We start from the raw sequence: 70,161 nt of genomic DNA, 5'->3' as shown, positions 1-70,161 counted from the left end.
CCACATGCCGCAGAGCGGCTGGACCCGTGAGCCATGGCCGCTGAGCCTGCGCGTCCGGAGCCTGTGCTCCGCAACGGGAGAGGCCACAACAGTGAGAGGCCCGCGTACCGCAAAAAAAAAATTTTTTTAATTAAAAAAAAAGAAGGCAAGCACAGAAGAACACAGAGTGTATGTGCCCATTTGCATGAAGCTGAAAAGCAAGCAAAACTATAAAGATAGGAGCTGAGCAGTAGTTGGTGGGAGGTGATAGTGGGGAAAGGGCGAGATGCTTGTAAGGAGCTGCGAACGTTCTGTATTCTGAATTGGGTGGTGATCATGCAGGTAGATTCACTCAGTAAAATTCATCAAACTGTTGGCTCAAGATGTGTGCACGTCACTGTATGTTGTTCTTCAGTAATATCATTACAAGCAAAATCAGGAAGTCATTAGATTCTCAGAATTCAAGGGATTGTGCATTTCCCCACACGTTCCCAGTTTCCAGTGGATGTTGTTAGTCTCGAGCACTGCTAGAGGAAGTATAAAGCAGTACAGCCTCCTCGTACAGCAATTTGCCAGAGTCTCTAAAAATGTTTATTGCATCATCCCACTTCTAGGAATTCATCTCAGAAATCATAGCAGGGGTGTACAAAGACACACGTGTAAAGGTGAAAATGGCAGCATTATTTTTAAACCAAAAAACAACAAAAAAAAGTAGGCAACAACCTAGGTTTTTATAAAAGCCAAGTGAATTAAGGGGAGACAGACCGAGGGCATGTCATCTAATATCCATCCCACCCCAAATCCATGAAGTTGGAGAACAAATATTTTAAAGTAATGAATAAGCCCATAATAGCACAGGAAAACAAGAAAGCGTGCCATCGGTGTGTTCTGATCACCTCCTCAGCACCCGATTGGTGAAGGAGGGATCCCCTGCCCTAAACAGTATGAGATGGCTAAACAAGTGACAGCTGACACTGGGCAGATGAGGACAACAGCAGTTTATTAATCACCTACATCACAGCCCGGGGTGGAGGACACCCCACACCAGGAAGGGCCACGCCAGGGCTGCACTTGGGAGCAGAGTGAACAAGCAGTGACTGTCAGAGGCAGGCTTTGTAGCGACAAGAAGGTGGGGTGACCTTTGTTTCCCACGGGAGAATGTGATTGGCTTATTTGAGCACATTTTCGGACTGGCAGGAAGGTGAAACTCCTTAGGGTGAGGCTGTGGACAAAGAATATCGCCTGCCTTTTAGGTAAACAAGGAAGTTGTAGTCTTCAAGTCCTCAGCCACTGCAGCCACCCCTGATAGTGCACCCTGAGGGGATTCAAGATGGAGAAAAACAGGATACCGGCCCTAGAGAGTTAAGGCGCCTATCAAAGGCATAATTTCATTAAGCCCAGACTCTTGCATCTTCCCAAACATAGAAAAGTACTAAATTCATTAAGTTGAGATGCCTGGTTTTTCTTTAATTAACAGTAATCTTTTTATTTATTTGTTTGTTTGTTTGTTTTTGGCTGCATGGGTCTTCACTGCTGCGCGCGGGCTTTCTCTAGTTGCGGTGAGCGGGGGCTACTCTTTGCTGTGGTGCGTGGGCTTCTCATTGCGGTGACTTCTCTTGTTGCAGAGAACGGGCTGTAGATACGCAGGCTCAGTAGTTGTGACTCACAGGCTCAGTAGTTGTGGCACACAGGCTTAGTTGCTCGGCGGCATGTGGGATCTTCCCGGACCAGGGATCGAACCCGTGTCCCCTGCATTGGCAGGCAGATTCTAATCACTGCGCCACCAGGGAAGTCCAAGCAGTAATCTTTTGATGTTCAACTACCTGTTTTTTGGGGTTTTGTTTTGTTTTGTTTTCAAAAACCCCTATATATCCTGGCTCCTCCCTAGTGTCTTTCGAACAGGCCCTCAGAGCTATCTGAGGGAGGCTGGCTGCCTCCTGGGCTTAAGTCCTCAGTAATGCAGCAAATAAAACATAATTCTCAACTTGTAGATTGTGCATTTTTTCCAATCAACGAGGTTCAGGTGGGTTGGGTACTGCTGGTCCAACTGATAGAGGAACTAGCTAGTGGGGAGCCTTTTCTGTCTAGGGGGGGACACACTGGTGAGAGCCGGGGAACTCAGGGTTGGGCCCTGTGAGGCCCAAAGATGGCAAAGCAGCATGTGGCATCCCAGGCCTTACAATACACAGTGGACCAATACCTCAGGAAATCCCGAATGGTAGAGAGCAGGTAGGGTAGGATGTGTGGGGAGACCCGCAGATGACACCACAGGAGAAGTTGCCGCAGGGGCAGGACTGGGTGTTGGAGGATGGAGGGAATGACAAATGTCCACCAAGCTGAGAAGGCATCTTGAGACTAAAAAAATGAGGCAGGCAGCTCCATATTATAGGGACACTTACTCACAGGGTGGGATCAGGACCGGGTGGACAGCAATCAGGAAGCATTTGCAGCTGCACTCTGCACCTGGGACAATTTTTTTTTTTTTTTTTTTTTGCGGGACGCGGGCCTCTCACTGCTGTGGCCTCTCCCGTTGTGGAGCACAGGCTCTGGACGCGCAGGCTCAGCGCCCATGGCTCACGGGCCTAGCCACTCTGCAGCATGTGGGATCTTCCCGGACTGGGGCACGAACCTGTGTCCCCTGCATCGGCAGGCGGATTCTCAACCACTGCGCCACCAGGGAAGCCCTCTTTTTTCCTTTTTATAATTTTATTTTTTTATTGAAGTATAGTTGATTTACAATGCTGTGCCAATCTCTGTTGTACAGCAAAGTGACTCAATTCTACACATATAGACATTCTTTTTTTAAAATATTCTTTTCCATTATGGTTTATCACAGGATATTGAATATAGTTCCCTGTGCTATACAGTAGGACCTTGTTACATTATTTCTTGAAATATTTCCTTCTCTCCATTTCCATTCTCTCTTTCTGGGATTCCTATTATTCAGATATTAGCATTTCTATTTCTGTCTTTAATTTGGTAGGTGGCAATGCCAATATCCTAAACAATGCATTCTGGAGAAGGATCAGGGTTGTGGAAAAACAGGAAGAGTTCACTGTCTTTATTTTAAAAGTCATGTATTACTTGTTTAATTTAAAGCAACTCTATTTGCAATTAAAGTATTTATGGAAAATAAGAGAACAAACTTTTTCAAAAACAAACAAAAGCACAATATACATACAAAATCTGAAAAATATAGCAAAAACATAACTCAGGATAAAGTATATAGCCTTAAATACACATTGGAAAAAAGATAAAAATAAGTGACAACTCGGGGAGGGAAGGAGAAGTAGAAGTAGAACTTTCATCTTTTGTTCTGTACATGTTTGTATTCTCTAAATCAACTCTGCCCAAAAGAAATAGAATGCAAGACACGTATGTAATTTTTAATTTTCTACTAGCTACATTTTATTGTTTTATTAAAATATAGTTGATTTAAAATGTTGTGTTAATTTCTGCTGTACAGCAAAGTGATTCACCTCTACATATACTGTATACATTCTTTTTAAATTTCTTTTCCATTAGGGTTTATCACAGAACATTGACTGTGGTTCCCTGTGACTACTAGCCACACTTTAGAAAAAGAAACACAAAATTAATTTTAATAACATATTTTATTTAACCCAATATTCCAAAATAGTATCATTTCAACATGCAATCAATATAAACAATTACTAATGAGATATTTTACTTTATTTTTTTCATACTAAGTCTCCAAAATCCAATGTGCATTTACACGTACAACACATCTCAATTCCAACACACTGCACTTCAGGTGCTCGGTAGTCACATGTCGCTAGTGGCTGCTGTATTGAACACAGGTCTAAATATTTTACAAAAAAAATGTGTTTGTGTATCATGTGTGAAATATGAAAACTCAGTATAGATAAAATAAATATAAATAACATTGTCATCTCTCCAAACAAACCAACAAAATTATGGTTCATCTATATTATAAATTTGCCTGCAGCCATTGAAAGAAATGATATCTCTGGGATATTAAAAAAATGTAGAGTACAATATGTACATAATACGATCTCATGCGTGCGTGTGTGTGTGTGTGTGGTGTGTGTGTATGTATAGAGAAGGAATATGGCAGGATATAGGAGGAACTGTAAACAGTGATGAGTGATGACCTCCGAAGTGTGGGAACAGGAACAGGGAGGGATTGATTAAAGGCTTTCACTCTTTATTCTATTTATGCCTGTATTAGTTAATTTGTTTTTGTTGTTTAGTTTTATCAAAGGAAAACCACAATAAATCCCTTAAGCCCAGTCTCTCACACACACACCCTTCCCCCACAGGACAACAATATGTGGCCTCAGGGGCTCCTCAGGCATCTCTGGAGGTCCTGAGAGGTGGTGAGCAGGTGGGGACACATTTCCTTGCTCCTACTCAGTTGCCCATCCCCACACACACCAGGAACTGGGGTTCCTTTGGAGCTGGCTAGACAACTAAGAGAAAATTGAGGGTGCTTGAAAAACAGGGATCTGATTAAATAAACGTCTTCTGAGGGCTACTAAATGCCAGGCATCAAGCTGGCATAGAGAAAAAGTTGGGCAAAACAGAGTCTCTGCTAAGGAAGAGCTGAAACCTAGCGAGGGGCCAGCTCTGGCCACAGCTGGCTGAAGTACGAGGAAGGGCCTAAGACAACAGAGCTTTCAGCACCGAGACAAGGATGGAGGAGACCGCAGCTTAACCTGTAAACTGAGAGGGAAAAGGCAGAGGTTCCGTTCTCTTCCTGGCTTGAATACCAGGTGACCTTAAGCACATCCATTCATCTCTCTGTGACCTCGTTTTCTTACCTGAAAATGAAAGCTTGTAACTTAAAAAGTGAACCCAGAGCACTGAGCACAGGATTGAGTCTGCCCGGAGAGGGGAGGGCAGCTGCCATGCTGCGAGGGAGCCCAGGCCATGTGGAGGTGTTTCAGCTGAGAGCCCCAGCTGACATCTCAGCCAGGAGCCAGCTGCAGCCACCAAAGGAAGCCTCTGAGAAGACTTCAGCCTCGTCCGCCTCTGGCTGCGACCACCTGAGACCCTGGGTGAGACCCACCTGGCTGAACCCAGCAAACCCCCAGAAACATGACAGGTAATGATCATAAATGACTTTTATTGTTTTTCACCTCTTAGTTTTGAGTGGTTGATTATGCAGCAATAGATAACTACAACAGGGAAGTAGCAAGAGGTCAAAGGACAGCCACAATTGAATACCCCATTTAAATGAGCAACCTCCATTCAGCTCCAGCCAATTGTTGCCACGTGAGAATGTAAGGGCCCAGTGATCTCACATTTCAACATTTTCAAGGAATATGTTGAAATCCAGGCTTTTAGGAGAAATATCCAGGTTTTGAAATGTTGACAAATAGTTCAAAACAATTTTAAGCCTATTCAAGACAATGTCGTAGGCCAAATGTGGCCTTCAGGCCACCAGCTGTCTGGATCTGGTTCAGCAAAGTGGAGTGACTATTGTCTGCCTAGCCCCTTCTTTCTCTGGGGACATCCCTCACCCCATCCACATGGCTGTAGGGAAGCCCCCATGTTCTTACATGACTGTACCTCTGGGTCCCTGTTGATTGGTCCAGGGGTGGGCATCTGACCCACAATGGTTTCATCAGAATTCTCAACCGGAATGTCTTATGCAAAACAGAGGAAAAAAGACCCTCCTCCTGGTGGTAGGAGCCATAAAAAGGGGAGGTCAAGAGACATCGGTGGCCTTGATTTCTGCCGTATGTGGCAGAAGCCGGTCTCCTATAAGAAAGATGCTCTGGGCTTCCCTGGTGGTGCAGTGGTTGGTAGTCCGCCTACCGATGCAGGGGACATGGGTTCGAGCCCCGGTCCGGGAAGATCCCACATGCCACTGAGCGGCTAGGCCCGTGAGCCATGGCCGCTGAGCCTATGTGTCCGGAGCCTGTGCTTCACAGTGGGAGAGGCCGCAACAGTGAGAGGCCCGTGTACTGCAAAAAAAAAAAAAAAAGAAAAAAGAAAAGAAAAGAAAGATGCTCTGGAGAAGCAGAGACAAGAAGCAGACAGAGTCCCAGAGGCATCTCAGTCCCTAGATCCCACCATCTCTGCTGTCCATCTGCATTTAGTCCTTCCCATGATCTGGTTAATTCTTCCTTCTGTTCTGTAGATACCCCAGTACCCCCTCCTGAAACCCCCCTTTGGGCCTTTTTTCAAGCCGGGTTTCTGTCACGTATAATCAGAAAGTTTTAATACAGGGATTCAACAGAGGGGTTTGAGCAGGATAGAAGTCATGACCAAACTTGTTTTTAAAAAAGATAACTTTGGCAATGGACATGTTGAAAGAGGGTGAGAAGAATAATGCTGCGGGGCGAGGTGGTGAAGACAACGGCAGAGGGAGGGAGAGGAAAGAGCAGGAGAGGCAGCGGACAAGGCTTACATGACCGAGGGATGAGCAAGTCTCCAGACCTGTCGGGTTCCTGTTCTTACATGAAAACTGGTATTAAAAATACCTAGAGGGCTTCCCTGGTGGCGCAGTGGTTGAGAATCTGCCTGCCAATGCAGGGGACACGGGTTCGAGCCCTGGTCTGGGAAGATCCCACATGCCGCGGAGCAAGTAGGCCCGTGAGCCACAACTACTGAGCCTGCGCGTCTGGAGCCTGTGCTCCGCAACAAGAGAGGCCGCGATGGTGAGAGGCCCGCGCACCGTGATGAAGAGTGGCCCCCGCTTGCCACAACTAGAGAAAGCCCTCACACAGAAACGAAGACCCAACACAGCCCTAAATAAATAAATAAATAAATAAATTAAAAAAAAAAAAAAAAAAAAAATACCTAGAGACACTGCCGAGGCAAGTGAGAGCAAGGGGCACCGAGCAACTCTGTGCCTCCCTGAGGAAAAATAACTAAACATGGGCAGAGGAGGTCCTAAAAAGCCTGAGGCCAAATGGCATCATAGGCACTCTGGGCAAACTTGCTGGAAGGAGCTCAGGAAAAAACCATCCAGATGCTTCGGTCAACTTCTCAAGATGTTCTTTAAAATGCTCAGAAAGGTGGAAAGCTTTGTCTGCCAAAGAGAAAGGAAATTGGAGGAATGTCAAGAGAGGACAAGGCCCCTTATAAAACAGAAATGAAAACTTTTATTCCTCCCAAAATGGAAACGAAAAGAAGTTCAGGGATTTCAACCACCCAAAAAGCCTTCTATGGCCTCTTTCTCGTCTTCTGAGTACCACCCCCAAACCACAGGAGATCCTGGTCTGTCTATTGGCAATGATGCAAAGAAACTGGGAGAGATGTGAGTGACAGTGCTGCGGATGGCAGGCAGCCTGAAAAGAAGTCTGTTCAGAGGAAGGAAAAGTACCAAAAGGATCTTGCTGCGTCCTGAGCCAAAGGGAAGCTGATGTGGCAAAAAAAAAAAAAAAAAAGGAGGCTGTCAAGGCTGATCCAAGAAAAAAAGATAAGAAAAAAAAAGGTAGAGGAGAAAGAGAAAGAAGGAGAGAACGATGAGGAAGAGGAAGATAAAGACAACAAAGTTGAAGATGATGATGATGAATGAAGTGGTTCTAGGGCAGCATTTTTTTTTCTTGTCTATTAAGCATTTAACCTCCCTGGACACAATTCTTTTTTTTTTTTTTCATTCCTTTTAAATTAAAAAAAAATTGAAATGTAAAGCTGGGTAAGATTTTCTTTTAAACTGCCCCTTTTTGGTGTGGGGGGTTATTGTTAACAAGAATTCCCAAATAATTTTTTATACAACCCTGTCCTGGTGATATTTTCCAAGGCCACTAACCTTACCTGGTATTGTATACAGGTTGTGACCCAGCATGGGAATTCAAAGCAGGTTCTTGTAGGTGCACAGGACAAATTAATTATATAGGGCACTGTCGTTTTTTCAGTTGTCTCTCATGCAGCTTATACGAAATAATTGTTCTGTTACTGAATTTTACTCTGTAATTACGGGTTGGGGGAGTTGTAACCGTTTTGTGACAGCCTGAATGCTTCTAAGTAAATATAATAGTTTATTAGTTTTTTGAAAAAAGAAAACTATTTTATGGCATTATAATGAGAAGCAAACAAAATAATATTCGGGAAGGCCCATTGTAAAACACAAAAATCTATATAAGTGTGAAGGAACCTTATTATTAAACAGGTGGGCTGTGCAGAGGAAGTGCCAAATGTGGATTCATTCAATCATTCAACAAAATATTTTTAGTGGGGCTTCCCTGGTGGTGCAGTGGTTGGGAGTCCACCTGCTGATGCAGGGGATGCGGGTTCGTGCCCCGGTCCGGGAGGATCCCACATGCCGCGGAGCGGCTGGGCCCATGAGCCATGTCCGCTGAGCCTGCGCGTCCAGAGCCTGTGCTCCGCAACAGGAGAGGCCACAGCAGTGAGAGGCCCACGTACCGCAAAAAGTATCTATATATATATATATATTTTGAGTGCTTGGCACTGTTCCAGGCACTGAGAATATTACTACATGCAAAATGATTAAAACCCCTGCCCTGGTGGAGCTTACATTTTGGTGAAAGAGACAGACAATAAACATATACATGTGTATGAAATATGCTTAGGAGTAATAAGTGCAAAGAAGCACACAAGCAGGGCAAGAAGTTGAAGATGGCGTGCAGACGAAGCACCTTAGCTGGGGTCATCACAGTGATGTGTGAGCAGAAGCTGAACGAAGAGAGGGAGTGAGCCCTGCACTCACTGGTAAAGACTGTTCCGGGAAACGTAAACGCAAATCTCCAAATCTCCAAGGTGGGAGTGAATTTGTGGCATTTGAGGAACAGGCAGGAAGCCAGTGTGGCTGGGGCAGCTGGAGCCCCCAGGAGACGGAGGCCGTGAAGTCAGGGTAGCAGACAGGGCTCAGATTCAGCCACAGGAAGAATTCTGGCTTTTATTCCAAGTGTGATGAGAAGCCTTTGGAAGGTTTTGAATGTCGAAGTAACACAGGTTGAGATCTAAAGTGACCTCACATGCTTCCATGGGGAGAAAAGACTGCAGGAAGGCCAGCAGGGAAGGGGACTGTCTCGGAACCACAAAAGATGATGGCGGTCCAGACAGTGGTGCTGTGTTGATGGGAAGGTGGTGAGAAACTACTGAGGTCATGGAAGTCAGGATTCAGTGACGGATTGGATGTGGAACAAAAGAGAAAAGGAGTCAAGTTGACTCCAAGGCATTTGGCTTAAGCAACGTGGAGAACCACGGACCATTTCCTGTGGTGGAAAGTACTAGGGGAGGTTTTGGACATCACTGGGTATATATATATATAAGACATCCAAACAGAAATATCAAGTAGGCAGTAGAATATACCTGGCTCTCCTTAGTGTTCTATGGCAGAAATTCTTTTCTTTCTTAATTGAAGTATAGTTGATTTACAATGTTGCATTATTTCTGCTGTACAGCAAAGTGATTCAGTTATACATATTACATATATATATATATATATATATATATATATTCTTCTTCATATTCTTTTCCATTACGGTCTATTACAGGAAATTGAATATAGTTCCCTGTGGCATATAATAGGACCTTGTTGTTTATCCATTCTATATATAATAGTTTGCATCTGCTCATCCCAAACTCCCAATCCAACCCTCCTCTTTGGCAACCACAGTCTGTTCTCTATGTCTGTGAGTCTGTTTCTGTTTCATAGACAAGGTCATTTGTGTCATAATTTAGATTCCACATATAAGTGATATCATATAGTATTTGTCTTTCTCTTACTGACTTACTTCACTTAGTATGATAATCTCTAGGTCCATCCATGTGGCTGCAAATGGCATTGTTTCATTCATTTTTATGGCTGAGTAATATTCCATTGTATATATATATATATGTATATATATATATATATATATAAAACACATTTTCTTTATCCATTCATCTGTTGATGGGCATTTAGGTTGTTTCCATATCTTGACTATTGTAAATAGTGCCGCTACGAACATAGGGATGTATGTATCTTTTTGAATTATAGTTTTGTCTGGATATACGTAGGGCAGGAATCCTTAACCTTTGTGTGTGCACCCAGGACCCATTTGTCAATCCAATGAAGTCTGTGGACCTCAAATGCAATGGTAGCTTCTAGATACACTATCAGGCAAGTTATCTAAGTCACAAAACAGAAAGCCCCACAGACCAAATTAAGATGCTTGAATTGTGGGGCTTATTAAATCCATCTGAAACACCTGATTGAAACTTCCTGTAGCAGGGAACAACATGGGGTGCATAACATACCCAGGACAGGCTAGAGGTGAGGTGGAGCACACCATCTAAACCTGGGGTCATGCAATGTTCATTTTCTGTCTCTTTTTCTCTCTGTCTCTCTGCTTCATCATCCAGCCCCACCGACAGTGGGGTTATGAAGACCAGAGCTGAGGATGCTCAAGGCTACTCAACAGAGAGTATCTGGAGCCAACTCACAGTCACCTATCAGAAAGACACAGGGCCAACTACGCCTGGCCACAAACATAGATTGCCAATCAGCCTGCTGAACAGACGTGGGTTTTATCTGCAACTCTTGGGCAGAGCATAGGGGAGCCAGAATGGGACCATAGCGTTATCACCAGTGGGTGGTCATTAGGGAGGACATAGTTGTCAACCCAGACGTCGAATGATGATGCCCTTTGGTTTCTCTCCAAGTAAAATGCTTTTATTTGTTCCATCATATATTCCACTTAACTCTATTTATCTTCAACATATCTAACAGGTCACTACTTAAGCTTCTTGCCTATGTCCCACAACCTTCTTGCTTACTCAGCATCCATGTCTCAAAAGCTACTAGCTTTCTTCTTCTCCTCTCTGTTTAACAAGTTTTGTTTCATTCATCCCGTTTATTTTTCTTGTCCTCTATAGAACTGAATAGTCTCAAAGACAGCACACTCTGTTACAATGTTTTAAATTTATTTATGATTTATTTTTGGCTGTGTTGGGTCTTCGTTTCTGTGCAAGGGCTTTCTCTAGCTGCGGCAAGGGGGCCACTCTTCATCGCGATGCACGGGCCTCTCACTATCGCGGCCTCTCTTGTTGCGGAGCACAGGCTCCAGATGCGCAGGCTCAGTAGTTGTGGCTCACGGGCCTAGTTGCTCCGCGGCATGTGGGATCTTCCCAGACCAGGGCCCGAACCCGTGTCCCCTGCATTGGCAGGCAGATTCTCAACCACCGCGCCACCAGGGAAACCCTGTTACAATGTTTTAAATGGATAAAATTAAATGCATAGAATTTTAAAAGAAACCAGTTATATAAAAACAGAGTTCTACATTAAAAAACAAGATCTAGTAGCAGCAGGTCTCTTAACTACTGCAATTTAAGTAGCGATGAGCTTAATATCGCAAAGTGATAGGGAAGCATCTGTGCTAACTATTGCTGACAAAGTCACAGGTATTGCTAAGACTCCCAGAATCTGTATCCATGCATTAAAATTCATAATGAAGGCGATGCTAGATTTCAGTTAGTATTGGGTCCCAACGGTCTGCGGACTGCAGTTATAACGCCCGCCGAGGGCCAGCCCAGGTTGACCTCTCTTTGGCAGATCAACCACATTCCCGAGCCAGCCCAGCGCCTTCCAGACCTATCCGCCCTCAGGGGAGAGAGGATACACGTATTAAAAAGGGACGAGGCTGGAATTAGTTGTGAGAGCACGTAAGCCTTCCTGGGGACAAATGGTTAAAGGGGTGGCGCTTCGTCCTTCAAAGAGCTACAGGCCTGGGTTAAGCCCGGCCTCGGTCCGCAGCTGCCGGGGTCTAGCTCCCGCAGCCTCAGGCGCCGGGGAAACGCCGCCCCACTGCCGGCAGGGGGCGCGCGCGCCGGCGGCCCCGCCCCGTGAGCGCGGACGCCGGGGCGTGCCCGCCGCCAGGCATCAGCAATCTATCCGGAGCGACGAGTGGCCTACGCGGCGTGCTCGGAGGCGGCGGTGGTTGCGTCTCTAGACGCTCGGGCGCCAGCGGGGAGTGAAGCGGCTGGCGAGGCGGCAGTAGCAGCAGCGGGTCTCCAGGTAGCGGCGTCGGGCTCCCGGAGCTGCAGCAGCTCGAGGAGGAGGATGGCGGAGTCATCGGACAAGCTCTACCGGGTCGAGTACGCCAAGAGCGGGCGCGCCTCTTGCAAGAAATGCAGCGAGAGCATCCCCAAGGACTCGCTCCGGATGGCCATCATGGTGCAGGTGCGGGCGGAGAGGCCGCTTTGTGCGAGGCTGGGGCTTCCGCGCGTCCGGGGAGGGTGGGGGGAGGGCTGGTCGGGAGCTGCAGGCCGGGCCGGCCCCTCCGAGCCCGCGCGGGGCCTGCGGGCGCAGCTGCTTCCTTTCGTCCCGTGTATGGCCCGCCGGGTGGACCCTTCTGAAAGGTTTTGCTGATCTTGCAGCAAAAGCCCGGGAAATACGGTCAGGAGCTAGTGGTGCCTTTTACTTTGTAAAAATAAGCAGCCGCTTCTGTCCTTATTTCTGGGTTTGTTTTATTGCCATTCGCCTTGGGAAGAAAACGTACGCGCGGTCTTTTGAAGCTAGTCTGGTTTTGACCTACCTTATTCTGGAAGATTTTTGTCCTACATTGATGGTGGCGACTGGCAAGTGAGGGTTTTTTTTTTTTTTAATCTATTTTTGGCTATCATTTCAACACCCACTCACTCTCATTTTTTTTAATTATGCAAAACTATGCAAGTTGGTGTCATTTCAGTACAGTGCATTCACTTTTGGCTTAATTTATGGTTTAACATTTTCCTCAAACTTTCCAAGTTCAGAGACACGTCCTCCTGATGCTTTTGCAGCTATCTGGTTTGAGTAAGAGTGGCTCCTGGGGTTCCTCAACTGGGCTTCTTGACAGATTCGGGATTTCCCTCCGGTGGTCCCTGAGGCTTGCCCAATGGCGGGAGGGGTGTTGGAGTGAGGTAGTGTGGCTGGAGGTTCCTGCCTCCTTCAGCTCCCGTCTGCCTGCCTAATCAGGGTTCCCACCTGCCCTGTCTTCCCCACTCCCAACAGAAAGCTTTTATCCAAGCTTAGTGCTCATGGTCAAGGTAACTTGATTTTCCTTACGGGCGGTGAGGCAGTATGTGTTTTATGAAGGACCGGATGGTACTGCTGGATTTGCCGCAGTTACTGGCTGGAGGGGAGTGGGTACCATAGTGTACTTAGGCTGTCTCATTTCATACTATGGCAGGGACTGAGGTTGTCATCTTGGAATCAGCCTCAGGGCCACCTAGCTCAGTACCTGGCACACAATACTTATTCGTTCAGTAAACACTCGCTGAGCAGCTGCTAGGTTCTGGGCACTGTGTTAGGGGCACAAGGAGAGACTCCACCGCTGGGAGCTTCCAGTTTGGTTAAAAGGGTGATGACTGGTAAACATTGCTGTGCAGGGGTGGGTGCCACCTGATGGAGCTATTGCCTAGGCATGATGTGCCCAAGATGGGAGCTCACCACAGAAGTGGCAGGAAGTTGAGGATGGAAAAGTGGGCAAGGCCTACCATTTGAGGCGCTATATCTCCTGCAGAGCATCTTTTCACCCTAATGTTTGGGCCGCCGATCGTGTGAAGTTGCCATTAGTGCAGGGGCTCTTAACCTGGGGTCTGTGGGACAGCAGATAGAACTCAAGAGGTCCATGAGTTTCAGTGAGAAAAAATATGCATCCCTATCTTCACTAGACTTAAGTTACAATTCATTACTTCCTACAATTATGAATGTAACCTGCAAAGCAAAGGCGCATTAGCAGTACCTGTGATTTTTGTCATCAGTAGTAGTTACTGTTATTTTCACATCACTTTACAGTTGTTGGGGATTTCTTAGAACAACCACTTAACACTCATCGCTACAAGATCACAGTAGTTATTAAAGTGGGTACTATGTCTCGTTATTTAATGCTTTAAAGCTTGTAGATTACTGTATCCCAGTAAACGTTTTAAATGTTTTGATAATTATTTCAATATAATTGATTTCCTTTTTGAGCCTGTGTATTTTATCATGCGTTTTAAAATGTTAGTCTGAGAAAGGGACAACCATAGCCTTCACCGGACAGCCAAAGATGACCGTGTTCTATTGGGAAAGACAGAAAACCTCAGTCCAGCCAGTGTGTGGAGACAGGGACACTGGTGAGGAATGAAGAGGTGGGTTGGCTCTCTCTATCGGAGTCCAGGCAGTAAGAAAGTCTAACATTCTGGATCCTTCTTGATAGTGAAGGAAATTATTATTAAAATTAAGTGTGGTTTTCTCTAACGGTAATTGGGGGTGGGGTTTTAACTCAGAATGTAACGTTGGTCTTGGAGGCTGAGCTGGTGAAGGCCAGAAAGAAAGAAGCCATTCTTGCCCGCCCGCCCCCGCCCCACTTCCCTTGGATTTAAATACCTTCTCTTACATTTTGTATGGGAGGATTGTTCTCTGTGTATCAAATACCTGATACTTTAGCTGGCATGCCCTAGGGCAGCCTCGAGGGGATGAACTGGGCCTTCCAGCCTTTTGACTTGTTGGTGTTCTTGGGAGGGCCTGCAGCAAACTGCATGGTGACTTTCTTCGTGGTAGTGGTCATTCCGCTCTCTGCGGGGTAGGGTGGCTGTGGTGTGGCCTCCTTTCATGGCCCGTTTCTCTGGAAACAGACTGAGAGTGGCTGGGTGAGGACCCTGGTGTGTAGTAGGCGCTCATGTTTGCTGAGTCAAGGATTCTGCTGCTTGCTCGAGCCTGGTAGCTGCCGAGTGGAGCCAGTAGTCTTGAGCCCTTGGTCCAGTTCCCTTACGGCTGTATCATTCTCAGTCCTAAGTTCTAAAGTAAAGCCTTGCCTTGGTTAAGGGGTCTTTGCTCTTTTGCGGGAGGACGGGAGCCCTAACAGTCCCCCAAGCCTGTGCTGTGAGTACACCCTTGTGCAGGCCTCCTCTCTGGTGCCTGGCAGTGAGCCAGTGGTTGGGGGCATGGCACCCAGACCGAAGTTAAAGGGGCAAGTGTCGGGCCCCAGCAGAGCCAGGAAGAAGTGCCACGGCCATGAGTTCCAGTGGGGGCAAAGCCACTGAGCCACATGCCCCCCTTTGCTCTTAGAGCAGACTTAGACAGGGGTCCCAGGGCAGGAAGACCCAGGTCGAGGCCACCACAGATGTGGTAACAAGACGTCCAGACGCTTAACGAGGTGTCAGCTGCCTTGGTGAAAGTTTGAGAGCCAGGGCACAGGTCTACTCTCTGAAATACCGTTTGTCATCTGGTTGGGGGTGGGGAGGGCTGTCTCAGGTTTGGAGGGAGCGTCTTTTCCACGGCAGGAGTTCCTCCATCCCACCTTTCTTCCCTCTTCCCTCCAGACTTGGGGCGCTCCGCAGACACTGTTGTGAGTGCCCGCCGTGAGCGGGCGGTGCCGGTTGCTAGCAAGACAGGCATCATGCCTCTCTGGGAGCTTCTAACCCGACGCAGGACACAGACATTGATCAAATAATAACCCAAATGGATCTTGACTCTGGGGGGCCATGGGAAGGGGTGTTATGGGACCTGAGGAAGTGTCGTTCGCCCCAGGTAGGGCTGGGGCACATTCTGGGCCCAGGGAACAGCTGATGCTGCTGTAAACCCAAGCTGCTTGATGCTGAAGAGTCCTTGTGCCCCAGCCTTATTGACCCTACACTTTATTTAACACCGTATATTAAATCCAGAGAGAGGCCGCTCACCTAGTAGGAGAGGGCCAGTTGGGAGATCTTGTCACTGCTTTTTCAGAGTACTTCCCCTGTCCGCACGACTCCATCCTGAAAGTTCTGCATGGTATTTATTTTTAATGCTGTTTTATGCCATCTGCTTGACATTTGGATTTATGTTCTATCAGAGCAGATGTCTGGGGCCTCTCTTGCTCCGGTCAGACCGTTTGTGTATTTTTAAGTACCTCTTCCTGCCGAGCAGTGTAGTGGAAAGAACTGTGGTCGCTGTTTCAAGTTGAGGCTGAGTCAGCTACTGCCTGTCTGACCCCCACCCCCATGCAACTGTGAAATTAGGGTGCTGGTTCCCCAGAGGGAGGCAACTGCAGGGTGTCCCCTGGTGGCTGGTGAGGGGCAGGAGGGACCTCCCAGCTGCTGGGGGTGAGGTGACACCCCCCCCCCCCGGTTCCTCTCTCCCTCGTAGAAATCCTTCATCCCACGCACATCTGTGTGGCTCGCTGCCGGTGTGACACTTCTCTGACACATTTGCTGGGCCCGGCGCCTGAGCTGGGACTTGTTCCGCATTGTTCTAAGTGCACAGAGCCCTTTGGGCCCAGCGGCCGGGCCTGGCGGTGGCGCCTCTCCGCGTGTGGGCGTGCGGGACGCAGGACTTGCGTCTCCCGTGCCCTCACCGAGCTCTGGGCTGAGCCTATGACTGAAGCACGGCAGCGACTTTGGTAACAGTACGCTGAACTCTTAGCCGAAATGCCGGTCAGTCCCGAGGGATGTCCTGGTCCCTGTCCCCAGGGCGGGCTCGGCAGCAGGCGCGCAGCTTTCATAGCTGAGGGGTGGGTGCTGATTGTCCATCCGTTTGCAGCTTTTCCCCTGCGATGTCGGGGAGTGGAGAGGAGGCTGCCCTTGGTTTACAGGTAAGCAAAAGGGGGCTAGGATGCCAGCTGCTGAGGGCCGGGCCTGAGGCTCACTCTCTTTCTCCTCCTCTGGTTCCGCCCTTCTAGTCGCCCATGTTCGACGGAAAAGTCCCACACTGGTACCACTTCTCCTGCTTCTGGAAGGTCGGCCATTCCATACGGCACCCTGACGTCGAGGTGGATGGGTTCTCTGAGCTCCGCTGGGACGACCAGCAGAAGGTCAAGAAGACGGCTGAGGCTGGAGGAGTGACGGGTGCGTGCACACCGGGGAGGGTGCGGGGGTCGCCCCAACCCCCAAAGCTTCCTGGGTTGTCGGGGGGGAGGGGAAGCTTTTCTGTGGCAGCAAAGAAAAGGTCCTTCAGCTTACCCCTCTGTTATTTCAGTAGCGCCTCAGTGACCCAGTGTTCTGTTTGGTGCAGGATATTATTTCTCCAGATGCTTGAAATGTAGCCTTTACATTTGTTGCGGTTGTTGTCTTTAATAGACCTTTTAGAGTAGTAGTTTTTAGAGTAGTTTTAGGTCCACAGCAAAATTAAGCAGAAAGTACGGAGAGTTCCCATGTACCCACAGAGGCGTGACCTCCGCCACCATCAGCATGCCCCAGCAGATGGTCCATTTGTTACAGTCACTGAACCCACACTGATACATCATCACCCAAAGTCCATAGTTTATATTAGTCATCACTCGTGGTGCTGTACATCTTATATGGGTTTGGGCAAATGTATAATGACATATATCAATCATTATAACGGCGTACAGGGTATTCCCACTCCCTTATAAAATCCCTCTGTGTTCCACCTATTAATCCGTCCCTCTCCCAGCCACTGACATTTTTCCTATCTCCATAGTTTCATCTTTTCTAGAATGTCACATAGTTAGAATCAAACAGTATGCAACCATTTCAGATTGGCTTATTTCATTTAGTAATAATGCATTTAAGGTTCCTGCATATCTTTTCACAGCTCAATAACTTACTTCTTTTGAGCACTGAATAATATTCCATTGTCGGGAGGTAACCACAGTTCATCCATTCACCTATTTAAGGACACCGTGGGTGCTTCCAAGTTTTGGCACTTACGAATAAAACTACTATAAACATCCATGTGCAGGGTTTTGGGTGGACCTAAGTTTTCAACTCACTTGGGTAAATACCAGGGCACACAGTTGCTGGATTGTATGGTAAGAGTATGTTTAGACTGCGAGCTGTCTTCTAAAGTGGCCAAACCATTTACATTACCACCAGCAATGAACGAGAGTTCCTGTTACTCCACGTTCTTACCAGGATTTTTTACCAATGTTTTGGATTTTGGCAATCTAAAATGTTTGTAGTGGTATCTCATTTTAATTTGCAGTTCCTTAGTACCATATGATGTTGAGCATCTTTTCACATGTCTATTTTCCATCTGTATATGTTCTTTGGTAAAGGGTCTGTTCAGATATTCTCCCAATTTTAATCAGGTTCGTTTTATTGAGTTCCTCATGTAGTTTGGACAACAGTCCTTGATCAGATGTGTCTTTTGCAAGTATTTTCTCCCGGTCTGTGGCTTGTCTTTTTTATTCTCTTGGCACTGTCTTTCACAGAGTAGACATTTTTGATTTTAATAAAGTCTAGCTTCTCAATTATTTCTTTCATGTACTAGGTCTGGTATTGTATCTAAAAAGTCATCACTATACCCAAGGTCATCTAGATTTTCTCCTGTGTTATCTTCTAGGAGTTTTATAGTTTTGTGTTTTATCAATACATTTAAGTCTGTGATCCATTTTTTTTTCCCCCAAAGACTGGGTGTGGGAGTACTATTGAGACAAATCAGTGATACACAGTATTATTCTGAAAACAATGTTTGTTTGTTTATTTTTAAATGAAAGCTTCTTTCTTTCTTTATTTATTTTTGGCTGTGTTGGGTCTTCATTTCTGTGTGAGGGCTTTCTCTGGTTGTGGGGAGCGGGGGCCACTTTTCATCGCGGTGCGCAGGCCTCTCACTGTCATGGTCTCTCTTGTTGCAGAGCACAAGCTCCAGACGCACAGGCTCAGTAGTTGTGGCTCACGGGCCTGGTTGCTCCGTGGCATGTGGGATCTTCCCAGACCAGGGCTCGAACCCGTGTCCCGTGTATTGGCAGGCAGATTCTCAACCACTGCGCCACCTGGGAAGCCCCTATGATCCATTTTGAGTTAATATTTGTGACAGGTTTAATCTGTTGTCTAGATTAAATTTTTTTGCATGCGGATGCCCAGATGTCCCTGCAACACTCGTTGAAAAGGCTGTTCTCCATTGTGTTGCCTTTGCTCCTCAAATATCAGTTGATTGTATCTGTGTGGGTGTACTCCTGTGTGGGCATATTTATCAATTTGTGTATTTCACCAGTACCACACTGTCTTGATTATATAGCTTTCTAGCAAGTCTTGAAGTCAGGCAGTGTCAGTCCCCTGACTTTGTTCCTCTTCAATATTGTATTGGCTATTCTGGGTCCTCTGCCTCTCATATAAGCCTTGGTCAGTTTGTCAACATCCGCAAACTTGCTGAGATGCCTTTAAATTTTAAACAGTTTTTTTTTTTTTGGTCCCCTTTTGAAGGAGATCTCCTGAGACTGAATTCTCATTTCTCTACCTTGCTGTGAACTGACCCAGTTTAACCTGTTGTTGTGACTCCAGGCTGTTGATGAGAACAAAAAGTTAAATCGTCCCAGATCCTATAATTCAGAGAGAACTATCATTAATGTTGCGGGTATCTTATTCGAAAATTATTTTCTATTCAAATATTGATGCGTGTGTGTTTGTGTGTTTTCATTCCTGCAGAAGTGGGATTCTACCTTAGGTATTAACTTTTTTTAATGTTCAGTCACCTCTTCTTGTGATAAAGTATACATGACACAATATTTACCATCTTAACCATTTTTAAGTGTACGTTTCAGTGGTGTTAAGTGCACTCACATTGTTATGCAGTCATCACCACCATTCATCTCCATAACTTTGCCATCTTCCCAGACTAACACTCCATACCCATTAAACACTCATTCCTCATCTACCTCCCCCCAGTCTCTGACAACCACTCTTATTTCTGTCTCTATGAATTTGACTACTTCTAAGTACCTCATATGGGTGGAATCATACAGTATTTGTCCTTTTGTGTTTGGCTTGTACTATATTTGTCCATTTGTGTCTGACTTATTTCACTCCGCATAATGTCTTCAGGGTTCCTTCATGTGGTGTGTGTCAGAATTTCCTTCCTTTTTTTTTTTTTTTTTTTTTTTAGTGAAATCTTTTTTTTTTTTTTAAGAAGATGTTGGGGGTAGGAGTTTATTAATTAATTTATTTATTTTTGCTGTGTTGGGTCTTCGTTTCTGTGCGAGGGCTTCCCCTAGTTGTGGCAAGCGGGGACCACTCTTCATCGCGGTGCGCGGGCCTCTCACTCTTGCGGCCTCTCTTGTTGCGGAGCACAAGCTCCAGATGCGCAGGCTCAGTAGTTGTGGCTCACAGGCCTAGTTGCTCTGCGGCATGTGGGATATTCCCAGACCAGGGCTCGAACCCGTGTCCCCTGCATTGGCAGGCAGATTCTCAACCACTGCGCCACCAGGGAAGCCCAGAATTTCCTTCCTTTTTAAGGCTGAATAATATTCTGTTACATGGCTATACCAGATTTTGTTTATCCATTCATTCATTGATGGACACGTGCGTTGTTTCTGCCTTTTGGTGGTTGGTGAACATTGGTATACAAATATCTGTTCCAGACCCTGCTTTCCATCCTCTTATGTATATACCCAGAAGTGGAATTGCTGGATCGTATGGTTTTTCTATATTCAATTTTTTGTGTAAACTGCAGTACTGTTTGCCACAGCAGCTGCGGGATTATACATCCCCACCAGCAATACATGGGGTTCTGATTTCTCCACATCCGTATCAACACTTTTGTTTTCTGGATTTTGGCGGGAGGGGAGGAGAGGTTGGTTTTTCAGGATTTTTTTTTTTTTTAGTAACTCTTCCTAATGATTTGAAGTGGTATTTCATGGTGATCTTGATTTGTATTTCCCTGTACTTACCTATTGCATTTTACAGCTTAATATTTACTCTTCATGTTAAAAGTTACAGATTTCCATCATTATTGTTAAAGGTACGTAGTATTCATTTCTTGAGGTCTTGCTAACTTTTGTGCATCATTCAAGTATTTGACATATATTAATTTCATTGAATCCTTGCCCCAGCCCTTTACCAGTTTTTCCAGTTGAGGAGCTGAGACACCTAGAGGTTAGGTAAGTGGCCCAAGGTTACGCTGGTGGTAAATGCTCGAGCTGAGATTCAAGTCCAGACTCTCTTGCTTTTGAAACTAGACTTTAAACCATTTGGCTCTATTACACATAGAGCTGCCGCAGATTTCTGGTATATCCTGGGCACCTGTCCAGTTTTTTCTTTAATTCCAAGAGGGGGAAATGCTGCTGAAAGAGATGAAGTATTTGAAGGCCTTCTGTGTGTGTGCCAACTTGCCTTTCAGAAAGGTTCTATCAGGTCCACTTGTACCAACAGTATGAGATGTACCCATTTCTCCACTTCCACACCATCGCTAAGTATTTTCATTCCTTTTCATTTTGCTCCTAGTGACATGGAACATTTTGTCCTGTGTTGATCAGTCATTTGTGTTACTTTAATAGTTGTGTGTGTCTTTTCCTCATTTTTCTCTTAGGGTATTGTTCTTTTCCTTAGTGAAGTACAAAAGATACTAATTCTTGGTCTCATGTTTTGCAAATATTTTTCCTGGTTAGACATTTTTCTTTTAGATAGGTTATTTTCTGTTTCATCATATTGAAGCTTCATCTTTGACTAAATGTTCTTGTCACATCTGTTTTCTCACTTGAAGTACCTGTTTTTGGTATTTTGAATAAAGTATCTGGTTTTGGTATTTTGAAATCTTTCATCCGGAATTTTAAAAATAATGTACATACAGTTATATGCACAAACTTTACGTGTACAGTTCAGTGAGTTTTGACAAATGCATACACACATCTAATATTCACCCCATCAAATTTCTGTACCCGCCACCCCCAGAAAGGTCCCTTATGCCCTTTCCGAGTTATCCTCCCCCTCAGCAAGGTAACCAGTGTTCTGATTTCTATCCCTTTGGATTAATTTTGTGTGATTTAGAGTTTCAGGGAAAAAGGAATAGTATCTTTTTCTCTGGTAAGCTGCTTTCGCTCAGCATAATGTCTGTGAGACTTATCCAGGTTGTTTCATGTGTCATCAGTTCTTTTTTTATTACTGAGGGGTAGTCTTTTGAGTATATCACACTTGGTTTATCCATTCCCCTGTGGGTAACTTTTAAGTTGTTGACAGATTGGGGCCATTACAAATACAGCTGCTATGAACACTTGTGTACAAGCTCTGTACATACATGTGCTCTCATTTCTCTTGGGTATATACCTGGGAATGGAGTGGTAGATCATACATTAGATGTACATTCAGCTTTTTTTGTTTTGTTTTGTTTTTTTGGTGGTACGTGGGCCTCTCACTGTTGTGGCCTCTCCCGTTGTGGAGCGCAGGCTCAGCGGCCATGGCTCACGGGCCCAGCCGCTCCGCGGCATGTGGGATCTTCCCGGACCGGGGCACGAACCCGTGACCCCTGCATCGGCAGGCAGACTCTCAACCATTGCACCACCAGGGAAGCCCGTACATTCAGCTTTTTAAAGAAAGTGCCCAATTGTTTTCCAAAGCGGTTGTACCATTTTACATTGCCACCAGCACTGTTTGAGAGTTCCTCCACACCCTCGTCAGCACTTGGTATGGTCACTCTTTTTGATATTAGCCATTCCAATAAGTGTGTAGTGATATCATGGTTTTAATTTGCACGTCTTTATTATTGAGCTGTAAGAGTTCTTAGAATATTCTAGGTGCGTGTCCTCTATTAGATATAAATAATGCAAATACCTTCTCCCAGTCAGAGGTTTGTCTTTTCATTTATTTACTGACTTTTTTGGGGGGGGGTGCTGCATTGGGTCTTTGTTGCTGCGCGAGGGCTTTCTCTAGTTGCGGCCAGCGGGGGCTACTCTTCATTGCGGTGCATGGGCTTCTCATTGCGGTGGCTTCTCTTGTTGCGGAGCATGGGCTCTAGGCGCGCGGGCTTCAGTAGTTGAGGCTCTCAGGCTCTAGAGCGCAGGCTCAGTAGTTGTGGCGCATGGGCTTAGTTGCTCTGCGGCATGTGGGATCTTCGCAGACCAGGGCTCGAACCCGTGTCCTCTGCATTGGCAGGTAGATTCTTAACCACTGCGCCACCAGGGAAGCCCTACTGACATTTTCTGAAGAACAATAGTTTTTCCTTTTGATGAAGTCCAATTTGTTGTTTTTGTGTGTGGTTTTTTTTCCTCCTTTTTGGGGTAGTAATTTCTGTCTCCTAAGAAATCTTTGCCTGCTCTTTAAGGTCATTGAAGGATATGCTCCAGAACTTCTGGGAGTTTTGTAGTTTTAGCTTATCTTAAATTAATTAATTTTATTTATCTTAAATTAACTTTTGTGTTAGGTGTGAGGCACACGTTTTTTGTTTTTTTTTCCATGTGGCTATTATTTTGTTCCAGCACCATTTGTTGAAAAGACTTTGGCTTCTGTATCAAAATCAGTTGATGGCGGCTTCCCTGGTGGTGCAGTGGTTGAGAGTCCGCCTGCCGATGCAGGGGACACGGGTTCGTGCCCCAGTCTGGGAAGATCCCACATGCCGCGGAGCGGCTGGGCCCGTGAGCCATGGCCGCTGAGCCTGCGCGTCCGGAGCCTGTGCTCCGCAGGGGGAGAGGCCACAACAGTGAGAGGCCCACCTACCGCACAAAAAAAAAAAAATCAGTTGATGATAGGTCTGTATCTGGTCTCTATTTGGTTCCATTGATTTATGCTACTCCACTGTCTTAATGATTGTAACCTTAGAGTAAGTCATGAAGTCTTGTAGTGTAATTCCTCTAAATTTGTTCTTTTTCAATAGTATTTTGACCTTTCTAGGTCCTTTGTCATCTCCTTACAAATTTTGTGGTAAACTTGTCAATTTCTCCCTCAGAAAAGCTTGCTAGGATTTTGATTGGCATTGCATCAAATCTGTAGATCAAATTGGGGATTATTGACATCTTAGTAAATTTAGTCTTTCGGTCCATAAACATGATATTCAGTTCTTTAATTTCAGCAAAATCTTGTAGATTCAGTGTAGAGAGAGATCTTGTATGTCTTATTGTCTTATTAAATTTATCTCTTAAGTATTCTGTGTATTTTAATGTTGTTTAAATAGTAGTGTGCTTTAGTTTCTTTTTCCAGTATGTTTATTGCTAATATATAGAAATGTTTTATATTGACCTTGTGCTCTGCAAATTTGCTGAATTCGCTTAACAGTACTAGTAGCTTTTTTGTAGATTCTTAAGACTAATCCCAGTTACAATCATGTCATCTACAAATAGAGATGGCTTTACTTGTTCTTTTCTACACTTACACATTTTGTTTCGTTTTCTTGCCTACTGCATGTATTAGAGCCACCAGTGCAGTGTTGTCTGTGGTAAGAGAAGACAGCCTTGCTTTATTCCTGATCTTAGGAGAGAAACATTCGGTCTTGGAGTTTATTTTTATATAAGAAAAGAATCTAGTTTTTGTCCCAAATGGTTGGCCATTTTTCCCCAAATTCTTTATTGAATGATTCAATCTTTCCCCGCTAATTAGGAATGCCACCTTACCACATATTTAATTTTTTTTCTCTCTTGATTATGGAGGTTTTTTGTTTTTTTGTTGTTGTTTGTCAGCTCTCTTGTTTTCGTTTAAGTATAGTTGATGTACAATAGTATATAAATTACAGGTGTACAATAGAGTGACTCGTGTAATATATTACATTTATATTTATAAAATATTGGTTATATTCCCCGTGTTGTACAATATATCCTTGTAGCGCCACATGTTTAATTCTTACATATACTTTTATCTGTTCCTATATCAAGATACTCCCTTTAACTCATCACTCAACTTTGATAAATGAAAGTGTAATGGAAATTAGAAGGCAGTGTTGGAATTTAGTATGGTACAAGGTTTTCATAGTAAGCACTTAGGTTCTTTCCAGAGTGAAGAAGGGGGCTACAGAGGAAATGGAGAGGGGGGACAGTGAGACCACCACCAGCTAACATTGTGCTGTTTCCAGAAGGCTGTCTGAGAAATTTTTTTTATTTTATTGCCAGAAAAGAACCTCTGTTAACCATCCACAATGGTTAGAAACAAGTGTAGATGAGATGGACCAGCTGTGGTCACCCAGAACACAAGGTGTCCTGGTAGAGGAATCCCAAGAGGTAGAGGAGGAGGACAGGGGCTCCTTGGAGCTGCATGGAGGCTGCTGAAATGAGCGTGGCTGTGTTTCATGCTTCAGGCAAAGGCCAAGATGGAGTTGGCAGCAAGACGGAGAAGACACTGGGCGACTTTGCAGCAGAGTACGCCAAGTCCAACAGAAGCACGTGCAAGGGCTGCATGGAGAAGATAGAAAAGGTGAGAGCTTTGGACTTCACCTGTCTGACTTTTTGGATTTCTTGCGTTGGATGTCATCGGATATCTCAAAGGAAAAGAAAAAATAGGGGCTTTAGGTGCTGGCTCAACACTAGTGGTTAAAAATAAAGTGAAGATCTTAGTAGAGACAGGAGATGACAGTGAATTTTCTTCCAGGCAGGTCTGGCCCTGATTATTCATGGTCCAGCCCATGTACGTCGCTGCACCTGCTTTTAGGAGACCTGGGAGAGTTTGAAAAACATTTACACAAGGGCTCTCTCCTGGGCGCTGCAGTGGCTGGGGGAAAGCTGTGTTTTATGGTAGCATTAAGTTTAAGGAGTGTGTTTCTTTCCTGGTGTGAGCCTCCAGGTTTCTTCCTCTTAACAGGAACTTCATTAACCACCCTTCCCTACCAACTCTGGTCCCTGAAGAATGACAGCTGGTCTAGCGGAATGACGGCTATCTGAGTAGCAGGGACACAGGTGGAGGGGTTGGCCTGTGCCCTTTAGCCTCATTACCCAAGATGCTCTGATCTTAGGTAAACATGCTGGTTGATTAATTCAAGGCATCGATTAAAGGTTTCTGCATCCTTGGTTTTATACAGGAAATTGAGGTGAGTCAGTGGGTGTTTAGAAAGGAAAAACATGAAATTGCTAGATCTTTTCCAGCTACCTTCAACCACAAGAATTTGAGGCAAAAGTTAAGGTTCCAAAGGGAATGCCCGAGACTGTGTGCTGCTGCGTGTTGCTTGGCCTGAAGTGGAGTAGTGTCGGTGCTCCTGTTCCGAGGTTTCCAATCTGGGCTCACAGGCATGAAACTCACTCGGAATGTCAGGCCTGGGAATTGTAAACCTGGGGAGGATGGCAGGACTAGATTCTAGCTTATAGATAGTTTATTACTGCATTTTAGGGGGTCTTCATATGTGTCAAGAGACTGAAGAGTCTGGGTGGGGGGATTGCAGAAAGTCCCTGCTAGAACTGGGGTCTGCACTGGCTCCTTCTGAGCCTGCGATAGAGCAACCCAGGCATTGTTCTTATGTCTGCACCAGGTCAGCAGAACATCCTCAGGGTAAGGCTGTTACCTCCTCACTTGCCCAGGCAGCTAGGTAGTCGGGTAGCTGGTTGGACTTAACCCCTTCTTAAATGGGGTGCTGAGGCTTGAGGGAAACACAATCCTTGGTGGCATAAAAGAGCCAAAACCTCCCAGCAGCCCTCCCATTGCCTTCGGTGTGGACCTGGTCGCCCCTGGCCCCCCGATGTTTGACCATCCTTCCTTGTCTGTCTTTGGTAACACATGTGGATTCTCCTGCAGGGCCAGGTGCGCCTGTCCAAGAAGATGCTGGACCCCGAGAAGCCCCAGCTAGGCATGATCGACCGCTGGTACCACCCGAACTGCTTTGTTGAGAACAGAGAGGAGCTGGGCTTCCGGCCTGAGTACAGCGCGAGCCAGCTCAAGGGCTTCGGCCTCCTCGCCGCGGAGGACAAGGAAGCCCTGAAGAGGCAGCTCCCGGGCATCAAGAGTGAAGGGTGGGTGCCGGGGCCGGCAGGGTGGGGGCTTCACACAGGCCCAGAGTCCATATCACTCCTGCGTTCCCCTGGCTGCCCGTCAGAAAGCTGGGGGTGCAGGCGCTGGGAAGCAGCAGAGCTCCGCCCCTTCCCCAGCTGAGGCGGTGGGGGACACGGCAGGGAAGTCCTGGGGAAGCTGCAGTGCGCGTTCCTGCCGCTGCTGGTGGTCTGTTCCCTGTCCCGCATCCGACCTCCGTGGACAGGCAGAGAGCAAATCCCACTTCCCCCTGCTCCGTCTGAGCGTTCCCCTGGCTGGAGTCCACCACCGCCACCCTTCCTCTGACCCCTGCGTGACCCACGTTCACTTCCCCCTGATGTCCTCGTGTGGATGCGTCCCTGTGTTTCTGGGTCTCTCTTGAGAGCGGCGCTGGGAGAATCTTGACCATTTTGAAATGGGGGAGGGGGCGGTCGATAAGTTATCTGGTTGAGAGTTCAGAATGGTATGGCTTTCATACGGTGCTAACATTTAGGTCTATGTTGATCCTGTGGGCACTTCTTTCCTGTGTTCCCTCTGCCGGTCCCTCGGCTCCAGTCTAGTTGCTTGGTGACAAGCCCACCAAGGGGGGCGTGGCAGGGCTGTGGTGTACACTGTGCTCCTTGGACAGTGTAGGGTTGGGGTGACCCCACATCCCCATCATCAGGCGGCCTTCGCGCAGTATTTCAGTTCAAAACGCACAAGTTTATTGCACCGCACACGTGGCTCTGGAATGTGAAAGAAAACTGGAAAGTCAGACCCACACATTTAAAAAGCCTCAGGGTGCTTTGATATGGGGTGTAGGTGTAGGAGTGAACAGGCTCACATTTATGCTGTAACAACCAGCATTGGTTGAGCACTTTTGGCATGCCGCGCACTATGCTAAGCCTTTTACAGAGGATATTTCATTTAACCATCACCGTGATGCTACAGAGTAGATGGTATTCTTTTCCCTGTTTTTACGGATGAGGAAAAAATGTAAGGGTTTGATCTCAGGCCTGTGTGATGGCTGAAAGTGAGTATTAACCACCGTGGCTGACCCGCCCTGTTTCTAGGGCCTACTGATGACCCTCAGTGCCCTCTGTTAGGTCAGGAGTGATGCTGCTGATCTTAGTTGGCAGCGTTGGCTGACCCAGCTGAGGCAGACTGGTTGGCAGTGCCTAGACCACCGCTTCTTGTTGGGCTTCAAGTGGCAGCACAGCCTCCCCGGTCTGAGAACAGCCTCTTGGCCTCAGGAGCAGCCCTGTGTCTTAGATTGAAAGTCTCAGCGCCTGGCACTGATGCTTTGTCTTTCTGCAGTCCCCGCCCTCAGTTATGGTCTTACCTCTGGCATAGTCCCTGCCAGAACCTTCCAGGCCACCTCATCTGTGCTGCGCCAGGTTGTTCCAAGGCCCTGGAGGGACCGCTGGCCCCTCCTGGCAGCTGTGCTTCCTGAAATGGATGACGTCAGCCACAGACACTGCCTGAGCAGAGGGCGAGCTCCTCAGTGGGCAGGGCCTGGCTGAGCCTCATGAGAATGGCCTTAGGATGCTGTGTCCCAAAGCTGTTGGCTTTCCGGGCTTTAATGGCTCTGGTTCTTTCCCTTACATCCTTTGTCTCTTTCAGAAAGAGAAAAGGCGATGAGGTGGATGGAGTGGAGGAAGTGGCCAAGAAGAAATCTAGAAAAGACAAAGACAAGGAGAGTAAGCTTGAAAAGGCCCTCAAGGTGAGTCCCGAGCTGGGCGTCTCCTCTCGCCATTCAGTCTCACCTCTTTTCCTCATTCTGGGAAGAAAGTTCAAGGAGGTGCGTGTGTCCTGCTTAATGAGAGCTTTAAAAATTCCCAACTTCATAGCTGTTGTTAAATAGCCTGGCTTCTCCCCCGGGTTTTCTTCCCTCCTCACAAAGCAACAGTTCTTACGTGAAAGCACCCACAGTGGGCTCTAGGCGCCCGGGCGGCGGCGGCCGGGCTCGGCAGGAGCCGAGCTGTCGTCGCTTCCCGCTCAGCAGCCTCGCGCTGGGATGGGCACGTCATGCTTCAGCCACGCTGCGCATCACTGTGCCTCCCGGACCTGTAGCACGTTGGAAACGGCGTATTGAATTCAAGGATGCCACACGTTCTTGGCACAGACAATGGCTGGAAGAGATGAAGCTCCGTGTTCTCTAATGAAAAGCTCTCGTTAAAAAAAAAAATCATAAAAGGCACGTATTAAGAGGAGCAAACTGCCCGTTAGGTCAGCGGTCACTGACCAGAGAAATTCGTCCCTGTGTTGGTTACGTGTGTATCAAAACGAAGCAAAACTTGTTAACCAGAAAAAGGTGAGTGTTCGGGAAACTAGGGGAGAGCAGTCAGTCGCTTCTTGGGAGCGTGATTTCCACGAGCCCTCTGCTGCGCTCTTACGTGAGTATTCCGTTTTTGCCAGTGGTGTAAAAAATTAGGAGCAAGTCCTGGTGTGGTTCCAGCTGCTTGATAAGAATCACAGATTCGGTGTGGTTGTCCTTCAGTTAACAATGTGTCAGTTTGGTGCCAACCCCAGCTGCAGTGGAGCTGGGGTGCTCTTTTGCATTTGCCCGTCGTGCCCACCTTCCCCGTCTCCAGTGTTGTCAGAGGCAAAAAGAAAGGCAAGCTGGGAACGCTGCCCATGGTCCCCACCCTGGCACACCCATTTGTGCTGGCCTCCCGTCCTTGGTCGCGCAGATGAGATAGTTCTGCTTCTGTGATCTAACCTTGTACCCTTAGACTTTTGCCTCATGCTCCCTCATCTCCGTCACCGGTGGCCCAGCACGTGGCGCTGCAGGCAAGGATGTTATCGAGAGGCCCTTACAGAGGCTGGGAAAGGGCGCGTGTGTGATGACCGTTGTTGTCAAGCGAATTTAACTCCTCGCTCGGTGCAGAGAGGGCCGGCATTTGCCTGTTTTGCAGAGGTGGTGGGGTCTGAGGCTGAGACGTGAGTAACTCGCCCACCACCCTCAAACGGGAGGACGCTCTTCCCTGCCCCGCCTCTGACGTCAGGAGACAACTGCCTTGCTGGCCAAGGTGGTCGTGAGAGTGCGTGCGACGGCGTGAAAAGTGTCCCACGCAGAGTAGGCGCTGCATGAATGTTACCACCGAGGTTTAAAGCTCCATCTTCAGAGGAGCCTAAGTCTGTTCCTCCGCGCTACTGAGGAGGTGGGAGGTGTTTGGGGATCGCCCCTGCTGCTGGCTTTCAGGTTGTTGAGGAGCCACCCCTTCCTCCCTTAGGGGCCGGGTCTTGGGGCACATGAACCTGGTGCTTCGGGCGCATTCCTGGGTGTCCTGGGACTTGTCTCTGAGGGGCTGGTTCCGGGGACCCCGGCGCCTGGGCCGCGGCCTCCCCACCTGCCTCGGCCCTCCCTGAGCGCCCACGCCCCAGGCGGACACCGCGGCCGCGAGCTGGGAGCGCGGTCCTGGGGATGCGGCAGCCCCGGGGCAGCTCAGCTGAGCGCAGGGCTGTGACTAGAGGCAGAAGCGAGCCAGGGTGGAGTCTTCCTCCAGTTGGGTGTTTCTTTCTTTGAGAGGAGCTGGTCTCTCAGCTGCTGGCTCTCGTGCACAGGCCCAGAACACCCTGATCTGGAACATCAAGGACGAGCTAAAGAAAGCATGTTCGACGAATGACCTGAAAGAGCTGCTCATCTTCAACAAGCAGCAAGTGCCCTCCGGGGAGTCTGCGGTGAGCTGCCTCTGTGTTACGGGCGCCGCGAGCCGAGCGGCCAGGCCGTGCGCGGTCACTGTCCCGGTGGAGTGCCGGAGGCCCTCCGGGTGAACACCTGCGGGTATTAATCGGGAGTGAAATTCCATAGTCGCGTTGCATGGTCATCGCCATCAAGGTCGCCGCTTGCGGGGGGCAGGAAGGGGCAGGCGCTCAAGGACCGAGGTGGGCTGCACATCTGCCTCGTGTGTTCATGCCACAAACTTCGGCCCGAGGAGCCCTCTCTGCTGCCTTCTTCTCACAGACTTCCCGAGGGCTGCGAGGGCTGTCTCCCCTGCAGGCCCTGCCCTGCCGTCCCTCTGGTGCAGAAACAGTGGATGTTCTGGGTTCTCCCTTTATTTCTAAGTCACCGAGGGAAAGGGGAGCTGCAGGAACCCCTCATGCGTGGAAGTAAGGTCTCATAAAGCACAAAAATGCAAGCTCCAACTGTAAACCGCCTTCTCCGGGGAATGTTAGGAACCTCAGGGCAGTCCCTCCCTTCTTTTTTAGCGAGTGGAGTCCGTGCAGGTTCTTCATCCCACGTTGGTCAATGTCCTCTCCTGTAGCTGCCCCTCTCCTCCTTGACTTGCTTCTCTTCTTCACTGGCTTCAGATCTTGGACCGAGTGGCCGACGGCATGGTGTTCGGTGCCCTCCTTCCCTGCGAGGAATGCTCAGGCCAGCTGGTCTTCAAGAGCGATGCCTATTACTGTACCGGGGATGTCACTGCCTGGACCAAGTGTATGGTCAAGACACAGACGCCCAACCGGAAGGAGTGGGTGACCCCAAAGGTAAGTGGGGGTGTGGATCCTGGGATATATTTGCAGAAAAACCTGGTCCCATCTTCTGGGCTTGTCCACACTCCAGGTCACCACGACTGCAGAGCAGTTTCTCAGACCTCTTTACATCGGGGCCATCCTCATAATCAGATTATAGAATTATGTCCTTGGTTCTGTACATTTGCAAACTACACAGATGTAGTACCAAAGCACTTCCAGCTGGAGCACAGGTTTGTCCACCTGGTGTAAAATCTTCTTGCTTGCAAAGACCGTGAGTTACTTTTATTTCTGTTTATCAAGTGCCTACCCTCTGCCAGGCACTGTTCTGGGCACAAGGTGGTGAACAAATGGTAATTCCTGCCTTTATGATGGGAGAGTGTTTCTCAGAGCAAGACATTTCCTTGCCTTGGTGCTAGACGGGGTGTTGGGTCCAGAGTTCACGTCTCCTGTTGATCTCTCTCTCTCTCTCGAATTCTCAGAATGTAAAAAACCTCAGTTGGGGGACCTTGTTTGGAGCCGCACTGTTGGGGGAGCCAGCAGTGTCTTGGGGGGCTGGCTGCTGGATGGACTCCCCTGTGCCCTCAGACTCGGTGCGAGCTGGCGCCCCACCACCTGGGGCTGTCGTGGGCTCCTGGGCTTGGGATTTGATACCCGTCAAGTTCCCTCACCGCCCGTGCCTTCTCCCCGGGTGGCTGAGCCTTTGGACCAGTGACACATAGTAAGCGCTCCATAACTGCTGCCTGTGGGCCCTGGGGGCAGTATCACCTCAGCACCCAGAGCTGAACTCCACTTTGCCGCTTGCCCCTTCCACTCACTCTTTCCTTGCCCTCTCTGTTCGCTACCATAATTACTGTATACGTATCTCTGTACTTTTGCTTGCTCGGTTGCTCTACAACAAGTCTGACCTTGTCCTTTCCCCACCCTTAAAACCTTACAGTGATTCCCCATTTCTTCTAGAAATATTTTCCCAGTTTTTCTGAGAATGCCATTGTTACAGGCCCGTTTGTGGTATTTGTATCCCTTTTAATATCTTAGGTTAGGAAAAAAGTAAGATCGTGATGTGAACTGTTTAGTATTTTGTATGTCAATTGCACTGCATCTATGTATATTTTTAAAGGGTTATTTTAAAACGGTACCTACAGATGCAAGACATTTTGTCAGGTGGACAGTACTTGCTGCCCATGCAAATTCATGGATTTACAGACCATGGGTAGGGACTGTGCTGCCCCCAGGGGCTTGGATCACAGAATCATGGTCATCTCCTTAGCTTGAACTCCCCTCCCCCAAAGCCCTCCATGATCTGGCTGCAGCTACCTTCTGCAGCCCCTCTTTCTGCCACCTTTTTTCTCCTCGCATACCACTCACCACGCCTACACACACACACACACACTCTCTCTCTCTCTCTCTCTCTCTCTCTCTCTCTCTCTCTCTCTCTCTCTCTCCCTCCCTCCCTCCCTCCCCCTCCCTCCCTCCCTCCCCCTCCCTCCCTCCTTCCCTCTCCCTGCCCCTGACTTGGCAGGTCACTGCCTCCAAGGAGCCCTCCCAGCATTCCCAGTATTGCATCGCTTCAGCACGCCTCTGGTTTAGAAGCTAGCTCCTGTGTAGAAGTTGCCTTCGTATATCTGACTGTCGGTCAGGGCTGAGCTTCTTTCTCAAAGGCAGAAACTCTTTCTAAACTCACTGTGATATGTGGCACTGTGTTAGATGCCCAGCATACATTTTATCTACCAGGCAGTCATTGACCATGGATCTAGCAGGGAAGGGCTGTTTCTTGATGGGAAGAAGACTTAGGAGGGTAGGGACCTGGTCCCTGAACCTGGTGTATGTGATGTTTATTGAGTGAATCACCCGGAATGCCGGGGGACCGTGCTGGTGGCAGAGTTAATACTAAACACTGACTGTTGATGGGCCCCCTGCATTCACGGTCCCTTCTTCTAGGAAGGGAAGGGAATTGCCCTGATTTCCTTTCGGGTAATCATCTCTCTCCCGTGCTCTGGGGAGTCTGGGGGGGCTTTTGGTCATGGAATGGACATACGACCCCAGGAAGAGGCCTCTTCATTCTTGAGGGGAACAACTCCAGAATGAGGCCTGGGGGTTGTAATCAGGTTCCAGCAGTGGTTCCCTGACCAGATTATCAACTGGGTTTTTTTGTTTGTTTTGTTTTTGTTTTTTTAAGGAAAATATTTTTTCTCTTCAAGCGTCACAGTACCGGCTGTATTATAAATGTAGAAGTATTGCAAATAAGCACCATATCAGCAGTAATACTGTATTTCATACTAAAAGCCTCACATTTTCCTATTTTGTGTTATTCTTGGTCGTAAGAAGACAAAGATTCTTAAGTTCTTTTCTCTATCAGGTGGTTATTTCAAGGGAGAACTGGTTTCTTAACTAAAACTTACACTCTTTAGGAATTCCGAGAAATCTCTTACCTCAAGAAATTGAAGATCCGAAAGCAGGACCGTATATTCCCCCCAGAGACCAGCGCCCCGCTGGCGGCAGCACCCCTGCCCTCTGCAGCCCCGGCACCCGCCACTGTGAACTCCGCTCCCCCAGGTGCAGCTCCGGGCCAGCCTCGGGGAGGGTGGGGGGACTGGGGCCCTGAGCTTAGGGTGGGGAGGGTGTCCGTCTGGGTTCTTCGCTGGCTGATCCTGGGGGGAGGCTCTGCCCTTCTTCTCCCCATCCCACCCCCAGCAGGAGGAGGTAGGTTGGGGAGGGGGGCTTCTGAGAAAGGCCAGGGAGACAGTTACCTGCAAGGGGCATTCAGACTCTCCTGCCTGACTGCGCTACGCTACAGAGCAGCATTCCAGGGCTCAGCTTTGTGCTTCTGGGCAGCCCTGCCCCCCACCAGTCATCCTGAGCCTGATGTGATGCTGGGTCTCTGTCGCCTGCAGAGACTTGCCGTACTTGTTGTGATCAGTGTCCGCGAGAAGTACTCCACACCAACAAAGACAGTGAGATGAGTTTGTGTTTTTGTGGCAGAAGATACTGCTGTCTTTGTTTACTCAGGGACGTGTGGCGTAGTCTAATGGTTACGGCCACCGTGTGCTGGGTGGAGGATGAGGATTCTTCCGTGAACGTGAGCCCAGCAGTGACCTCCCTCCATCCTCTGGGGAGGGGACGTGTGGGTGGTCATCCCGAGTTCACCCTGCTGCCTGCAGCCTGGGTCCAAGAACAAGTGTGGTGGGCCCGGTGGGGTCGACGTCCGGGCCCTGCCTAGTAGTTCTCCCTCACAGGGACAGCTTAAAGGACTCCTCCCCACAGCATCTCTTGTGGACATGTGTAACCAGCTCTGTGTGTTCCCGTTTGCAACAAACAGAAGGCACACCCCTGACCCGGGTCTTTCTGGCCGGGGTCAGTGCTAAATACCTAAAATCCCAGGGTTCTTGGTGCCTGAGTCAGTTCTCTCAGCTCAGTGTGGTCCTGCTGACCAAAGCTCTCAGTGACTGCCATGGACAAGGCTACCCTTTAAATTTTTTATTTTTTTTGGCCACGCCGCACGGCATGCAGGATCTTAGCTCTCCAACCAGGGATCGAACCCATGCACCCTGCAGTGGAAGCGCGGATCCCTAACTACCTGACTGCCAGGGAATTCCCCAAGGCTAGTTTTTTTAATGGGGTTGATTAATAGGCGTCCTGTGAGCAATGTAGTTTGCTTTTAGGCATGGGGTGAGGAGAGAATAACAGAAGGAATCGGGAGTTCACGTGACCCCAGCATCCCACCCTCTGGCCAGCCTCCTGGTCCTTCCTCGCCTGTCCGTGGAGCAGCCCCAGGGTGCCCCCGGCCACCTCTACTCGAGGCCTGCTGTGGAGCAATGTCAGTTCATGGCTTCTCCCCGGCCGGTCCTTTCTGTGCTGAGGACTGCGTACAGGTTGCTGTCCTGTCCTCTGCTTTCCTGCTACTCTTACTCTTTTCTTCTGTTTACGTAGACTTCTCCTCAAGGAGATCCCTTTCTCCCTGATCAAAGAGGGTGCTGAGGCCTTTCGGGGGCCTTGCAGCTGGTCTGGCTTTCCCCTGGGAGCTGCTGCCTGGTCTCCTGCTCCCACCCTCCACCCCGGGCAGCAGCCCTGCCTAGTGATCCTTTTCTCCCATCCCCAGACAAGCCGTTATCCAACATGAAGATCCTGACCCTTGGGAAACTGTCCCAGAACAAGGATGAAGTGAAGGCCACAATCGAGAAACTCGGGGGCAAGTTGACAGGGACTGCCAACAAGGCCTCCCTGTGCATCAGTACCAAAAGTGAGTTCAGTCTGCCTGTGAACCAGAGGGATCCCTGTCTCTCATGGTTGTGTTGAACATTAAATGAGGTGAGGTGCCAAGCACAGTGTCTGACACACAGAGGGACCCCAAAAATGTGTCTCTTATCATCGCTGGCATTGTTCAGGTTCTCTGGAAAGGGGTGTGGGCACTTGTACTTGGCACTGCTGCTCCGTGTTGTCTACATTCACGTATCTAAAACTCCCAAGTACAGACTGTAACAGCCCACTCTTCTCACCTTGTTCACAAGATGTTGGTAGGTTTGCCTCCAGGCAAAAAGTTCACAGCCTAAGCAGGTTTGGAAAATGCAGAGTTAAAGGAAGGTGAACAGGTGTCTTTGCAGGCTTAAGATGCTGACGACCATTGTAAGTCTCCAAGACCAGAAAACAGTACACTGCTCTTCCCATAGGAATCTGACTTGCTTCTCTATGTAATACCTGTTAACATCTCGTTCTTTAGAAGGGTTTGGAGAAAGGCAGCTCTCACTCATCACACCTTAGAAAAAGGGGGATTGTTGCTGGTGAGAGACGACTGTCGAAATGAACCAAGGCCCCAGGCACTAGATTTTGAAGGAGAGGAGAGCTGTGGGTGACGAGGGTTGGGAAGTACCCAGCAAGTAATAACTGTGTAGTGATGTGAGATTTCAAAGTTCTTTTCCTCCGATTTGAACAGAGGAGGTCGACAAGATGAATAAAAAGATGGAGGAAGTAAAAGAAGCTAACATCCGCGTCGTGTCTGAGGTATTCCTCCAGGACATCTCCGCCTCGACCAAGAGCCTTCAGGAGTTGCTCTCAACCCACCTCTTGTCCCCCTGGGGGGCCGAGGTGAAGGCGGAGCCTGTTGAAGCCGTGGCCCCAAAAGGGAAGTCGGGGGCTGTGCCCTCCAAGAAGAGCAAGGGCCCCGTCAAGGAGGAAGGTGAGGCCCCGAGCTGCCCCACCCTGCCGTGGCCCCATCCTGCCGGGGGCCGTGGCCTCTGCCAGGCTGGCCAGGTCCGCCTGTGCACAGCCTCTCCCTTTGCGCCCGAATGGTCTTTTGAACGCTGCCCACACCAGTTTTCTCATTCGTTTTCCCTGGGCGCAGGATGGTGCAAGGCAGTACACAGATGCCATGTTGACATCTGACACAGGTGAAGGTGACCCACTCGCCCTGCCTGCCACCTTCCCCTTACTTTCTATTTATTTTTAATTTAATGTTTGCATTTCTCTATCCCCTTCCAAGGTACCAACAAATCTGAAAAGAGAATGAAATTAACTCTTAAAGGAGGAGCAGCTGTCGACCCTGATTCTGGTAAGGAAACGGGAGTGAGCAGAGTGAGCTGTGGGCACCCCGTTGATGAGGGAAACCATGTGGGACAGGGCTGCGCCTCACCCTCCAGCCTCAAGGCTCCCCGGTCCTGAGGACGCACACGTCTTGTGGGGAACCTGCAGACCCCCTTCTCCCTGTGGGACTCATCACAGGAGCTCTGTCCATGACAGGTCTGGAGCACAGCGCACACGTCCTGGAGAAAGGCGGGAAGGTCTTCAGCGCCACCCTCGGCCTGGTGGACATCGTCAAGGGAACCAACTCCTATTACAAGCTGCAGCTCCTGGAGGATGACAAAGAGAGCAGGTGCGCCGGGGCGGGAGTGTCCAGCAGAGCTGTGCTCCTGAGAGGCTCCCAGTGCTCCTGGGGAGCCAGCCGCCTCGTGAAGAGCATGGGTGTGTCGTGAGGCCTGCAGTGAGGGAGGGAAGCGGCCCTCGCCCCCAGACAGCCTTTCAGTCCTCACTCATCAGTGTTACCTCGGGCCCCCCAGTTAACTAAAGGCGTTTGGGTTCGCATCTGTTTGTGTGTTTTATTTTGAACATAGTGGAGGCAGGTAAGAGCCAGTTCTGGGGTGCTGAGGGGCTGGGCTGGCTTGGCCACGCACACTTTTCTAGTAGGGGCAGTTCTCTGCCAAGTCGATGGGCCCTCATTGCAGCCAGCACAGAGCAGGAGCTGCATGTTAAGTGGGGAGGGTGTGTTAAGTTCTAAAGCGGGGGGAGCACTTTCGTATATTAAAGTGACCTTTCCTTTTTAGCAAATGAAAACAGTTTACACATTGGAACTCCAGGAGATCCAAAAAGCTTTCCTCGTTGAAAGGCAAACCCCTGTGAGAGTGGCAGCCCCCGGGGGATACAGTCAGCGTCCGGTGCATCTTGGCCAGCTGCAGGTTGTAGGCACTGGCAGGCTCAGGCTCTTCACATCTCACCAAACCTTTCATTGAAAATGAATGTCAGAAGTGACCCTTAAAAGAGCACACGATATCTGTGTGGCTACTTAAAATTTCTGAAGAAGTAAAATCCTGCGTCATTTACTACCTACTCTTGTTGGAGATTTGAAGGTCAAAGTAGGGTATCTTGCTTGTAAAACATACCTTCCAAAAGCTAGGTGTGTGTTGGAGTGCAGGAGAAGGGATAGGGTTTTTGTGGAAATGTGCTGAGTGCCAGAGTGTGTTAAACAACAGGCAAATGAGAACAGAATTGTCCACCTCCAGCAAGCAAATTCTAATAGTGATTTTGGACATGGGCCTTATTCTGGTGGCCTAGATTTATTGGTTTTTAGAGGGAAAGGACAGTGTGGGCTGTTAGAGTCAGAAGGTTTTTTTCAGGATAGGTCAGCGTGCTGTCTTCCAAACATTTCCAGAGGGAAATAACCCAGCAGAGAATGAATTTGTATTTCTCTGGGCAGTAGCCCAGAAAACCAGCAGGAAGCCCCAAATCTTCTTTGAAATCTCTGGTTTTATTTTTTAAATGCATCCAAATCTTTCTGGGTTTCCAATATATCTGTGTTTATTGTGATGTAAAATTTAACTTATGCATGATTTCCACTAAAAAAAAATGAACTCGCCCAAAGCTAGGCAGCACAGCCCACAGAGTACCCAAGACTTGGCCCTAGATTGAGATAGAAACTGAAGATGCTAGCCTGGGTCTGTAGGTGGCTGACCCTGCAGGCTAGTGGCCCGCCCCGTCCCATTTCATCACATCTCAGCCTCTGATCTGAGCCAAAGGTTCTTCATTATTTTTAATACACGTCGTTGATGGTTGCATCACCTTGAACGCATGACTTCCAAGTGTTACTTGCTGTGTTTCTTTGGGGAGAAGAATTGGATATTCTTATGTAAAGTTCCGTAGGCCTCAGGATTTACTCCTCAAGTTTGGCTGCCAGATCCAAGGTTAACCTGTTCTTTGGTACTTTTTATAGCCCATTTGCCAATATGATTTGGAAGGGCATTTTTAAATTACTCTAAACTTACAACGCTCAGTTTAATAAAAGTAAAATAAAGGTCCTTCATTGTAATACCAGTTCCTTTTGTTCCTCTTTGTCAGTCACCATCAGTTTGGGGTGTTTCTCCCTCAAGGGGAATGGCAGGGAAGGGAGACTCATCCTGAAATACAACAGACTGACCCATGAATTTGTATCTGATGTTCCTCCTCTCCTCCCACAGGTATTGGATATTCAGGTCCTGGGGCCGTGTGGGCACGGTAATTGGTAGTAACAAACTGGAGCAGATGCCATCCAAGGAGGATGCCATTGAGCATTTTACGAAATTATATGAAGAGAAAACCGGGAATGCCTGGCACTCCAAAAACTTCACAAAATATCCCAAAAAGTTCTACCCTCTGGAGATTGACTATGGCCAGGTAATCACTTAATGCTCTTACACCGTCTAGTTCTGATAAAAGGAAGGGACACTGTTCTTTTAAAAACATGCCATGGATCAGATGGCATCATTGGTGAATCCTATCAAATGTTTAAAGGATTAATACTGGTCCTTCATAAACTTTTCCAAAAGAGAAGAGGAGGGAACACTCTTCAACTCATTATGTGAGACCAGTATTATCCTGATACCAAAGACGAACAAAGACATCACGAGAAAACTCCAGTCCAATATCCTTATAAATATAGATGCAAAATCCTCAACAAAATACTAACAAACTGAATCTAGCAGCACATGAGGATTTATGCACCATGACTGAGTGGGATTTATCCCAGGAATGCAAGGTTGGTTCAACATGCAAGTCAAGTCAATGTAATAGAACATGAATAGGATAAAGGGCAGAAGCCACACAGTCATCCAAATAAACATAGAAAAAGCATTTCATAAAATCCAGCACCCTTTCATGAATAGAATCTACACCGTGAAATATGAGATGGCGCTTAGATGAGAACAAACAGTGTGAGCGTTTTTAAGACTGTCAAGGAGCAACAGTCTTTGAAGTTGCTCCCTAAACACAACAGGGAAGTAATTCACAGATTCCAGGTGAGGTTTCTTATCTGAAGCTGTGTTGAATCATAGATCACATGACTTGCTTTATCCTCAAGATAGAATTATAGTGACTTGACGTGCTCCAGTAGGTCCCAGTTTTTAGTCCCAAATTATTTCCTAATAATTTCCCATTATTTATATTTGTTGCTTGACCATCTGCCTATATATTACCAGACAGCCTTCTGTTGTCTCTTGGCTGATACTTTTGTGGCCACTGGTTTTGACAAAATGCTTACCTTGTTTTTATTTTATTTTATTTATTTTTATTTTTGGCTGTGTTGGGTCTTCGTTGCTGCATGTGGGCTTTCTCTAGCTGCAGCGAGCGAGGGCTACTCTTCGTTGCGGTGGGCGGGCTTCTCATTGCGGTGGCTTCTCTTGTTGCGGTGCGTGGGCTTTGGTAGTTGTGGCTCGCGGGCTCTAGAGCGCAGGCTCAGTGGTTGTGGCCCACGGGCTTAGTTGGTCCGCAGCCCGTTGGATCTTCCCAGACCAGGGATCAAACCTGTGTCCCCTGCATTGGCAGGCAGATTCTTAACCACTGTGCCACCAGGGAAGTCCCACCTTGTTTATATATGAAAACTTACTGCTTTTATAATGGGGAGTGGTGCACGCTTATGTTGCAGAAAGTGTAGATGGTACAGATTTAATTCCAAATTTTTGAGGCCTAACGTGTCTTAAAGGGGGAATTCTCTAGTTTATAGAGAGTGTCATGAGCTCTACCATTAAAAATAGAAATTAGCTCTTGTATAACGTTGAGGTGGAGAATTTGGAGTTTAGAGTTGCACAGACTTGGTCTAACTCAGCAGTGCCCCCTACTGTGTTTATTTTTCCCATTTCAAAAATACATACAGCTGAGCAACACAGGTTTGAACTGCATGGGTCCACTTACATGTGGAATTTTTTTCATTAGTAAATACTACAGTTCTACACAATCTGTGGTTGGTTGAATCCACGGATGCAGCACTTAGCATAGGGAGAAACCAGGAATATGGAGGACCAACTCTGTTATTCTCGGATTTCCGACTGCACAGAAGACTAATGCCCTTAGTCCCTGAGTTGCTCAAGGGTCAACTGTATTTGTTTTAGAAAATTTTGAGAAAGACAGAGGCACAAAGAATTAAAATCATGGTGTATGTTTTCATACACTTCTTTCACTTCACAGCTACTTTTCTCCACTGTAACACTGGAGTCTTTCCTTACATACTGTGTTGCCACCACCAGCTTTTGGCCTTACTGTTCTAGGAGCATTTCCCCATGTCTTCTAGAGCAATGCTGTCCAACAGAGAGAGATAGGCAGCCACTTAGGCAATTTTAAATATTCTAGTAGCTACATCTTAAAAAGCAAAATGCAACAGTGAAATTAATACTAGTTACGTATTTAACCCAGAATGTCCGAAATATTATTTTGATATATTAATATCATTGAGATATTTTTACCTTTTTTTTTAACTGAATATTTGATAGCTGGTGTATTTTTAGCTCTTACAACACAGCTCAATTCCGAGTGGCCACATGTCAAAACCAGTGACTACTGTATTCAACTGCACTGAACTAGAGCATCATTTCTTAAGTCTGTATAGAATTCCATCCTGTGGGTGGCCATTATTTGTAATTTACCAAACAACACCCTCCCAATGCCCCAATTAGATATTTAGATTATTCCCAGGTATTTGCTATAATGGTGCTGATACACTTATCTCTGTGCTTGTTATCATTAGAGATCGAGTTACCTGGTCACAGAGTATACGTATTTAAAGAAGGCTTTTTAACATACTAATAGTTTGCCTTCAGTGAAGTTACAGAGCAGGGGTCCCCAGTCCCTGGGCCATGGACCAGTACCTACTAGGAACCCGGCCGCACCGCAGGAGGTGAGCGGCAGGCGAGCGAGCCAAGCTTCGTCTGTATTGACAGCCGCTCCCCATCGCTCCCGTTACCGCCCGAGCTCCACCTCCTGTCAGATCAGCGAGGGCGTTAGATTCTCATAGGAGCGTGAACCCTACTGTGAACGGCGCATGCGAGGGATCTAGGTTGCGCGCTTCTTATGAGAATCTAATGCCCGATGATCCGAAGTGGAGCTGAGGCGGTGATGCCAGCGCTGGGGAGCGGCTGCCAATACAGATCATCACTAGCAGAGAGGTTTGACTGCACAGAGACCATAATAATAAATCAATTGCTTGCAGACTCATATCAAAACCCTATCAATGAGTGGCAAGTGAAATGAAGCTCAGGGCTCCCACTGATGCTGCATTATGGTGAGCTGTATAATTATTTCATTATATATTACAGTGTACTAATAATAGAAATAAAGTGCATTATAAATGTAATGCACTTGAATGATCCCGAAACCATCCCCCCACCCCCAGTCCGTGGAAAAATTGTCCTCCACAAAACCGGTCCCTGGTGCCAAAGAGATTGGGGACCACTGAGCTAGAGGATAAGAATGCGTTTAAGACTTGTGTTGAAGACTTGTGTTTCAGCATTAAGAGTAGATGTACTATGCCCCTGACAGCAGCAGCCCTGAACACTAGCACACAGGTTCTTCTCTGCAGCTTTGTTAAGCCAAGCAGATTCCAGGCTCAAGGCCCAAAGCCAGTTACCTTCATTGAAAACAAATACCAAACACCGTTAGTTGTTAGGGACACCGTGATGGTCATAGTCCCTGCCCTTGTGGGTTCAAAAGTGAGAAGGGTTCAGGCATTTTCAGTATAGCCGGGTCTTGGCTCAGCCTGGATTCCCCAGATGGCAGGGGTAAAGTCCTGTGCTAGTAGAATATTAGGAAGAGCAATCCCAGGGAACAGGGGTGAGGGCTGCAGACTTGAGAGGGTTGATGCTGGGATGCGCTTTAACTGCCTGGCAGGAAGTCGGACTGTTAGCTTGGTCCTCTGGCACTATAGAGAAGGCTGTGTGGATTCAGTCTTGGGGGAGGCAGGGCAAGAGAAGAAAGGAGACAAGATTTGTCCATCAGTCCAGTGTCCCCTGGGTCCAAGGATCACCCTCATAGCTGCCCAGCACTTCCAGGCTGGGCATGAGTGGGCCCAGGCAGGTTCCCAGGCACAGGGCACCAGCAACCCCGGCATGGGAGGCAGTGAGGGAGGAGGTGAGGGCATGAGGGGAGTGGGGGTGCCTGTGGGTCTGCCTGTACAGAGCTGGATGCTTCAGTGGCGTCTGGAATAAGAATCTGGAGCAGCCAAGAGGACTTGGAGGGGTGCACAGGAAGTATCTGATCCTGTACACATTCATACATGCTTCTCCTGGCAACTAATGCGAAACCTTTTTGATTAACACTCAGCTTTTTTTTTTTTTTTTTTGGCTGGTGGCGCTCCGTCCTGTGTCCCTTCTCTGCCAAACACCACCACCACTTGGCTTAGGTTGTTGAATTGTGTCCCTTCCTGGTTTTCTTTTTCCCTGAAGGATGAAGAGGCCATAAAGAAGTTGACGGTAAACCCTGGCACCAAGTCCAAGCTCCCCAAGCCAGTGCAGGACCTCATTAAGATGATCTTTGATGTGGAAAGTATGAAGAAAGCCATGGTGGAGTACGAGGTTACTGCACTTTCGTTTCATTTGTGAGCGTCTGCTGGGGTTGATGATTTGAGCGCCGAGTTGGCAGCGAGTTTGGTGGCTGGTCTTCAGCCTGAGACATGCAGGAGCTCTGAGGCCTGGGGTGCTTGCTCTTTTGCAGAGGATCGTTGGCCTGCTGTGAAATAGATGGTGTGTTGTCCCCTGGGTCCCTAGACCCACTTGCACTTTTCCCCTTGTTGCCATGACGGAGTGTGGGCATGGTCTATTGTGGCCCAACCAAACGGGCCACCTGGAGCTGTCACGGGAAGTCCCAAGTCGTAGCCCGCTTACGGTAAAAGAACTGCCGTAACCAGCATTGACAGAAGTGCAGAGAGCTTCTGACACTTGATTCATCAGATAAAATTCATACCAGCTGTTTTTAAGAAGAGGTTGGGCTGGGCGGGATGGGGGTGATGGTAGATGTTTTTGTCCAGGAAAAGTGGCGGGGAACCTGGCCAAGGCCGGGCGTTTTCGGTTTGTTTCCCTGGGAAATGAGTGCAGAAGGGGCCCTTGCTCCTGCTGCCTCTGGCATCAGAGCTCTTGAGTGCTGACCCAAGGGGCATTCCCACAGAGGTCGTCCAGGCGCTGCTGGTATCTGGCTGGCAAACAGACTCTCCCCTCTTCTCCAGCCACCGAGCCCAGAAGCTTCAGGCTGCTCTGAAAGACAAGCAGGGACCAGCAGAGAGAGCAAGAATTGCAGATCGGCCTTGGTCGTTACGCCCCTTCGCGGCTTGCTCCCTCCCTGCTTCTTCCCGGGGTCTTCCTAGAGGCTCCAGGCAGCCTTGGAGGGGGGCGGGACGAATCTGAGTGGTATAATCCACTGGCAGCCTCTCTTCTTCAGTCCCTTATCTCCCTGCCTGGAGCTCAGCCTGGCAGGACTGCTCAGGCTCCACTGTTGTTAGAAAACTGAGTGTTGGGTCACCTCCTAGGAAACCCCTAATGGGTTTCAAGATAGCCAGGGCTTGTGCTGATGTCTTGTTCAAACAGATAAACAACCCGACTTCTGTCTGGGAGGTCTGACTGGTTTGAACAGCTTGTGGGTGGGCTCACCAGGAATGCTGGCAGAGAGATGCGCGGAGGCGGGGAGGAGGGCAGGAGGCATCTTCGTTTCATTAACGTTTCAAAAGAAATGTCCCACGTATCATTTCCGGCTTCCTGTGCTCTGGCTTATCTGTGATTCATAGAATTTCTCAACTGCGATCAGACCCAGTCTCTTTCTGTGAAAATGACATTTTTTTTTTTAGCTTGTTTTACACTTAAGACAGGGAACTAGTTGATTAGCAGGAAGCAGAGGGCCAGGGGCCTGCTGCTGGAAGGCAGCCTGTGTTGAGAATGTGGAGAGTGGGGCGCCTGCTCCCAGCCTGATGGGCTCTATGTGGGATTGGGTGGCCAGGTAGGTGAGTAAACATGGTGCCCAGGGGAACTGAGCGCTCCTTGTGAGGCAGGTGAGTCCTGAGCCCAGAGCAGAGTCCCAGCTGAGGTCGGGAGGGTGTGTGCTGTATCCAGAGTCCGGGCTACAGCTCTCGAAGCCTCCCTCTGGCTGCACCTGTGGCTCTCAGTGCCCTGACCCCAAGGCATCTCTCCCACTTTTCACTTTCTCCCTAAACGCAGCTGCTGTGGAGCCCCTGCCCCCAGCCCACAGTCGGGAGGGGGGAGGCAGCTTGTGTTGGTTAAGCCCTGTTCCTGTTCTTGGGGCCTTTGTGTGTGTGTTGAGGGTGTCAGTTAGAGAGACCAGGTCTTTTTTTAAATAAACACCGAAATGAGACAGCTCAGGGAAGTCGCTCCCCTCAGAGCATGTGCTTTCACTCTGGTCACACTGCCCTTGGTCAGAGCATCTTCCGGAGTTCCTTCTTTAGAATTGCTTTAGAGCCAACTCTCAGTCCATGCTAAGGTCACTCTGTTCTTTTATTTTACTGTGGTCTTGGCTCAAAATACGTTATCCACCTCCTTCCCCGGACTGAGCGCCAACTATTTAACTCTTCCCAGAAACAGGCTCTCCACTGGGGGTGGACAGTACTGAGGGTACAGAGACGCTGACGTGCCATAGCTTGTCGTCATTAGACGCTGTCACCACTGGCCCCTGATCGGTTCCTGATGGGCTGTGAGCACTTTCACACCCTGTTTCATTTAATCGGCATAGTGGTCTCATCTCTCAAGTGCTTGTCCAGCTCAGTCTTTGTTCCAGGCCCTGCAGGTGCTGGAGATGTCAAGATGGGCAAGGTGCAGTGCTGGGGCCGGGAGCTCAGAGGGTCCACTGGGAACGACCCTGGAGACAGTGGCTCAGGTTTCAGGGTGAGGGGCCCCGTGCGTCACTGAGGCGGGAGAGGGGCCGAGGCAGCGTTCGGGCAGGTCACTGCCACGGGGAGCGGGTGCCTCACGCTACCTGGCGACCAGGCCTCGGCCCCCAGAGTTCACGCTTCTGCCGCTGCAGCCAGCTTGCCACCTCCCTGGATGCTGGTTCCCAAGGTATTGTGAGCAGCACTGTCGTAGGGACGGATGTTTAACCTTTGGGGTGACTGATTGGAAGGGCACACTATTGATTTGGTATAAGCATGTATGTTCAGGAGTGTGTCCTCTTAAAAATAATTTTCACCGCTTTATGGTTCTTATTTTCCGGGTGGGAATGGCCTTGGCTGTGAGACCCCAGGGAGGGTGCACCTTCATCCTCACTTTGGAATTAGATGGGAGTCCTGCTGTGTCACCTTGTTCCAGAAGCGTGGGGCTGTTTCAGACTGAGTGCAGGGGTGGGCGAGCCCTGCTTGGCTTTTCCCTGCCGTAAATGCAGTGAGCCAGAATCTTCCCTCACAGACTCCTGTCCCCTGCAGTGGGGGCGAGGCTGCAAAGCCTGTGGAGCTGGGTCACCGGCTGTCCCCGGGAGGACCAGAAAGACTTGTGACTGCTTCTGTAAGGGCCCAGGAGGCCTGGGATGCTGCTTGGTCTGGCTCTCCCATCATCTCGCTGCACAGTGCTTTCAAAGGGAAAAATACCCCTGTCTCCTCAGATTGACCTTCAGAAGATGCCCTTGGGGAAGCTGAGCAAAAGGCAGATCCAGGCTGCATACTCCATCCTTAGTGAGGTCCAGCAGGTAAGCGAGGGACCGGCCTCTCCTCCAGCTGCCCAGGGGTTCTCCTGGCTGGCCTGCCATGGCGGGGTGGGGGGGGTGGAGAGCAACAGCAGCACGTTTACTCGGGGTTACATGAAACAGGCGTACTGATTCATGATGATTTAGATGTTTTCAATGCAACAAGTATGACAAGTGCCTGCCACTTGCAAAAAGGTGGTCAGAGTACTGATGATTTCGCGGTGTTTTCAGTTATCAGCAGTCAACTCCCTCTACACCGAATGAGGAATTTTGTTCTCCTGCCTCATAAAAATGTTCTCATTTTTATTGTGTGTGTCTTTAAGAGAAGCTGAGTTTATTTTGCAGTTACTAGGAAATCATCAAATAGCAAGTTAAATATTGTCTTTCTTTCATTTATGTTCATTCAACATCAATTGGCTGTCCCCCAGTCCCCGGAGCCTGATTTAAGCCTCTGCCCTGAAGGGGCTGGAGGGTTCCACTTATATATGGGAGTGGCGTGTGAAAGAAGAAAAGCAAACAGGAAGCTGAAGTGGGACCAGGGAAGTGGGCTCTGGCTGGTGCTGGAGAGGAGGCCCTGAAATGTAGCAATTAAATCTGGTTACAGCCGGTCCTGAGCAGTGACCCCTTTCCTTGTTCCCCACTGCCTGAGACCTGGAAGGCTTTCCTCAGCCCAGGCTCTTTCCTGTTCCAGAATGTTCAGGCGGAGGGGCTGGCGTGGTGTCCTTTGCCCATAGCACAGAGCAAACTGCAGCACAGGCAGAGGTTTAGGGTGTGGACAAGCCCGTGTCACAGTGAGAAGCGGACTTGGAGCTTCGTGCCTGCAGGGTGCCGAGTCATTGCCCCTCTGCCATCCTGTAGGCCCCCAGGGTGTCTGCCAAGTATGCAGTGACTAGTCCAGCTCCTCCATCTCTTTGTGCATTTACTGAGCCCCTTCTGCACAGAGCGCTAATTGGCATTGCAGCATAGGGAGGGGCTCGCCTTTCTGTGCCTGGCCCTGGCCCTCCGGGGGCACCGAAGACGAATTCCCCACCTTAAAGATGAAGGTCAGTGGCCAAAGGGGCCTGACTGAATTTGGTAGCAGTGGGGTTTTTTTCTCCCTTTCAACATTTTATTATGAAATGTTTACAAACATACAAAAAGTTGAAAGCCATGAGCCCACCACCCAGATGCGGCAGGTGGCGTTTTGCGGAGTGGTGGAGGTTCATGTGTCTGTAACTACACAGCTCTCTGTACAAGTGATGTTGTGTACGAGAAGCCCCGTGTGTGCCAAGCCGCACAGCTTGAGGATGAGATCCTGCCACCGCCCAGTTGAGTGACACTCCAGGAAGGAAGTGTCCTGGCCTGTGCGCACCGCAGGCTGCCTCGGGACTCGGTTGCAGCGCCCAGCTTCCAGAGGAGAAGGCCCAGCCAGGCGCTGGGGACTCAGTGCTGCTTCAGTCTGTTCCCTGTGTCCCCTCTCCTAAAGGCAGTGTCCCAGGGCAGCAGCGACTCCCAGATCCTGGACCTCTCAAATCGCTTCTACACCCTGATCCCCCACGACTTCGGGATGAAGAAGCCTCCACTCCTGAGCAACTCAGACAGCGTGCAGGTAGCACCGAGGTCCAGCAGGGAGCCCCGGGTCCCGGGCTTTGCAGGGCTGGATGTCACTCCTGTGCCACTGCCCCTCCGTGTCACGATCCCTGAGGGCAGCGGCCAATGCTGGAGGCCCACCACTGGGCCCTCATTTTGAAGTGGGGTTTCGACCCGTATTAGGAGCCTGCCCAAGGGTAGAACGGTTGGTTTTTCCTGCCCTTGCTGGACCACGTCAGTCTGGGGAAAGGGAGCCTTGGGAGAGAGGGAGCGTCTTCCTCCCTGCTTCCCGTCCCTCCCTGCTTCATAAGGGAGCCAGTGATGAGTCCCCACCTGTCAACCAGTGCGTGCAAGAGGAAAGGCCATTCTTACCGTCACCGTGTGGCTTCTGCCTCTTCTCCCCCAGGGAGCCAGCCTCCTTAGCGTTCCAGAAATCCTTAGGAGTGTTCATCTGTGAACGGATGACGGGCTGTCCCTGAGCCGCTAGGAGGCACCTCTTCACTGTCTGTGTTGGACGTTACCTGGGTGAGTCTTTCTCCCTCACCTTGGTCCTTAGCTCAGGGTTTTTCTTGTGTTCCTCCAGGCCAAGGTGGAAATGCTGGACAACCTGCTGGACATCGAGGTGGCCTACAGTCTGCTCAGGGGTGGTTCTGATGACAGCAGCAAGGACCCCATCGATGTCAACTATGAGAAGCTCAAAACTGACATTATGGTAACAGGGCCTGCCCTTCCTGAAGCATCCAGACCCTCCATCCCAAGAGCAGTGGTCCCCAAACTTGACTGTGCGTCAGGATCTCCTGCAGAGCTTGTCAGAACAGATTGCTGGGGTCCGAGGATTGACCGTCCTAACAGGTTCCCCGGTGTTGCTGCTTGTGGTACTCTGAGAACCTCAGAGCAGTTCACCTGTAAAGAAGCACCTTGTTTGCGAGGCAGGCTTCCAGGTCAAGGCCTCGGCTGAGTGTAAAGACCTGTTTTTGTGGGGCCTTCAAGTTTTGTTTTTCCCCTTAATCTAGAGAGGGTCTCTGGTTTTGGAGGTTGTTGAGGTGTGTGAACTCTGCAAGTTCTGTTACTGGTATCCTACTTCAGACGTAGAAGTGCCTGATGGCAGCTGTAATAAAACTATGGTGCCTGGGTTCATGTCCTCTGGAGTCGAAGTGGCTCTTCAACTGGTGCACATAGTTGTTGAACTTGGGTGTGCTGGCGGCTTGGGCAGCAATCACCCCGCCTAGGCCACGCGGAGGAGAAATTTTTGCCTCAGCTCCAAGCTTGCCCTGGCCTTGAGCCTAGTCTCACATCTCCCGTGTGCCTCTCACTTCCTCAGCCCCTGTGTCCTTCCCTGCAGTGTTAGGAGGTTCAAGTGCACCAGGATCTGTCGAGCCTGGCATTGTGTGTTTACGTCACTAAAAGAGTCTTTGCTCCGTGCTTAGGACAAAGTATAGGTCTGTGGGTGTATGCGGGGTAGGACACCAAGCGGCCTGGTTCTTCGTGAAGGGGTTGTTGTTCTCTCCATCTATGATTCTGACGCCGTTTAATTAAGAGGCAATGAGGAAGACCAGAATTCCTGAACTCTCTTAACTTCGGATAAGTGTATGAAAATGGAAGAGAACACACGTAGTATTTCCCGTAACACAGTCATTTATTTAGGCGGAGATTCCATTATTTGATGGTTACTTGGTGGGTGTTTGCTCTGAGCCGTGATGTGCATGGCCCTGAGGAGTCAGAAGAGGTGGCGCATTCGTCCCCATCATCCAAACCCCTGTCGTCTGTTGGATCCCTGCTGCTTTTCATTGCAAGTCTTGCCTGCAGGGTGTCTCCTGGCCCCGGTGTTTTAACTCGTGGTGAGCTGGACTGTTACCTGAGAGCCAGCTCCTTGTTCTAGAGGTCCCCTCTTCCCAGACAGTGAGCCCCGTGTTTCTAGGTTTCCTGATATCCCAAAGCACAGGGTTTTAAGGCAGAAGGAACACTGGACTCATCCAAATAGGTGATGAAGAAGCCGATGCCTGGGGAGGTGGGGGCACTGGCCTGGCATCTGCCCCGGAGCGAGCGTGGTAGGGCTCAGAGCACAGGCTGGCTCTGTCCCGCCCGGGCTCCACGTGGGCCGTTTATTACCTGTGCGTCAGCTGAGCCTGTGATTGTTCTTCCTGCCTCTGTGCGGCTCTCTTGGGGTCTCCCTTGCTCTGATTTCCAGATGCCTTTCTTCTAGGTGGTGGACAAAGATTCTGAAGAGGCTGAGATCATTAGGAAGTATGTTAAGAACACTCACGCGACCACACACAACGCATATGACTTGGAAGTCGTCGAAGTAAGGCTCTCTCCTCCCTCCGCCCCCTTTGTGTCCTGCCAGCTCTTCCCTGCTCATTCCTCTGACCTGGGCCTGGGTAGAAAGGAGCAGTTAACTTTGCTTTAAATCACCAGAGGAAGTGACTCAGTTGTTTGTGGAACACAAAAGTTCATAGTCCTGTGGTTTGGGGTTGCCTTTTTATTCTGTTTTTAAAAGACATTTCCTACCCCAAGAGCTAGTTTTGCCATCAGAACTGTTATCAGAGATCCAAAACAAAGTGCCTCAAGGGTGCACCTACACGTAGCACTAATTTTAATAGCTAGTCTCTGCTAAATGGAACCTTGACTAGCAGCATTGCTCCGTCCCAGCCTGATTGAAACACCTTGCATACTGCAAAAGGCCTTACAGTGTTCCAGCTCTGGGGACAGACAGCTGGTCGGTTCTCCGGTGTCTAGTCAGATCTCCAGTTAACCAGAGTGACAAGTGGTTCCTCCTGCCTCTCTCCTTTATTCAATGCTCCGACCAGATCTTTAAGATAGAGCGTGAAGGAGAGAGCCAGCGTTACAAGCCGTTTAAGCAGCTGCATAACCGAAGGTTGCTGTGGCACGGGTCCAGGACCACCAACTTCGCTGGGATCCTGTCCCAGGGTCTCCGGATAGCCCCACCTGAAGCACCTGTGGTACGTGCCTGGCCCGGGAGCTGTGGGGAGCGAGGGGTGGGCGGTGCCTGCTTCTGCTGCTGCCTGCGCCAGAGCTTTGTGGGTACTTGGCGTGAGAAGCGCACGTGCCCCGGTGAATAAGGGGCCTTGTTGAAAGGTGTAGGTGTAGCCATGGTCGATAAGGTGAATGTTGCCAGATGTCCCTCTCCTGACCCCCACTATCGAGAGCGTAGCTGCACACGTATCAGGCACAGTTTCTGGAACAAAGGAAGTAAGGGTCCAGGCCCTGCTTTGAATGCTAATTGGGTGTGTTGACTGACAGAGAGCAGACTTTGGCCGCAGGCCAGGCCGAGTTCAGACCTGCCTCTCCCACCTCCCAGCGGGGGACCTCCTTGCGCTTCAGCATATGCCTCTGTGACATGTGCCGATAAATGAGTAGAGCCTGACCCAGCCCTGAGCGATTGCTATCTCACCTGCTGGGTTACAGACGTGACCCACCAGGCAGGGACTTAGGAATAGTCTTCTAAGCCCCTCGTCTTCCAAGCCCCTCGTTTTGTACTTGTAAAAAGAGGGGAGCAAAGAGGCTTAATGACTGGACTCAGGAGTGCTGTGTGGTAGCAAACGCCCTAACCTCTCTGAATCTCGTTTTCACTTATAAAAAGGAATAAACGTAATAGCCATGTTTACTGGGTGCTCACATGTGCCAGGCCCTGGTCTAAGGAGCTGTTATTAACTCATTTAATTTTCACAGCAGCCCCCTGGGGTACTTTCCCTTCAGAGAAGAAGTGGGGTCCAGAGAGATTAGGTAACTTCTCCCAGCCCCTGGGTAGCCGGCAGGGCTGGGATCTGAACAGCCCGCTCCTGAGCGCGGGCCTCTACCGCCTGCCGGGGGCGCTGTGGGAAGTGGGGACACGCGGTCCGTAGGTGGTGCTGAGAAGGTCTTCAGCGGTCCCTTTTCTGTCCCTCCAGACGGGCTACATGTTTGGTAAGGGGATCTATTTCGCTGACATGGTCTCTAAGAGTGCCAACTACTGCCATACATCCCAGGGAGACCCGATAGGCTTAATCCTGTTGGGAGAAGTTGCCCTTGGAAACATGTGAGTAACCCTGGCTTTGGGGCTGGTGGCACTCGATGGGGGTGGATGGGGGGAGCTGGAGGAAGGAGAGCTTCCCTTGGCTGGGGGTTGATCCTGAAAATTCCCCACCATGATTAAGAGGACCCACCAGTTAGGCAGTGGGTATCAGACGCCAGTGCACGTTAAGCAAACAAGACACAGGAACGCCTCACAAGACCAAGGACAGGAATACAGCCAGGCCTCAGGAACTGGCAGTGTCCATTCTTTCTGTGGACTGCGAAACAGAGAGGTTGACTTGCACAAAGGATGGTCACCTCATGGCCCCTGTCCCCCTGCTGGTGTGTACATTTTCTGTCTGAGACCGACTCAGATTGAACTGGAATCTCAATCCCAGTTCCAGATTCCCTGCAGAGGAAGTCTGACTGGCCCAGCTTGGATTGATTGTCCACCTTGGTCCTATCAACCATCACCCAAAGAGAGCAGGGTTATGTAACAGACCAGGAGGGGTCCCAGGTTCATGAGCTGGACAGAAACCTCCAGAACGGCCAGCCACACCACAGCTCTGGACGGGCCCTTTCCTGAAAGCGGCCCCGTGGCAGTGATCATGGGCATCAACTGTTCAAAAGGGGCGGCGCTGTCAGTTGCCAGAACCAGAGAAGGAGGGAGTTCCTAGCAGGGAAGGTGGACTGGGTTCTCTGAGTGTTTATCTCAGCAGCTCCCGTGGCCTTGCTCTGCTAGTCACACTGTTGGTTTGAGAGCCCGGTGACCTTGGAGGCTCTTCTGAACCTGTCTTGTCTTAAATAGGTATGAACTGAAGCACGCTTCGCATATCAGCAAGTTACCCAAGGGCAAGCACAGTGTCAAAGGTAATGTGTTTCAGAAACTTGCTGCTGCAGCCCCAGGCACCCTGGACGGCGCTGGGAGAGGGCTTTCTTCCCCCCAAAGCCACAGTTCCTGTGGCTAGCTATTACAGGTTCATTAAAAAAAAAAAAAAAGACTCTCTGTGCCTGCCACTAGTATCACAAATGCCATAGAAGAGTCCCGGTTGGAGCTCCAGTAACCAGGTGCACTGGCTCTGGGTTTTTTTTTTTTTTTTTTTCATTCATCAAAGAAAATATTTTATTCAAGTTACCAAGACAAATTTGAGGAGTTACATTGGGCTTGAATTGAAGAAAAAGGCCAAGTTAAAAAATGGAAACAAAGTTTCCATTTGGTGGAAGCTGAAATCAATGTATACATTCTAATCAAAGACCTGTCCCATGCGGCATTTTTCAAGTTTTTAAGGGTCTACCAGGTCAAACCCTTTGCTGCCTTGATGGCTTTTGCTTTGCTTTTTCCTTTCTTTTTCTCTCGCTTTGCTTTCAGCCTTTTTCTTTGCCTCTGGTTCATCCATACGGGGTACTGCCCATGCTGGTCTAGAAGAGTCTTTTTGTTTCTCTTAATATCAGTCTCCATTTTCATGTCATCTGTTTCATCTTTCACCACACATTGCGTTTTCTCTTGACAATGGTTGGGTTCCACCACAGTTGCTATCTCTTGAACGTCTTTCATTAAAACATCACCATCTACTTTAAGAATACTTTTAAGTCTGCTGAGCTCCTTGGGGGCATTCTTTTTTCTCTTTTCAGCACGCATCTTCCTTTTCCACTTACTCCGTAAACTTTTAGCCATATTTTAGCTGGAAAGCTGAGAAGACGCAGGAACTCAGCCACTGCACGCTGCTCACGCCGACCGGAAGCCCCCGCACTGGCTCTGGGTTTTAACCTGACTCTTAGCTTCAGCATTGAGGGACCTCTGGTGGCATAGTGGTACCTGGAGCTTCTTGAATTGATGCAGCTCATAGCCCGTGATGATTAGGACCTCCTACTGACTAGTTGAAGCAAGGGCTTTGGAATCCTGCTCAACAGAAAGAGGGGCAGGGGCACTACTATGCTTATGAAAATCAGTTAAGGCTGATACCCTGGAATTTGATAATATACCTACAGCTTTATGTCTGGAAGAAGGATGCAGTATGGGAGAGGATTTGTGTGTCTTTTAAATGAACACATAGATCTCATCTCTCTGGAGCATTTTCAACATCTTTTGCCACAAATCATTATCACTTCTGCCTTCTGTTTTGCAGGTTTAGGCAAAACTACCCCTGACCCTTCAGCTAGTATTACTATGGATGGTGTAGAGGTTCCTCTTGGGACCGGGATTTCATCTGGTGTTAACGACACCTGTCTACTGTATAACGAGTATCCTTTTACGAGTGTGCTGTGTGAGCCCAAAGGAACGTTCTGGGGCTGTGGAGTCACTGATACGCAGCCAGTTAACCTGCGGTGGGCTGGCTAGAGACTGTCCTGTTGTGTGTCTCATGGTGAAGGGTTCCCCCCAGTGGTCTCCCTGGTCGGGGTGAGAGACCTGAACCCCCCACCCCGACCCAGGGTTTGCAGGGTGTGGCCAGCAGGCCGGCTTAGGGGCAACAACTCACTCCACGTGGAACCGTTTATGCCTTGACATGCTTCTCCTTCAGGTACATTGTCTATGATATTGCTCAGGTCAGTCTGAAGTATCTGCTGAAGCTGAAGTTCAACTTTAAGACCTCCCTGTGGTGAGCTGTGAGGCGTGGTAGCCCAGTGACTGCGGTGTGAATTCACCTGACGTGCTTTGTACTGACTGACCAGGCAGAAACTTCAGCTGGGTTGCCGAGGGATAGCACCTTCACTAAACCTCCTTAGAAGGGATTTTATATGAACACTAGGTCACATGTTAAATGATTCTCCCAACTTTTCAAATCCCTTGTTTGTGTTGCTGGGGTGGGGCGGGGGCGGGGGCGGGGGCCGGGGGTTGCTTTGGGTTTTTCTCCTGCCAGCCATAACCCTGGTAGGTACACCTAACAATAGAGGAAAAGTTGGGGAGGGTTTTTCTGTGTGTCTAGATTAGTCCAATGGAAGAACCTTGCAAGCCACGTTAGAACGCCTGCCTTACTGGTTTCCCCAGGGAAGGAAAAAATAATCTTCCACCCTTATTTCTAAGTGTTCATCTTTAGTTTTGGAAAAATGTTAAGCATTTATTTTGAGGTTAAAATAAAAACTAATTTCATACTATTTAAATTTCCTTTTTTATTTTGCATTTGTTGTCATCCTTTTAGCTTTTTGTTGGTGGTGTTTGGTGAGGAGTGTGGGGAGACCAAAGGGAGGAACATGAACAATTTCTCATACTTAGAAACGAGAAGTGCTTTCCTTTTCTAGAGACACTGGAACGTGGCAGCTCGCAGAATATGTAGTGTAGTAATTTTAAGTTGCATTTGAAATTCTCAACTTTCCTCTCAACAATTTTGTCTTCTAACTTAAAACTATATCACCAAAATACCAAAGGGCTAATAGTAATTCTGAATTAAAATTGAAATGGCTCTGTACTTGTGTATTGTGTGTCTGGTCTCATTCTGAGTGCACATCTTTTCATCTTCACAGTGCAAGGTCCACAAAGACTGTAGGGGGATTGTTTGTACCCGTATCTATGAAACCACAGAATGTGCCAGGCAACAAACGGCAGTGCCCAGTAGGAGTGCCGTGTCTAAGTGACAGAAAACGAAGCATAGGAGGGCATTCTTCTTTTTCTTCAGTTTATCAGATACTTAGTGGTGATAAAACACATGTCAGCATGTTGTTCTATTCTATAGAGCACCATTTTACATATACTATATTGCCTCATACTACTGTATATTTGAGTGTGGTGCTTATCAAATATTTACATTTAAGTTCCCTGAGAGCCAGGATGATATCGTATGGCACTTTGGACCTTTTACAAAGGAGAACAGGAAGTGTGGGCCAGAAGGTAGGGTCACAGGCAAGAGAAGGCAGCAGAATGAGCTGTTGTCTCAAACCCAAAGTTGCACCGGAATCTTTGGTCAGAGAAACGAAGGACAGACATCATTCCAGACAGGAGACAAGAAAAACCTTTTCTCTGAGCTGAGCTACATTTTAGTGATGACAATGGCAGGTGCAGTTTATGAACTGTGGCTGTGTCCCGTCATAGGCATGTTTGTGACTTTATGCAGTCAGCAAACTTTGAGGGCCACACAAACCCAAGTTAGGGTGTCGGATTTCAGATACGGGCAAATCAACTTGATAACAGAGTCTTTGTGTTTTTTCAGTGTCCTTACATTTTGATGAAAATCCTTAGCGCCATTGACCTGAGGGCCCCTCTCCTGATCAGCCAGCCATTCAGTAATTCTCTCAGGCTCCATAGATCCTGAATATTCTGTATTCTTGGCCTTTTTTAAATCAGCACAGAGAAAGGCAATTACCTCCACCTGATTGGACAGTATTTTTAGGTTGGAGTGATTGCTTAATAGGTTCTCTGTAATCAAAACTGATCTCTTTCTTAAAGAGAGATTCACATCTCTGATTCCGTATTTTCCTTGTAAAAGAGGGAACCTGCCGTGTTATGATTCAGTATTCATATTTTGGTTTTCTTCACTTTATAAAAATTCCAGGTAGCGAAAATGTGCGCAGTTTAAAATTTAAATCATACGGCACAGGGTGCTCGGTGAGACGAGGTACTGCCTTCAGCCTCTCCTGGGAGCTGCCAGCCCTCCTGCCTTTGCCTGGAAATACCCTTGCACGACAGCCGCTTCTGCCCAAGGCAGCACTTGGCTCACGTTTCAGTCCACACCGTTCCACGCAGTGTAGTGCACGTCCGAGGTTTAAACTTTCTGAGCAGCAGCACCCCTCACTGATCCGAGGTGTTAACCAGTGGGTTTGGTGTTGGCTCTTTTCTCTTGCCGCTCTCTCTTGGAGGCTGAGAACAGCTCCTCCGACAGCCCAGAGGACTCCTGTGAAGCTGCTGTCGTGACATGACTGGAACTTCGCGCTGGGGTGAACCCCAAAGCACTGTGCTTTTAGGGAGTCCCCTGAGTGAAGCCCGTGGCGTGTGCAGAGTGTGTGCTCCGTGTGTTTAGTGTTCACGCTGAAAGCTCTTCCACCTCGTGTAAGTTGCTCCAGACACCGTGTCTTCTCTCCACGGAGATCTGAATATCAGGAGCGGTTATCTCCAGCCTGTTCGGCTCCTTGTCACCCGGCTACTTTAAGGATTTCACATTTCCGAAGGGACCTCACTTCCTTCCCCTTCAATTCTGTGTTTCAACTCCCCAAAGATCGGGAGCTGTTTTTTTAAGGAATAGTGTTTCTACCACTTCAAACAAGGCCTTTTATATTGTGACTTACTGGGGGTTAATAGCCAGTCTTGAACCTCTGCCTGGAAGATGGGACAGCGGCCTGTTTGCCCGTTTCTCTGGCTTAAGAGAGCAGAACCAAGCCAGGATCTAGGTTATAAGCAGGTAGATTTGGGGAGACTCGTTTTGAAAAGTAAAAAGAAAATAGGGCCTGCAAACGTCTTCCTCAGGTAAGAGGTTGCTGACGGGTGGACGGTGCTGGCGATGGGGACACCTGGACGTTAGCCCCGCTCCACCACCGTGCTGCCTGCGCAGCCTTGCTTCTGGGCGAGGGGCTCATCTCAGCACAGGTGGTGCGTGCGGCAGTGCGCTCGTGCCCGTGAGTCCACAGGTTGTGCCACAGTCGCCGTCCCTCGGAAGTGGCCTGACTGAAGGCGGAATGGCTTCTGACGGTTCGGCTGTGAGGGAGCACCCTGAGGGGATGGGGCTCGAGCTTCTAGGCCCCAGAATATGCTTTTTTCTTCTTTATAATTTTTATTGGGGTAGAGTTGATCTACAGCGCTCTATTAGTTTCACGTGTACAGCGCAGTGAATCTGTTATACATGTATCCACTCTTCTTAGATTATTTTCCCATATAGGCCATTACAGAATGTAGAGTTCCCTGCGCTCTACAGTAGGTCCTTAGTTACCTATTTTCTATATAGTAGTGTGTGTGTGTCAATCCCAATCCCAGTATGTGCTTAAGATCAGAGACCAGTCTATGGGAAGCAAGGGGTGGAGTGGGAGTAGCTCCTGGCTCTTGGCACGTATGACTTCCCCTGGAGCTCTGCTGGTTTGGAAGTCCAAGGTCCTGAGGGAGACATGCTTCCCTAGGGGCCACAACAGTGGTTCCAATGAATTGGAAGATAAGGCTGCCACCTGGCTGTTTGGGGCTCCTGAAAGGCCGCCATCCCCACAAGCAGAGAAAGGGGTTCCTCTACTGGCTGGAGTGATTACCAAGTGGGAAATTGGGATGCTGGACCGCAGAGGCGGGAGGACGGTGTCTGCAGCCCAGTCGCTTCTCAGCATCACCGCGTCCACGGGGGGTGGTCGGTGGAAGTCAGCAGCTCATGACAGTGGTGGGGCTTTTGAGGACTCAGACCCACAGGAACGAAGGTTTGGGCACTTCACCAGGTCAAAAACTGATCAGCTACAGTTCTGGCTGAGGGCAGAAGAAATAGGCAATGGACAGTTGAAGAAGGAAGCTTCAGGTAACAACTGTGGCTTTATGGCCAAGTATAGAAATGGTTGAAGCAACCAGATAGGGGGCTGGAGATAACTGGCCTAACTGGCCTGAGTCTAGGATTTGAGATGTTGGGTTAGAATGGCTATAAATATAAAACTGGACTCTTGTTTATGAAGTATCTGTAAACGGCAATATAGGTTACATTTGTACCCCCAAGCTCCCCCACCCCATACGTAATTCAGTGGATCCTGAACTCTGAGGGTTACTGTTGCCCCCTCTAGAGAACGGATGATGGGCTCAGCTTGGGGGAAGAGCCCAAAGGAGAGAGCCCCTGTATTCCCAGGGTCATCTGAGCCCTTTCAACCAGGGCTCTTTCTCTTCACCGCAGAAAGATGAATCAAGCCATTCTGAATCCCTGAAATCTTTTGGTACCTACCTCTGAGTGGCTCTGAGAATGTGTGCTAATTCCTGTAAAGTACTTAGCGTGGTTCCTGACCTTGATATGCCCTCAGCAAATCTTGGCCACTATTGCTGAAATCCTAGAGAATGCCGTTGCTGGGGTAGGAGTCAAAACAGGAAGCTCCAGGTAAAAAATGAGAAACCAGGGGCCAGGACAAGGAAAACAAATCCTGTGCTCATTGGGAGCCGTTGGACAGTCAGGAAGAAGAGCCCAAGACTATGAAGGGGACCTTATGCCCACGTTTTCAATCTCCTGTGAAACCTCGCAGTGACACTGGCCTCCCCTCAGTGTGGCTTCATCTTCCCGTCCCTCCCCGTCACCCACCTTAACTGTAAAGGGACAGACTCTCCAACAGTGTTCCCCCCAGGCCCAGCCCCACTTCCAGCCAGGCCTGCTGGGGCTCAGAATAGCCCAGCTGCCGTCTCAGCAGATGGCCAGGCTAATTTTAGCCATGTGGTGCTCACCCAGAGACCAGGCTAGGCTTTTTAGATTTGAATAAGCTAGTGTGCAACTTCGGTTTGGAGCCAATAACAAAGCTTTGAGTTGTGATCTGTGTGTCTGCCTAGCGCTTTACAGGCATTCCAGAAATATAATTTCTAAAGGATTTTGTTTCTCTGAACCAACAAGACCCCAAACTGTAGAGCCAGCAGGCAGTCAAGACTGCGAGGTGCTGGGGACAAGCCAGGAGGATGGTGAGAAGCAGGTGATGACACCAGCTCCTGCCCTGGGCACACTTACCCCTGGTTGGTCTCTTGGTCAAAATGAAAGAAGCAAGCCTTAGCTTCCCGGTTCATCTCTGGAACCACTTCTGGTTGATGGGCTGCATTTTGATGCCGTGGAAGGACTGTGATCAGGAAGAAATTAACCACAGATGCAAACAAGAACCTACTTTGGCAATTTCACATACAGTCCCTTAAGACAAGGTAGCATGAAGTAGCAGGTGTGGAAACAGTGTCAGAGAGGTGAGACTGTCCCAAGTTCCCAACAAAGGTTGGAATCGAGCAGGTTGAGAACCTGTATTTTCCAGCAGGATGTTTCTTATGCATCGTCCCCCGTATACGAAGACTGCCTTGCATACAAATTACCTCAGAAAATTAAGAGACAGCCCAGTGTGGCTTGGAGATCTGTGATCCGGCCTGTCTTTGCCTCTGTGTGTGTGGGCTGATGCTTAGTCTCTGAAGGAAGTTGAGGACCTGAGAAGACATCGCTAGAATGATGAGACCAGACTCTAGTTCATGGCTTCCTAAGCTGGGTCTGTGAATTCTTAGAAGTTGCTGGATGGTCATCAGGGAATCCACTGTGTCAACGGCTGCTTTCAGCGACAAGAAAAGGAAAGCCCAACTAACAACTGCTCCAACCATAAGGACATATGTAACCTCTGTCAAGAAATGGTCTTGGTAATTCAGGACTGGGTAATTCAGCTCTGTATTTCTCTTGGCTTTCCCTTCACGGTTGCAGGATGGCAGCTGGACTCCTGACATCAACATCCAAAGGAGAGGGTTGCCCCCTCATCCTTCTCTTTTTACCAGAAAGACAGACTTTTCTCCATTGCTCCTAGTAGACCAGTCTCATTGGCAAGGGTTGGGACACAGCTATAAGGGAGGTTAGACATGGAATATCTGGTATTTTCAGCCTGTTTAGAGGGAAGTGGGCTCTACCAGCAAGGATCAAGGGGCTCAAGAATGGTGGCCGAGTGCATGTCAGTCCCTGGGAAGTGTATGGGAAGGGAGTTGAGGCCCAGGCACACTTTCTTCTGGGCAGTGGCTCCATAGAACCTACCAGATTCTCAGCAGTCTGTGAATGCAAGGCTTTTCCAGAACTGCAGCTGTGGAGAATCACTAAGCCTCACTCAGCTGCTCTAACATTCTGTGATTTTCGTGAAGAAAGATGCAGACCCTCACGATAGAAACAGTTGCCCAGAATAGTTTAAATGGCAGTACTTAGTGTTCATCTCACAGACAAAGTCAGGCTTCGATGACACCGCGGAGGTCATGGTTAGAAACCCCTGGGACCACCAAGTTTTTCTTTTCCTCCTTAGCTTTATTTATTTATTTATTTATTTATTTATTTTTGCTGTGAACCCCAGTGTCCTTGCCCAGAGGATGGTCCTGCCCTGCTTATCTGGAGCTGAAATCCTTCATCTGAGCGGGTATTGGATTTCAATTGTACTAGTGGTGATTCCATTCCTTCTTGGGGTGGGGCAGCCACTGGAAACAGCTCCAACTGGCTGTGACAATAACAGGAGATCTCCCAGGGCAGGGTTGGTGACTCCCTAGGGATAAGGGCCTGTGAACCACAGGCACCAAGAGCTGCATTGAACCTGGTGACCTGCAGCCTGGTCTCCTTGGTGAACCCCCAAATTATCCCCAGCGCGGGGACCTTCTCCTGGCAGGCCCTGGCTTGTGGCAACTACTGCAAAAACACACCTAACGCCCCTGCCAAACAAAACACACCTTATCTACATTACGCTGAACAAGCACAGCTTGTGATCAGAACCATTCCTTTTTCTCCCACTGCCCTTTTAAAATTGTTCAGTGAAGGAAGCCTTCTGCTGCCACCAGAAGAAAATTCTGCAGGCAGGCCCTCTGACGCTTCCCTCTATAAAGACAGATGGTCTTTTACACCCCATGGTGACTCCAAGATTCAAACCGTTTCAACTCAGCAATTGGAATGCCGAGTCCAAGATTACAATCAAATCTCCGGATTTGGTTTAGCGTTACCATTTCTCCCTTCCTTGGCTCTGTTGGACCTACGTCAGGCCGGAGGCCTGTGGCGGGAAAGGGACACAGTTGTTCTCTATTTGTCGGCCTCTCCTCTTCCTGTCTGAGTTTCTGGCCAGTTTCAGGGCCCCGGGGAGGTGAAGGGGAGCAAAGGCTGAGGGCTGGGAAAGGTCTCCCCTACGCTGGCACCTGCTTAAACTGGCTCTGGCAGGTATGTGACACTGGCTCTTTCTTAGGGTGCGTTCTTTGTCTTTGCAGGGGTTCCCCGGGTGCGTGTCTATTGTGGTCGCCTGGGCAGGCTTAGCAATCAGACGCTCACCTCCAGCTTCCTGCTGCCAGGCTCCTCCCCGCACACAGGCAGCCCCACTGGACAGGCCCCAAGAGGACTCCCACCACTGCACTCCCCCTGGTCCCCCACCATCCCCTGCCCTGACCGTCTCTAGGAGCTTGGCCAATCCCACTGCAGTGGCACTCCCCAACCTCTCCTGCAAAGCATTCTATCTGTCCTATCTTTACCTGGTGGGAAACAGACCCCAGTCCACCAAGCCCCCAGCAGAGGGATTCCAGATAAACCTTCCGAGGAGGCAAGCCCCCCACTTCCCCTTCCTGGGGGAGGAGGATGGGCTCTCGGCACAGCTTTCTTCTAAGATGGCCTTCTTACAAGATGCTCCCCTGCCACACGCGGATTTCCTTTATATCCCCGACCTGGCTGAAGGTTCTAAGAGTCATAAAACTCTTCTCAGACTGTTTCCTTTGCACATTGTATTTTGGAATCTCCACCTGAACTCCAATCCTAACATCCTCTTGCACACTGTTTAACTGTATCCTCATACCAACCCTGTGAGGTAGATATGATCCATGGTCTACAGATGGGAAACAGGCAGAGTGAGGCTAAGTGACTTGTCCAAGGTCATACAGCTAGTAGATGACTATTCTACACATGGCTTTCATTGCCTGACCCCTACACAAATCCTGCTGAATGGGTGGACCAAGTGACAACCCCCGTCACCTAACCCAAGGCCAGCAACTGGTGACCAACGTGCTCAGTAATTTGTACAAAGGAAAAACTGATTGCTCCTCCACGGAATCCTTTTCAGGTGATAGAGATGTTATGTATCTTGACTTTGGTGTCAAAGTCACTGAGTTGCACACTATAAACAGATGTAACTTTTTAAAAATAAATTTACTTATGTTACTTATTTATTTATGGCTGTATTGGGACTTCGTTTCTGTGTGAGGGCTTTCTCTAGTTGTGGCAAGCGGGGGCCACTCTTCATCGCGGTGAGTGGGCCTTTCACTGTTGCGGCCTCTCTTGTTGTGGAGCACAGGCTCCAGACGCACAGGCTCAGTAGTTGTGGCTCACGGGCCTAGTTGCTCCGCGGCATGTGGGATCTTCCCGGCCCAGGACTCGAACCCGTGTCCCCTGCATTGGCAGGCAGATTCTCAACCACTGCGCCACCAGGGAAGCCCTTAAACAGGTGTATCTTATTGTTATTAAGTTACACCTCAGTGAAGTTGATTTTGAAATAGCAGTCAATTAAATAATAATAATAACCTCTTGCCCCTCGGTGGTGAAAACTAGAGCTGAGATGTCATTATGCAGACATGGATCTGGGAACCAACTTGGACTCTGCATGAAGAGCTAGTGGAAGTCATGAAAGGGAAGGGAGGTGCCCAGTAGATTTCCAGAGAAGTCACAGGGCCCACACCTAAAAGGGAAGAGAAGACCTCAGCCCCTGACTTTCTACTTCCCACTTCCTGTTTCCCACAGATCCAGATCCCCTCTGTTTCCTTCCTTTGGACTCCCAAGGCCTCTGTAACTTTATCGTAAGCCTTCCTCTTTTCTTGAGCAGACAGGTGGATGACTGTTCCCCACCCCAGCATGTGCAACAAGGGGACCCAAGTGCAGGCTCTTGGGCCCGAATTCCCTGCCTGTGTTCCCGACTGTCACATTTCTGCTGGGCTGGCCCTCTCCTTCTGGGGTTTGCGTACTCATCCATGTACCCTGATATCTGACAAGCTCACCCTCACATCCCTACAGAGTGCCACCAGGGCCTCTCTGGGAAAAGGGCCAATGAACAGTGAAATGTATGATGACTGTGTGAGGCCAGACACAGTCTGCTCCCTGCTGGTGTGGCTCCTGCTTGGAGAAATGAGACAGAGAGAAGCCATAGAGACTAACGGAGCAGGTTAGTCAAAGGCAGCATCTGAGCCTGCTCTTTGCATGAGGTGACAAGAGGGATGGAGCCATTGATGCCTGAGATGAAGCAAGCACTGGATTTGCCCAAATGTAGGAGGTTACTGTGACTGTTCTGAACCCTTGTAGCTTGAAGGGCAGGGGGACTGGCCTGGTGAGCCCACAGCACAAGCCCAGGGGAGGAGAGCATGCTCTCTAGCCACACTGCCTGGGCTGGAAGTGACCTCGGACAGGTTACTAAACCTCTCTGCCTCATATTCCTCATCTGTAGGTGGGGATCACAGTACCTACTCATGGAGTTGTTCTCAGGGCTTGGGGTAATTTTTATCTCTTTAGTTTCCATGAGTTAGAGGTGTGGCGTACTTACATCAGTGCCTGATATAGTTGTGACTTGTGTAGCCACAGCAGCAGGGACCACGTGGCTTCGGAAAGTCCCCTGAGAGTCAACATTGACCACTTCCCATCCCCCAGCCCCCAACCCTCCCTCCTCTCAGCCACCTCTGTCAATTTTAAACATTTCAACTTGCTTAAAGACATGTCACTTTAAAACAAACTTGCCTTTAAACATTTCACTTGCTTATCACACTATCTGCATATATTCATCTCATTAAAATTGAAATTAGATTCAAAATTTAATTCACAAATTAAATTTTTAAAAACTATATTCTACAACATGATGCAATTCTATAAGAAAAAAATGAAAATATATATGCCTAGAAAAAAAAGGATTGAGAAGAAAACCCCAAAATGTAAAAAGTAGCAGTCTCTACGTGGTAGACTTACAGGTAGTTTTTATCTTTGGGGTTTTTCACATTTTACCACAATAAGCCTTTATAATCAGGTAATGAAAACAGTACATCTTTTTAATATAGTTGGGAAGTCAACCTTCCTGTCACACTCTCATTATCCCTGCTCTTTACCACAGATAAGCACTGGTCCTGGGTCCCCTGAGTCTTTTCTACGTTTTCCCCTTGACAGACCCTGGGTGCCCTCAGCCCGAGACTGAGGTGTGTGGGCACCTGTGGGTGGCCTTCCGGTGCCTCCCCTCCAAGGCCAGCTCCTCAGGCACCCTAGCCAGGGCTGCTCACCTCCGAGATGCTCGGGCCTTCACTCCCAGAGCACAGGCCTGCAGGACCGCCGCAGGCCTTGTTCTCTAAGAAAACGTTTTCCAGGCCTCACCCCCCAGGTGGGTTATAATGGCCCACTGGGGAGAGACAAAGGGGCACTCCTTTTCCTGCACTTTTCTGACTGGGAAGTTGCTTTATACAGAGGAAAAGTTCCACGTGGTCAAAGGTGGACTCCAAGGGGAGGGGATCGGTGAGCTCTGCCGGCTGATTAAGGATAAGGGAGAGGACTTCCCTTGTGGCGCAGTGGTTAAGAATCCGCCTGCCAATGCAGGGGACACGGGTTCGAGCCCTGGTCCAGGAAGATCCCACATGCCATGGAGCAACTAAGCCCGTGTGCCACAACTATTGAGCCTGCGCTCTAGAGCCCGTGAGCCACAGCTACTGAGCCTGTGTGCCACAACTACTGAAGCCCGCGCATCTAGAGCCCATGCTCCGCAACAAGAGAACCCACCGCAATGAGAAGCCTGCGCACCGCAATGAAGAGTAGCCCCCACTCACCTCAACTAGAGAAAGCCCGCGTGCAGCAACGAAGATCCAACGCAGCCAAAAATAAATAAATTAAATAAATAAATAAATAAATAAATAACGGATAAGGGAGAGAGGAACTGTGGAGCGGAGGTAAGCCCTTGGTAAGGTTCTGGAACCTCGGGAACTTCCCCACATCGGCCCTAACTGTTAGCAGTTGCCTGCTCCCATAATGATTAGCAGGAAAACTCTCGAAATGGAAACGGGTCTGCATGCTTGCCTTTGATAGCAGCAAGAAAGAGGGAAGCAGGGAGGTCTGGATGGCCCTCCTCAGCCCTCTAAGGGGTAGAAGGGGGCAGCCGGGTCAAGGCCTCCTGCAGAGGGCAGAAGACTTACGGGTGGGGGGCCGGTGGTCCTGACCCAGAAGACTCTGGGCCTGAGCAGCGGCAAGTCCAGAGTGGGGTCCCCAGCAAAACTCCCCTTCACAGTATAAATCCCACGTCCTAAGTGAAGCTCAGGAAGTCTGGTTTAAAACCCAGATAGTAACTTGTTGAATTTTTAGAGGTCAAAGATACTTCTTCCTAGTACGTCATCTTTTAAGTTTGTCTATGTTGCCTTCATTGTTTACTCATTTATTTAACAAACACGATATAGTATGTGTTATTTGCCTGGTTCTATTCTAAGTGCTTCAAAGAAAAAATCAACACGTTGAAACAACTATATTTCATTTAAAAATAGAGGAAAAGAATTAATTTTTTAAAATCTCATTCCATATTTTTTTGTAATTTTTAAGAGAAAAAGCTAAATATTTCTTTCTGATTGGCTTTTATACAAAATTCAAGACCTTAGGTACTTTCAACTAGGTTGACAGTATCTCTTCGTAGTTGTCATTTCTTTACAGCATGCATGAAACACTGCCAACTTATCTATCAATTATCCTACAGATTTCAGGAAGTATAGGAAACAATGGGGACCGCCCCCTTTACCATGCTGTGTGTCTGGTTAACCTGCCGGGCCCTGCAGGGCTTGGTGATGAATTGTGCCCGCAATTCAGTTGGGGAGTAGCGGGTGCCCCCGTGGCGAGGACACACAGAGGCTTAACTTCCCGTGTACAAGAGATCAACAGGTGGTATCTGGTGCCCAAGGAGTGGGCTCCTTGTCCATTTTCCATGGTGCCTTCATGCCACAAACGCTGTCCACTTCCATCCCAAGAGGGCCTGTGAAGGTGTTAGGGGAAACACTGACTGAAACTGCCCGCCAGGGCCAGGCAAAGACAGCAACCATTTGCATGAGTTATTTTACCACACGAGGTCCTGGTTAGGAACACGGAACGAACAAGCCACCGCCAACCAGAAGAATACGGGAAAGGTCAAAAGGAGAGAGGAGACGCCAGTCCACATGTCTTACCAGGCTCCCAGAATCCTCCTCGCTGGAATCCATCTTGGCTGAACGGTTGTGCGCACCACCAGAAAGGACCCTGAGTCAGAGTGATTGGCCAGAGACAACCGGAAGCTCATCCCATCACCATGAAACCCAAGGCTGCGAGCCGCGTGGCAGAGTAGTTCTCCTGGGGTCCCTCACCCTGCTGCTCTCTGCCCAGGCGCCCCTTCCCAATAAAGTCTCTCGCTTTGTCAGCACGTGTCTCCTCGGACAATTCATTTCCAAGCGTTAGACAAGAGCCCACTCTCAGGCCCTGGAAGGGGTCCCCTTCCTGCAACAAAGGGAGGCCCCCTCCCACAGACCTGGTTTTGCCAGCACCTCCCATTAAAATTAAGATCTCTGGGGAAACCGCAGTGCCTGAGCCTGACTGTTCTGGTCACAGCCCCTGCTTGTTCCAAAGGTGATCAAAGGGGCAGCAAGAAGCAAAATCGGCAGCATTTCCAGGCCAGGAAAAACACCTGGACCCTGTTGTTAAAACCCCTTTCCTCCACTGATATTTTGCCCCAAGGGGCTCAGTTGAGGTATTTCAAGGGCAGGCACCCAAGTATATTAGAGTTTTCCCCCCTTTGATCTATCAAAGCACTGGGTTGAAAATGCCATTTTATATCCAGAAGCCTGTAAGCCTCTCTGTTCTGAAAACAGAAAATTGTTACCCAGAAATGATTTTGCAGAAAATCTTTTAAAAATCTAGTAAAAGATATATATATTCTGTTCTTTCTTTTTTTTTTCCCTTTTAATTAATTAATTTATTTATTTTTGGCTGCGTTGGGTCTTCGCTGCTGCTCGCAGGCTTTCTCTAGTTGCAGTGAACGGAGGCTACTCTTCGTTGCAGTGTGTGGGCTTCTCATTGTGGTGGCTTATCTTGTTGCAGAGCACAGGATGTAGGTGCACGCGCTTCAGTAGTTGTGGCTCGTGGGCTCTAGAGCGCAGGCTCAGCAGTTGTGGCGCACGGCCTTAGTTGCTCCCCGGCATGTGGGATCTTCCCAGACCAGGGCTCGAACCCATGTTCCCTGCGTTGGCAGGCAGATTCTTAACCACTGTGCCACCAGGGAAGCCCCTGTTCTTTCTTATTCGAAGGAATCTTTCTTATTCTCTTGGAACCACTCTCTTGGAAGTTGCTCATATTTAATGGAAAGCAATTAAATTAATGGACTGGAATTAAGGTGTCAGGAAATCCGTGAATGGACCTGAGTGTATCACTTAACCCGCTGTCCTTCATTTTCTCTGATAGACCATGAGAGCTACCTTTACTTGCAACGTTAATAGTGCTACTTGTTTTATGTCTCATGGGAGGAAGGTCTTGAAATCCCAGCCAAGCTTTCTCTTGAAATGGAGTCTCAACTCTCCCATCTGTAAATGTCAGTGGCCCAGCACCTCTGCTCTGCTTTAGAATGAAATCCAGTGACAGTATATTTAGAATGAAATGCAGTGTAACACAGTAAACTGTAAGGACCTTGGACTGAAAACCCAGAAGGAGGTAAGAAAAGGCATAATGTGAAAACAGGAGCTTGAACTATGGCTGGGTGTAGAATACTGAGGGGTTTTTTGTTTTGTTTTGTTTTGTTGTTTTGCCAGTTTCACCTGTCCTTGCAGATTTCCTGATCACAGGTTGTTAGATTATATCTGCTGGAGCTGGAAGGAATCTGAGGGGTTTTTAACTTAGGGATTCCGTGGAAGGGCTGCAGAATCTGTGAAACCTCAACTTTGACATGTAAAATTTTGTTGTATGTGGGTGTGTTGATTTTAAGATATGCCCACACATTCTTTGATAATTCTCCCCTCAAACAGTGAAAGTTAACTACTCTCCCCTTCCTTGTGGGCTGTATTCAGAGACTTCCAGAAAAACAGTCATAAAGGCGTTTCATGCCCTCCTTGACATCTCTCTGTTCACCCGGAGGAAGCCAGCTGCCGTGTTGTGAGGACACCGCAGCCCTCACCAGCCACAAGAGTGAGCAACCTCAGAAGGGGCTCCTCCAAACCCTGTCAGGCCTGTGGACCAGGGCTTCTCAGCTTCAACACTATTGATATTTGGGGATCATTTTTGTGGGGAGAGCTCTCTTGTGTGCTATGGGAGGTTTAACAACATCTCTGACCTCCACTCACTAGATGCCAAGAGCACACACAACATACTCTTGGAGATAATCAAAGATGTCTCCAGACATTGCCAAGTGTCCCCGGGGGGCAAAGTCATCCCCAGTTGAGAGCCACTGTGTTAGATGATTGCAGCTCTGGTCGACCTCTCGACTTTAACCTCGTGAGCCAGGATCACCCAGCTAAGCTGCTTCTGGATCCCTGACCCACAGAAACTGTGAGATAATAAGCCACTACGTTCTTGGGAGTGATTTATAATGCAGCCGTACATAATCAGTTCAATGGACATGTGAATTTTCAGAGGAAAACAAAGGTCTTTACCTTTCTTCAGGTTCTTGGAGGCACCTGACCATAAAAGGTTTAAGAACCCCGGATCCAGCCGAGCCTCCTAACCTATGTAGAAATCCTTTCCACAACATCCTTGAGTGTTGGTCAAACCAACACTACTTGAATATTTCCCGTATTCCTACTTCATAAGCTCACTCAGTTCATTTTTTTAAACATTGACTTGTACGGAGCCAAAATCTGCTATCTTCCGCCTATGTGGCTGGTGGCCCGCGTTTTTTCAGATTTCCTTCCCAGCTCCTCAGTCCCTATCAAAACTTAGCTTGTCTATGCCCTGCTTCTTTTCCTTTTTTTTAAAGACCCCTGTTAACTAGTGAACTGTTTCTTGCTGCGCTGAAAGTATCAGCTCCAGTGTATATTACGTGTAGCACTTCTGGAAAAAAGAATGCCAGGCAAATCAGTGCTATGAGTGGTCCCTGCTGGTGGAAGTCCCCGCTTGTGTTTAGGGCATTAGCAACTGTGAATTGCTGGTCCTTTCTCTCCAAATTCCCTGACATCATGGACTTACTTCAACCATAGTTTCCTCCTGTCGGCCAAACGCCTTGGTCTGCAACGATGTTTATGGTTTCTTTCATCAAGTCAGGGGACTCCCACAAATCCATACTCACCTGTCGATCCTCCTTTCCTGGACTGCTGCCTTGAAGGCCCCTTCAGTCCTTATTGAAATCCAATATGACACTTTTCCTTTGCTACTTTGAAAGGAGTCCAGCCCTATTACTTCTAAAGCCAGCCATTGTGGGTCAGGATTACTTGCCAGAAACAAAATTGATGCAAAAAGAAAGGCCACAGCGGAATGACATCACCCGTTGCAGAACTCACCCAACCAAAGAGAATGCAGAGATACTCACTGCTGAGAGCCTGTGCTATAGGAGGCACGTGCTCATAGGCTCAGGGTGCACAGCACAGCCTGCTCTCATTGGCTAAAAATGCATGCACAGTACTCTCAGAACAGAGGAAAGTTATGTGAAGAATTGTGCTGGCTTTTTTCTTTTTTTAAGAAAAATGTTTCTAGAGACAAATAACCTCATAATGAATTACTGCCATGCAAGATGGCCTTATATTAGGGTGTGCACCTATAGTCATTCTCCTACTTAGAAAAGAGACCAAATTAAAAGCACGTGTCTCCTGAAAAGCCATAAAAATGTAATCTAATGATAGAACTTTTAGATGCCTTCTACCTTCTTTGGCCACCCCTTACAAACTTGATAAACTATCAAAAGCAGTTGGTATATTTACTTGTGTGTTTC

General features: G+C 48.6%; 2 protein-coding genes across 3 annotated transcripts; one reads left to right on the top strand and one right to left on the bottom strand.

The window, feature by feature from the left end:
• The first annotated feature begins 11,803 nt into the window (after positions 1–11,803).
• On the top strand, positions 11,804–54,784 carry PARP1 (poly(ADP-ribose) polymerase 1). 2 transcript variants are annotated; one of them, XM_081256234.1, is made up of 23 exons: positions 11,804–12,100; positions 16,539–16,704; positions 24,812–24,927; positions 26,236–26,450; positions 28,069–28,168; positions 30,013–30,129; positions 30,760–30,936; positions 33,333–33,477; positions 35,021–35,161; positions 35,852–36,094; positions 36,398–36,466; positions 36,655–36,787; positions 38,643–38,838; positions 42,873–43,001; positions 46,021–46,104; positions 47,567–47,689; positions 48,254–48,382; positions 49,874–49,972; positions 50,478–50,630; positions 51,579–51,706; positions 52,490–52,551; positions 53,808–53,922; positions 54,201–54,784. In XM_081256234.1, the coding sequence occupies exons 1-23, from the start codon at positions 11,981–11,983 to the stop codon at positions 54,280–54,282; spliced, it is 3,042 nt and encodes a 1,013-aa protein (XP_081112360.1). In that variant the 5' UTR covers positions 11,804–11,980; the 3' UTR covers positions 54,283–54,784. The 2 variants fall into 2 exon arrangements, with proteins under 2 accessions (XP_081112360.1, XP_081112361.1); XM_081256235.1 differs by lacking the exon at positions 11,804–12,100 and adding an exon at positions 16,194–16,451.
• On the bottom strand, positions 52,780–53,662 carry LOC308628895 (protein LLP homolog). The gene has a single exon (XM_081256253.1). It carries the CDS (start codon positions 53,354–53,356, stop codon positions 52,973–52,975), a length of 384 nt encoding a protein of 127 aa, XP_081112379.1. The 5' UTR covers positions 53,357–53,662; the 3' UTR covers positions 52,780–52,972.
• Positions 54,785–70,161: the final 15,377 nt, after the last annotated feature.

The sequence above is a fragment of the Mesoplodon bidens genome (assembly GCF_964165515.1).
Source record: "Mesoplodon bidens genome assembly, chromosome: 2".
Taxonomy (NCBI): Eukaryota; Metazoa; Chordata; class Mammalia; order Artiodactyla; family Ziphiidae; genus Mesoplodon; species Mesoplodon bidens.
The sequence above is the reverse complement of the archived record's forward strand: the minus strand, read 5'-3'. Positions and strand labels throughout refer to the sequence as shown.

What these genes read in the sequence shown, in the direction of transcription:
- PARP1 (XM_081256234.1), top strand. Translation starts at nt 11,981, where the DNA reads ATGGCGGAGTCATCGGACAAGCTCTACCGGGTCGAGTACGCCAAGAGC. An exon ending in TGAGGCTGGAGGAGTGACGG is followed by an intron (nt 16,705 to 24,811) that starts GTGCGTGCACAC and finishes TTCATGCTTCAG; the next exon opens with GCAAAGGCCAAGATGGAGTT. An exon ending in GCAACTCAGACAGCGTGCAG is followed by an intron (nt 47,690 to 48,253) that starts GTAGCACCGAGG and finishes GTGTTCCTCCAG; the next exon opens with GCCAAGGTGGAAATGCTGGA.
- LOC308628895 (XM_081256253.1), bottom strand. Translation starts at nt 53,356, where the DNA reads ATGGCTAAAAGTTTACGGAGTAAGTGGAAAAGGAAGATGCGTGCTGAA.